Here is a 60,948-nt window from a genome sequence, read left to right as displayed (position 1 = left end):
CATCTCAAAAAGTTAATATTTTTATATATTCTTAATATGTTTATTATGAAAATATATTCCGTTATTAATCAAATGATACTTGTTGCGCATCATAAATATTCCGATGAAGAAAAATAAAGCCCATAGAAGGCACTGTCAAGGTTGGATTCCCACCCCAATCACGGTTAACAAGGATTTAGTTTAATGTCTCCGTCAACCTAAAAACAGACTTTGCACACTTAATTAAGGCCCTGTTCGCTTCGCTGAAAAAACAAGTCGAAACACTGTTCCGGCTGATTTATTGTGAGAGAAAAACACGGTTCCGGCTAAAAAAACAAGCTGAAAAAGACGGATTATAAAAGAAGTGAACATGGCCAAATTCTTTTATAAGGAGACCTGCCAAGTTCTCGCCAGTACAACACGAATCCAGATTTTTTTTACGCAATCATTTCTCAATATAGGCAAAGCAGAAGAACTAATACAACACCTTAGGGTGCGTTTACAAGTAATTCTGATTTTCAAGTGAAAATAGTGTTTTCTGTTTTTTTTCTGTATATAAGAGCTAGAGTCGTTTTGCAGGTACTAGGGCTAGGGGAATCCTTATTACTAACCAAACAGGTAATTAACACATTGTTCAGTGTATTATAAAATCGTTTCTCTAGAACACGTATCCACTACGTTGTTCCAATAGGAACCGAATGAGAAAGGGATTATGATTGACTTATAAATCTTAATGCGTGACTTAAATCCGTGTTTAAAAAAATGTGCTTGATCCCTAATCATCTGTTTCCTGTACCAAGTCTGCATCGTCATAAAACTCCGATTCTTAAAACGAGAAAAGAGAAATCACTGTGAAAAGACCAACTCGTCTCATCTCAACTCTGAAACCCTTGTTTTTTTTCTTACAGAGATAAAAATGTGTTTGATTTGATCCCTAACCTGTCTCCTATAACAAGTTTACATCGTGTCATAAACTCTTCTAAAGTAACAACAACTAGAAACACAGAGCGAGAAGGAGTCACGTGATTCATGAACAGCTCCGGCTGTAAAACGAAAGGAATTCTCATGTGCTTGCGCAAAAAAAAAAGAAGGGAATTCTCATGTGGTGGTTCTCGGTCTGAACTCTGAAACTCTTTTCTTTTCTTTCCCGGTGAAAAAAATAATGGAAGACATTTCGTTATCCTGTCTGTTCCTAGAGAGCTCTCTGTCCCTTGGTGTCCAAGACAAGAACCCCCGCAGAACCACGAGGCAGGGCCACCTCGCACCAGCAGATCGGAGTCCAATCCCTTTCCGGCCGGTCGCCTCCGTGCTCTCTGTCTCCCTCCCCTCCCCTCCCCGCCCCGCCCCGCGCCCGCGTTGGCGTTGCGCTCCTCGTCTCCGTCCACTCCCCTCCCCGCCCCGCCCCGCGCCCGCGTTGGCGTTGCGCTCCTCCTACAGCCTGTTCGTTTGGCCGTGGCTTGTCGTAAATGATCGTAAATTTTCAGTCGAAACAGTATTTTTCTCTTACACAAACAGCCAGCGATACTTTTTCACGAACCAGCAACGATACGAACCAGCCAACCGAACAGGCTGCTGCTCCCCAACCAAACTGTTACCCGCATCCCCAACCATAAATAACCTCACCCCTCTCCCTCCGCCCTCTTCCCATGCACGCCCGCTCCCGTTTCCGCCCTCCGCTCCACTTCCCGCCGCAATAAACAAGTCGAGGTGCAGCGGTGGTGCCGGCATTGCCGAGACTTCCGTGATTCTTGCACTTCTTGGTTGGCTATCTATATCTACTACGGCTTCGTTGGCTGGCTCACCTCTTGTTTTCGTTCTCTTCTTGGCTGCAGTTGGGAGTTTGCTTCGGTTGGGCCGGGGGTTCAGATCGTTCTTTACTGGAGTAGAGAAAGAGAATTCAGTTGGCGGCGATGCGTATCCTCTCGCTCATCACCGGCAAGGCGGGCGCCAGCGGGTTCGGGTCCGCGTCCACGGCGGAGCAGGTCACCGACGGCGTCGATGCCAGCCGCCTCACCGTCGTTATCACAGGTAATCCGTTAAACCACCGACAGATTCGTAGAAAAGAAGATTCCCCTTCTATAATGATGATGATGCTAGAAGATGATGATGCTAGTGTTAAAAACATTTAGGATCTCTAGCAGTAGATCTAGGAGGGATACACATGGATTCGGAATAACACATGCACATGTAAACCTAGAACACTACACCGAGAGGGAGACAGAGAGACAGAGGGGTGTGAGGAGAGTGAAGAGTTCATAGACCAGTGGATCCTGTGGAGTTGGAGCTCGATCCGGCCATCGCTGGTTCGTTGATGGAGGCAGCACACGAGCAACGACGGTCGGTGAAGAGAGGCGACACAGTGGAGACGGTGATGCAGTGCAGTGGCGACAGGGGTGACGGTGGCGGCGGAGGCGCTTCCCGTCACTGGCTGCGCCCCTCACTAGATCGGGTTTAGGGTTTGTCGGTGGGAGTACGGCTCACGGTGAACCTCGTACTGAGAGCCGCCGGCCCCCACCTCTTTATATAGCGCAGTGTGATAGGGTCCTCCAGCCATAGATGGGCTGAGCGCTCCCGATCAGGGCGCGGATCAAAGACCCATCAAGCCGTTGGGCTTAATGGTGGAGAGATCATTCCAATATTCTCCTCCTTGATCTTAACTTATACCTTAACTTTAATACTTTTCACTTTTACTTATTCCATCATAGATTAGTGCATAGAGCGTGCTTCCTCGTCACGATCAATTGCCGATAGATTTAACAGCTACAATGCACGTCTCTGATCTGAAATAGATACTTTAACTTTGGGGCCCTTTATAGTCCAGGAATCATAGGCCTTCCCTTAAACCCATGCTGGCTACATGTTCTCTGAACACGTTGGGTGGTAAGCCTTTTGTAGGCGGATCCGCGAGCATCTTTTCGGTACTTATATGCTCAAGACTTATCATTTGATCCCGGACTCTATCCTTCACAATATAATACTTTATGTCAATGTGTTTGGCAGCACCACTTGACCTATTATTGTGAGCATACTATACTACTGGATTATTATCGCAGTATAACTTCAGTGGTCTATAGATGTCGTCAACCACTTTCAAACCGGGTATGAACTTCTTTAGCCAGTTCACCTGCCCCGTTGCCTCATAACACGCTACAAACTCGGCATACATTGTGGACGATGTAGTGACGGTTTGCTTTGAGCTTTTCCATGAAACAGCTCCCCCTGCGAGAGTGAATACATATCCAGACGTGGATTTTTTATTATCTCCCGCATAATCAAAATCTAAATATCCCACTATATGGAGTGAATCAGATCTTCTATACGTCATCATGAGGCCTTTCGTTCCTTGCAAATAACGCAAGACTTTCCTTACCAATTTACAATGTTCTATTCCAGGATTGCTCTGGAATCTGCCAAGTAACCCGGTAACAAATGCCAAGTCAGGGTGCGTACATACTTGAGCATATTGCAAGCTTCCGACAGTTAAAGCATATGGAACCGCTTTCATTTGATCGATCTCATATTGGTTCCTAGGGCATTGAAAATTCCCATATCTGTCGCCCTTGACTATAGGAGCAGGTGAGGTACTACATTTGTGCATACTGAATTTCTTTAAGATTTTCTCTATGTATGCCTTTTGTGACAGTCCTAATACCCCTTTACTTCTATCTCGGTGAATCTCGATCCCTAGAACGGACGAAGCTTCACCAAGATCTTTCATATCAAATTTTGAGGACAAAAACTTCTTTGACTCCAGTAGTAGACTGACATCACTACTAACAAGTAAGATATCATCCACATACAGGACAAGGAAGATGAACTTCCAATTCTTAAACTTTGTATAGACACAATTGTCCTCTACATTCTCTTTAAACCCAAAATTTCTTATTGTCTGATCAAACTTCAAGTACCACTGTCTTGAAGTTTGTTTGAATCCATAAATAGATTTCTTTAGGCGGCATCCTAATCGTTCTTTTCCTTCCATGACAAAACCTTTCGGTTGTGCCATGTAAACATTTTCCTCCAAGTCTCCGTTGAAAAATGCCATCTTTACATTCATCTGATGTAACTCTAAATCGTAATGTGCCACTAATGCCATTATGATTCTGAAGGAATCCTTACATAAGACTGGAGAAAAGGTCTCATTGTAATTAATCCCTTCTCTTTGTGTAAAGCCTTTTGCCACAAGTCGGACTTTATATCTCTCTATATTTCCTTGAGAGTCAAGTTTTGTTTTGTAGACCCATTTATAGCCTACTGTTTTGGCTCCTTTAGGAATTATCTCCAAATCCCAAACTTTATTTGCATTCATTGATTTTATTTCATCTTCCATGGCCTCAAGCCACTTTGATGAATGATCACTTTTCATGGCTTCTTCAAATGAGGTGGGATCATCCTCCATTTAAAATTCTTTAGTGTTGTACACTTCATAATCAGTAGGAATAGCTGATTTTCTAACTCTTTGAGACCTTCTAGGAGCCTTCTCATTTGGCACATTTTCTGTTTGAGGCTGTTGTTGCTCTCCCTCATGTGTGGCAATAGGTTCTATAAGATCCTAAGGAATAGGTTCCTCATCATCATTCATTGTTGCCACAGGCGGGATATCAATAGGTGCTGGCACCACAGTGTCTTGTACTGTCGGTGCAGCAACAGCAGGTAGTGAGAAAAATATCTCATAAATTATCGGAGTGGGTGCATACACCCGCTTCTCTTTAAGGTCAATTTCTCGAGCTACCATGCTCCCTCTCATCATTTCATCCTCTAGGAAGATAGCGTGTCTCGTTTCCACAAACTTTGTATGTCTATCTGGACAGTAGAAATGAAAACCTTTTAACTTTTCTGAGTAGCCAATGAAATGGCAACTCATTGTTTTGGGATCTAGCTTCCCAATGTTTGGGTTAAAAACTTTAGCCTCAGCAGGGCTCCCCCACACACGCAAGTGGTTAAGTGAGGGTACTCTTCCTATCCACAACTCATACGGTGTTTTGGGCACTGACTTACTTGGTACTCTATTGAGAATATGAATGGTAGTTTTTAACGCCTCCATCCACAGACTCATCGGTAAAGTGGAGTAACTTATCATACTACGCACCATATCTATCAGGGTACAGTTACGCCTTTCAGCTACTCCATTTTGCTGAGGTTCGCCCGGTGTTGAATACTGGGCGACTATACATTTTCCTATAAGAACCTTGCAAAAGGTCCAGGAACTTGTCCATACGGGGTATGCTGACCGTAGTACTCCTCCCATGGTCAGACCTGACTATCTTAATCTTTAAATCATGCTGATTTTCAACTTCTGCTTTAAATATTTTGAATTTATCCAACGCTTCTGTTCTTTCTTTAATTGGATAAATGTAGCCATAACGGAAGTAATCATCTGTGAATGTTATGAATGAATTAAAACCATCCACACTCTTTATAGGAAAGGGACCATAGATATCTGTGTGAATAATCTATAGAATTCCTGCGCTTCGTTTGTCATCTTTCTTAATTTTCTTTACATACTTTCCTTTTATGCAATCTCTATATTGTTCTAAATTTAAGAGCTGTAATGGAGGAAAAATATCATTCTTAACTAGACTTTTTATTCTCCCCCTCGAGATATGGCCTAAACGACAGTGCTATAATTTCGACAACGCATCGTGAGCTCTCTTTCGTTTTCTGTTTGCATTGTTCGATGAAGATACATTCTCATTCACATCACATACGGAATTCACATTTTCACGAAGTGATAACAAATAAAGCTCGTCTTGTCGGAAGCCAAGACCAATACATCTATTATTAAACAATATCTGACATTTGCCATTTTCAAAATGGCAATCATAAACATCATGGTCCAACTTTGATACACTAATCAAGTTTCTTTGCAAAGAAGGTACATAAAGAACATCTTTACGAAAAAGTATGAAGCCATCAGCAAGCTCTAGCGGAAGATCACCAACGGCCTCAACATCTGCTTGTACTCCATTTGCGACTTTAATGAAACTTTCGCTTCTTTGCAAAATTCTCATCGAACGGAATTCCTGTAATGAATTAGCAATATGAATAGTTGCACCTGAATCAATCCACCAAGTAGATTTTGAAAACTTGACATACAAGGATTCATTTACGAACGTAATAATGTTCTCACCTTTATTTTTCATAATCATCTTTAGGAAATCGGGACAATTCTTCTTATAATGTCCCGTCTTCTTACAGTAGAGACACTGATCTTTATCCACTGGAAATTGCTTGCTCTGAGACTGTTACATGGGACCCTTTCCAGATGACTTGGAGGAAGAGCTGTTATTATAGTTCTTTTTCTTATCTTTTAGGTAGTTGATAATACCACCCTGTGAAACTTTTATTCTTTCCTCCTCCTGCACACACATGGCTATGAGCTTTTCTAAATCCCATTTCTCGGGCTGTATGTTGTAATTAACAACAAAGGTGTCAAATTTTTTTGGCAAAGAAGCAAAAATCAAATGAATAAGAAACTCATCATTGAGTGCCAAATTCATTGGTTTGAGCTTAGATACCAAATTGCTCATTCTCAGTATGTGCTCTCTAATGCCACTGCCGCCACCAGAGTACCTTTTTGTGACCAGCTGCTTGATCAGCCGGGTTGCATATGTCTTTGAAGAGCCAGTGAACTGACTCTTTATTCTTTCTAGGTACTCTGTGATCGTGTCACCGTCTGAAATTGAGCCCACTATTGCAGGCTCAATTGTATTCTTTATCATAGCCAAATATTTCTTATTGGCTGTGACCTACTTTCTATTTTCAAGGTCAAAAGACATCTTTACGGGAGCAAAGTCTCGCTCTCTGTTCTGCCATGCAGCATCAGTCTCATCTGTCTCCCTCATCAGTGCCACAGGTTCTTTGGGACACGGTGTGGTGACTACCCAGTCCACCTCAGCCAATATGAAGGCCAAGTCGATCTTTTTCTTCTATTCAATGTAGTTATCCCCTTTTAGAGTGGGGATCTCTTTGATACAACTCATCAAGTTGTATCCACCTAAAAACATAATTCAAATAGTGTAAGAACACAAATAATAACAATAACAATTGCATGTTTTATTTTCAATGTTGGTTAAAATTAAAACATACAATTGTTCTTTACACTAATTCTACATCACCGTTGGGCAGAAATAGAATTAATGCAAGACAAAACATCATAATATTGCCATTAATCAACGTTGGTCAGAATAACAATAATATTATAATCAATTTAAAACATATCCATTTTCAAAATTAAATTCTTCCGTTGGTTCGAATTTAATAATGAAAATTACATCTTTAAATACGCAGCGGAAACATTAACATTCAATAATCATTTTTCCAGAAACATAAAGGTACTGTTTTGTTCTCTATGCAAAATTATCGTTGGATCAAAAATTTGCATAGAATTTGACATCAAAATCAATTCAAATTCATCAAATATGAAGTAAACAGTTTCTGGAAAAAACAAATAAACAGTTCCCGAGCTATCTGTGTACAGGCCATTTTGGCCCAGCAACGCACGCGCGGCCCAGCTCGCGGAGCCCAACGCGCGCGCCCCAAGCGGCCCAGCCGCATGGCCCTTTTTTCGGCCAATCCTTTTCTGTTGGCCCAACGGCCAAAACGGCCCAGCCCAGCGCTCGCGGCTCGCGGTCCCTAGCTTCCTAGGCCGCAACGTGGGCCTGGGCCGGGAAACTCCAAACCCGCCTGGGCCAATTTTGGCCCGAGCGCTCCTAGCCGTTGATCTCAGGGCAACGAGATCCGACGGCTCAGCACACATTTCAGAGGAATAAAAAATCAGCAGCGGCGGCGATCCCCTGAAACCCTAACTCCCATTTCTCTTTTGCTTTTCCTCAGCGCAACCGTGGTGGCCAGAGGATGGCGGCGTCGCCGCCCAGTCACCTCGCCGGTGAGGTGATGCCCCGCCGCAGCAAATCCACATCCCATCCCTCATTTCTTTCTCCCGTTCCTCTCTCCACCCAGCAGCAGAGTGGCGGCCGCCCATGGCTGGCCGACGGAGGAAGAAGATGGCGGCGCCGCCACGGGACCCCTCGCCGGCGCGCGCGCTCGCCCGAGGCTGAGCGTGCCGCCGTCGAGTGGCCTCCGACGGTGCCCTGAGTTGGGCGGAGCCCGCGCGCTCGAGGTTAGGCGCGACCCCCCTTCTCTGCTGTGAGCCCGAGCCCATGGCTCGGCTATCTCTCCCGCGCGCCGCCACAGAGGCGGCTGGCGACGGTGATGGGACGGCCGGGCCCCATGTAGGCGTGCCCCTGATGACCGTCCCTTTTCTGTTAGGGTTAGGGTTTCTCTTTCTTGATCCGATTCAAAATCGGACCAACTTCTTTGGATTTCTTTTGATTTTTTTTTTCTGATCTAGATCCACGTACTAGATAGGCTGGCTCTGATACCATTGTTAAAAACATTTAGGATCTCTAGCAGTAGATCTAGGAGGGATACACATGGATTCGGAATAACACATGCACATGTAAACCTAGAACACTACACCGAGAGGGAGTCAGAGAGATAGAGGGGTGTGAGGAGAGTGAAGAGTTCACAGACCAGTGGATCCCGTGGAGTTGGAGCTCGATCCGGCCATCGCTGGTTCGTTGATGGAGGCAGCACACGGGCAGCGACGGTCGGTGAAGAGAGGCGACGCAGTGGAGACGGTGATGCAGTGCAGTGGCGACAGGGATGACGGTGGCGGCGAAGGCGCTTCCCGTCACTGGCTACGCCCCTCACTAGATCGGGTTTAGGGTTTATCGGTGGGAGTACGGCTCACAGTGAACCTCGTACTGAGAGCCGCCAGCCCCCACCTCTTTATATAGCGTAGTGTGACAGGGGCCCTCCAGCCATAGATGGGCCGGGCGCCCCCGATCAGGGCGCGGATCAAAGGCCCATCATGCCGTTGGGCTTAATGGTGGAGAGATCATTCCAACAGCTAGAACATACTGTTTCTTGCGTTGGTGAATGTGTGGTGCTTCCTGCTGTTATGTTGCTTGACTTGATGAAACTGAAATTAGCCGGTTTTATTTCCTCTGTGATTGCCGCTGCTCTAGATTCTCGACAACTTCCCTTTTTGGGCGCTTGATAAGGAGGGATGGGTAGATCTTCACCTGCCACTACTAATTTGCGTCGCAGGTCAGATGCGCACCCTTGATTTAATTGCTGGTTACATGTTGTTGTCAACTGTCTCCAATAGGAGACCTATATGGAGACCCAAACTTAAAATGGGTCTCCAACACAATATCTATAGCCTCCAACAGAGTACCTATATAGAAGACCCATTTTAGGTGCTAAGAGAGGTATAACCCAAATCTGATTATGCTCTCTTCTGGAGATCCATTTGCAAAAAAGATTCTTTTTTTATCTTGTTGTTGGAGAAGACTAAAAATGGAGATCGAACATTTTAACTGTAGCGCTACGTGAAATAGGTCTTGCGTTTTGGGTATCGATCGTTGGAGACAGTCTCACTGGGTTTTCTCGCAACTGGTCGTTGTTTTATGAGCCGTACGTGCGTATGCAGCCTCGCAACTGTTTGTAATTTCACTGTGGAATCTCACGTGTTTTTTTTGGGTTTGTGTTGGTAGCTTTTTCATAACGAAACATCCTTTTTTGTGAACTATTCGTCATTAGATGGTCAGGTTTACAGTTTAGACCTAGATTTATGAGTTTGCTGTGATATCTTTGTGTACGAAATTGACTGTCAACAACTTGTTGTTGCCACTAGCTTTCTCACAACTGCACTAGTGAATGTTGAGATGTACTGTACGCCAAGTTTTCCTGTCAACTATATATAACTACCAACTAATTAACATCTCCTTACAGTGACCTGCATCTTACTGAAAATTACACTAGAACCTGTGAGCAAGTAGTGAAGGACTTATATGCATAAGAAGTCAAAGCTATTATTCTCCAGTGTAGTTCGAGAAAAAAAAGTAAAAGCTATTATATTAGATGATGGTTTCCTACTCAACACTGTGGTTACATTACAGTGGGATGATGGATTTTCCTTTTTACTTTTTTTCTAAAAGATGGATATTTCTTCCTTTTTGCGTGAAAAAGGAGAATTTGAGTTTGGGCCTACGTGGTCCTTTGGCACAATCATTTTTGTGTGGCCTTGAATGAATTGTCCATAGTGTAATGTTGTCTGATCTTTTTCGAATTAGCACTGCTGGCAACTGTACCCGCTTTTGTTGCAATGCATCTTTTGTTTTCGTGGTAGTTTGATATACTTTTATCAGAATTGACAATGTCTCACCAGTGGTAATATAACACCAACATTATATTGTACTAGTTGTACATAAACTCTCTTTCGCTATCTTAATTGAAAGGCAGAGCTCCTGCCATTGCGTTCAAAAAAAAATTATATTGTACTAGTTTGTTGACTTCCTATAAGTCTTAAGTACCTTGTTTTCAACATATAACTGCTTCTCCATGTGCAAAGAAAAGTGATTGGGAACTGAGATGATGTGGCAGCAACAACCTGCACCAATGTCTCTGTATCGTTATTCTGACGAGACCACAATTTATGAACTGGAGCAAATTTCCACCTCTCCTTTGCTGGCACATAATTGCTCACAGCAATGTTGTTCCATATGGTGGCAAGTGTAACGAGGTCAACAATGCAGGATCCTTTCAGTTAGATGGCTATCATCTTCTATCTTTTTCATTTCACTATAGTATTTTGAGGGCACATGAAGCTTTGTTGGGATTTTTTTTTAGTGGAGTAAATTTGATGCCATTGCCACTTATGTTTGTTGGGAACTTGGAATGTATGAAAGTAGAGTAGTTCTGAATTTTTGGTCAAGGGTGTATGAATGCTCAGGAAGTCCAAGGTTGGATTAAAAGGGAGGTTGCATTGGGATTTTACCATTACAGCAGTTTCTGCTTGGTAGGATTCAGTTCATGAGCTTATGCATTGTTTCTTATTCATGTGGCTTAGGATATTTCATTTCTTTTTCTCAAGTTTGTAAGCATTCCTTTTACAGTTTTTACTGCCATCATTTATAGTTAAGTAAAATTAAAGTCAATCACAACCAGCACTCATTTCCAAGATGTTGAAAATCTATTGATTTCCTAATTTTATTAAAACTTGTAATTTCTGGCATATATCAGGAGGAGCTAGTGGCATTGGTCTGGAGACCTCAAGAGTCTTCGCCCTGAGAGGAGCCCATGTGGTCATTGCTGCTAGAAACACAGAGGCTGCATCAGAAGCAAGGAAGAGCATCATGGAGAAGAACCCAACAGCACGTATTGATGTTCTGAAGCTTGACCTCAGCTCCCTCAAGTCTGTCAGGGCTTTCGCGGACCAGTTCAACTCGATGAAACTTCCTCTGAACATCCTGATGTAACCCTCTTCACCTCTTGTTATGCTTGACTTTCTTTGATATATATGAAAGCTTCCTTTGCTTTGGTTAAATTTATCTCCAGCTTATGTATATTACTTACACGCCAATTGTAGCGCTTTCCTCTTTGCACTGAATTAAGCCTTGAGGAATCCTTTTCTGTTCCACAGAAATAATGCAGGTGTGATGTTCTGCCCTTTTCAACTGTCTAAAGATGGGGTTGAGATGCAATTCGCGACCAATCATCTCGGTATTCCCCCACTGACAACATGTCTTACTTAAAACAGCTAAAATGGGTCTCATTGTCCGGTACTGACTTTTGTTTTATCAGGACACTTTCTGCTTACCAATCTCCTCCTTGATACTATGAAAGCCACTGCCAAGTCTACTGGTATTGAGGGTCGCATTGTGAACTTGTCATCAGTTGCCCACCACCATACATATCCAAAGGGAATTGACTTTGATAAACTCAACGATGAGAAAATGTATGTGTATTTATGGTTCTTTGTAGGGATTGACTGTTGATTGAACTGCAAGTAATGATCTTTTATTGGCAGATACAACGACAAAATGGCTTATGGACAGTCTAAGCTGGCAAACTTACTGCATGCAAAGGAGCTCTCTAGAAGGCTGAAGGTATTGTTTTTGGTTATCCTAATATTATCCATTTTTCTTATTCGTTTGGGAAGGATAGAAACCTGAAGAGAAACAATTTGTCCATCATGGCCCTGATGCTTTGGCCTGATAAGGTGCTAACTGTAAGAGGCAAGTCGGCAACTAGTAAGCAATAGCCATTGCAAACTTTGGGATTTAGATAACTTCATATCCTTAGGGATCTTGATAGTACTGTATCGTTATGAATTCCAGACATTATTTGCTCTAGTTCCCTTAGATCTATGTATCAACATTCACTGTTGTAATGTATGACACTTGTTAAAACTCTGAAACCTACTCCTGGTTCTCAAATTATGTGCCATCCTTCAGGATCCTGTTCTGACGCATCATTATTTCTATGTTTGTAAACAGGAAGAAGGAGCAAACATCACAGTTAACAGTGTCCATCCTGGATTGATCATGACCAATTTGATGAGACACTCCTTTGTTCTCATGAGTATGCTCTCTTTTTCTTGTTTTCTCACAGAGAATATATGTTCTCAGGTCTTAGCTAGGAACACTTATCTTCCAATAATGTTCTGAAGCACCTTGTTTTCTCTTGCAGAGGTGCTTCAGGTTGCCACTTACATACTGTGGAAGAATGTACCCCAGGTTTGGAACCAGATCTTTGCACTTCATGTTTGGAGCCAGTTCTTGTTCATAGTGATAACAATAAAAAAACATTGTCATATGGTGAAAGTAATGAATCTAATATTATATTTTGCAACTTGTATTCTGAAATTTTGCATATGCATTTTTCAGGGAGCCGCAACTACTTGCTATGTAGGACTGAACCCTCAACTCAAGGGAGTGACAGGAAAATACTTTGCTGACTGCAACGTGGAGAAGACGAGCAAACTGGCGAGAAGTGAGGAGTTGGCAAAGCAACTCTGGGACTTCAGCGAGGAGCTGATCAAGTCTGCGAAATGAGAGCCGAAAGAGCTGGATCAGAGAAATGTTCTGTTCCTGCTTGGCATCTGGTGGTACAAGTGATGACTTGGTTAATATGTAGCGGGTGGTTATTAGGAACCTGAGCGATGGCTGGACCTCGTGGTGTTCAGAAATAAAATCTGCTTGCTTTCCTAGAATAATTAGTCTGGTGCGGCAATGATCAACTTGTAGCACTGTTAATATCTGTTCAATATACATGCAGCTCAGTTCTGGCTTGAAATTCAGAGTCGTGTTTGCCTGAGACACCATCAGTGTTTGATTCGTCTTTGTTATTTGGTTCAGCATTTGAATTGTGAATACAGATCTTGTTACATTCTGAACATCTCTGCTGTGTTGCCACTGAAACTAGAAGCCAAGATCCAAGATTCATATCTTATATACACCACAAAATTACTGCTTCATGTATGTAAACAGATCGAGAATCACACAAACACAGCCTATACTTGTTCTAGAAACACAGCCGGCGAAGATGGCTCGTCGTCATGTTCATCCTCCCACACCCCAACGGCCGTGGTGAACCAGACGGCGCCGGTTACCACGACGACGGCGAACACGAGGGGCACGATGACATCGGGCTTTGCCCGTCCGAACATGCTGGCGGGCACGCAGACGGCGTCCCACGGCGGGCCGTCGACCGGCAGGCCGACGGTGAACCCGTCGCCATTGCCGGTGGTGGTGCCCGGGCACGCCCGGGAGAGCGGCGCCCCGGGCCCGACGGCCCAGACGAAGGCGAGCTCCGGCGCGAATGCCGCCACGGCCACGGCCGTGGTGGCCACTGCCGTCCACGCGGCCGCGTAGAGCAACAGCGCGCGGCGCGCGAGGAGGCCCGCGAGGGAGAGGGAGGGGAAGGGGAACGCCATGGGGGTGGCGGTTGCTGGAGAGCTCGCGCGCGGCGTGAGGTTTATTAGCGCTAGCGGAGCGGGAGCGGGAGCGTCTGTCCCGTGGTTCGGGTGGGTGAAGAGGATTTGGCGGGAGAGCAGGTGACCGGTGGCACTTCACTTGCCTGCTCCGGCTCCGCAGTCAGGCTACGTGGGCCCCCACCTTCACTGGACCTCTAGTGGGCTGTGTACGTCACAGTTCAGCATGAGAGCTCGCCTGCCGCGGGCCGGCCCATTCTCTACACAGAAATCATGGACCTGCGTGCTGCCTGCCTTCTCCTGAACCCTGGCCGAAGTCGGCCATCTTCGCGGGCTGTCCTCCGCGCGGCGCCGCTCCCTCGGGGATGGCGTCCGGATCGAGCGACGCAGGGAACGTCTGCCCTTGGCCGGCGTCGATTCTCCTCGCGGAGGAGGCGTACTTCGCCGCCAGTAGGAACGACATCACGGCCAGAGCCAGATCGAAGGACAACCATACCGTGGAGATCACCTTCTGGATCGCTGATCCACCGGCGGTGTCCTTCTACACCTTCCACTGCATCAAGGCTCCTAACTCCGACTCCAAGGACGTCGACCTGAGAGTTAATTCAGTCGTTGCGGGCGCACATGGCAGATTCCTTATGACCCTCTTGGCCGGAGACGACCAGGATGAATACTTCATCTACAAGGGCCACCCCAAGTCCCCGTCCCTCGAAAGCATCCCGCTTATTCCATATCATTATAGGCTGCACGGAGTGGAGTTTGGAATCGTGCCCCGCGGTGACGATGGCCATTATCTCCTGATTGCACTCCTTGGCACGGTGAATAAAGATTACCGGCTTCACATCTACTCGTCTGAGGATACAACATGGACGACTAAGGAACTGCCCAATCCATGTCCTGAGGTCGGTGCAATTATGCCGGACAAGGTCTTCACACTCGGAGATGGCTTGGTGTTATGGGTCGATTTGCTGCAAGGTATAGTGACATGTGACATACTAAAAGAACCCCATCGTGCGCAATACATCCCATTGCCTGAGCCCTTGCCTGAAAACAGAGAAAAAGTGAAGAAATTCCTCCCAGGAGTTAGGCTTTTTCGGGATGTCACCTGTGTTGATGGTCTGATCAAGTTTATTGAGATAGAACACCGTGTGATTGTAAGAGAGATTACAGATGATCCTCCTGAAAAGCCTTTTGACCCAAGGACCAAGGATGTGTTCTATGATTCAGAATTGATCATGCTGAGCAAGCACAAACCAGTGGAAAAACAAGCCTAAGATTCAGCGCTCAGCGAATGGTTGGAGTGCCACTATATGGACTAGGGAGATAGGGTCGAACTTTTGGCTCAAATGAAGCGTTGTTGATGTGAATGACATTTTGGCCGATGACTCGGTGTTTTCAGCGTGTCGGTGTCCAGCAAGAAGAGTGAATCTGCTGGGAGCCTGACATTCAAGAACATGCAGTGTGCTCGGCCCACCCTGAGCACGGACGGTAATGACATCCTTTACCTCAAGTTGTTTAGCCGGCAATTGGGTGTACCGGTGCTGGCTGCTGTCGACCTTGTGGAGAAGACACTGAAAGTGGAAGCACCTGGAGTGCTTACTTTTGGAAAATATCCCCCTTCGCAGCAAATATTGCGTCCCTGTGCATTGGCGAACAACCTGAAATGAAAATGACTCCAGGTAATTGTTGACCTTCTCTTGATATCAACACGCCTGTGACAACACTGTTGGACAATTATATTGTTTGCTGCTTACACCCTTTGAAGCTCCACACCATATATATGTTTGTTATTACTCGTGGTTTCTGCTGTGAGAAGTAGGGATATCTGGTTTTTGTACCTTGCCTTTATGACAATATCTTAATCTCATTTAAACTTTTTGTTTACAATAGATACAGGGCATGTAAGGTTATATTCTCTGTTGATTTTTATTTATACTGTGTAGAATCCAGTCTTAATCTGTGTCAAGCGCCTTGGCACCAGGTTGTCAAGCGCCTTACTCAACGACGGCGGCCCGCGACTACGTAGTTCGTAGTCGCGCTCCAGTCCTCACCGCGAGGTTATACCCCTCTGCTGGTGGCTTAACGAGAGTAGAGGTAGGAGATTAGATGATAACTGATTCCCCTTCATTGTTTGGAGTCCCGGGAATATATGAGCCAACCGGCTAACAAACTTGGAAACAAACGATCCTAATTTTAAGGCCTAATTTTCTCCTAGCCATTGGGTCCGGCCCTGCCATCCTCGTCCGAGGTGATCGCGGCCCTTGCTGCGTCGCGCGCTGCAGCCCGCTCTGCTGCCCTGCGGATGTCTCGCGCCCTGCGCTGCCTTGCGAATGTCCGGCCCCACATGACAATCTGTGCTGGGCAGCCAGATTTTTTATCTGCGCTAATGCTTATCAAAGAATTCAAATGATTCTATGCTTGGGTGAGAGGATATTTACAAACTGCGTGCTATTTTGCACTCCATATGAGTCTGCAAAAGTAAAATAACTTGAGCACTACTGATTCTCTGTTTAGGACTATGGTATTGCTTATGAGTTTACCTGTTTCTGTAGGCATTAAAGTCTCAGCAAGCCAGATTGCACTGATGGACAGCTCTGCCAATAAGCCAAACAGTACAGCTGTAAGTATTTTCTATCATGCGCTGGTCTTCTTATTTCAAAGAATTCCCAGTTCCCACCTGACCTGCTAATGTTTCCTCCCTTGTGTCTGTAGATCCGTGTGGGTGAGCCCAGTTCCTATGAATCTGAGAACAAACGTCCAAGGCAGGTTTCTTACTCTGTTCTTTGAATATCTGTGCAATGATGATCTGTTTTAAATTATCAAACCATTGAATATGCTGAAAGCTATCGCTCATTAGTTTTAGCTAATATTGGAGCTCTTTTGTATAATCGGATTTGCCGTCCTCAGGCTCTTGGCTGAGAAAGTCAACCATGCACAAAATGGAGCTCAGAGTACTGTACAGAATGTTCTTATCTCACAGGCCCATCCTAATCAAAACAATATGGTCTGCTGAATCCAGTATATCATGTTTCTTATGTGTCACACAACAAAATTAATTCTAATGTGCCATTTCCAGCCTCCGCGGCTATGCTTTAACAGGTACGAGCAGCCTGGCTACAGTGGGTACTCATCATGGCTCCATCAGACCAATCCGGTATGTCGTATTTCATATGCACTGTTTCCAATGTGCACATTTTTAGTCATCATACAGCGACATAAATTAGGGCCTTGTTTAGATTGAAAGTTTTTTGAACCTGATAAATAGTACCACTTTCGTCTTATTTGGTAAATATTGTTCAATCGTGGACCAACTAGGCTCAAAAGATTCATCTCGTGATTTCCAACTAAACTGTGTAATTAGTTATTTTTTTACCTATATTTAATACTCCATGCAAACGGCTAAAAATTGATGTAATGAAGAGAGAGTGAAAAAACTTAGAATTTGGAGGCATTGTGCTTCTCCAACCGCCGCCTCCGCCGTCATGCTTCAACAGGTGGGCTGGACCCTACAATCCTGTCTATCCACCGTCGGCCCTTGCACCTAACATACAAAGCTATGTCAATTATCAATCGCTGCCGCGGCAGCCACTGCTGCAGGAGCAGCAGACTACACCTAGCATGGCATTTCGACCTCACACGGTAAAAAAATTGTGCAGCTTTTATGATACGAACCCATGTCCTCATTTGACCTGCTGTTTTAGAAAAGGCAATCTCTTATTATTAAAGTTTAGGCCTTATCTAGATGCAAAGCATTTTGAAGTATTGGAGAAACATAATGGTTTTGCAAAATACTTCACCAATTTTCAAAAGTTACCGAGTGTTTCGATACAACAAATCTTATAGTATCTAAAACCGTAGTTTTGTGAAAACTGTAGTCTTTTTTAGAGTTTTAGAAACTCCACTCATTATCTTTTTCTTCTAAACCACAGTTTTGTGTCTTTGGTTTTTTTTGGCTTAGAAAACTATAAGTTTTATGATACTACCGTTTCCGAAAACTGCGTCATCCAAACAGGGCCTTACTTTCATATATATACTCTTACCAGAAATTATTTAATGTGCTATAATCTCCTTGTGTCGTGTGATTAGAAAGCTCTAGAAATCATGGACACCATGTTTATAAACGTGAAAAGAATTCCAAAAGGGACTAAAACATTCGAATAAGCTTGATTTAATTCATTGTCATATAATAGTTTACAAAGATTTAATCATTTATATGTCTTCTATCTGTACTGCTTTTATCATACAGTGAACTTAATTAGAAGTTGCTGTTTCCAGGCACACCCCGTCTATACTTCAACAACTGGTATGGAGCCAGCTACCATGGGAATTGGCAGCAGCATTAACCCATATGCGTATGGTGCCCACTCAGGCAGTGGCATCTACCATCAGCGCTGATAGCATCTCCTCCCTATTCAGTTGCTTGCCTATGCAGCTTAGCAGCAAACACGCAGTGGTGTTTTGACCTCATCCTGTAAAGCATTGGTGCAGACTAAGATGTGCTGCCATCTCCTTTCTAAGACAGTACCCATGGCGTCAGCAAAATTCTCCTTTTAAAATTTTCTTTTAGGTAGCTATATTATTTGCAGTAATTCAGGACGCGGTGTGCATCTGAGGCAAGTTTCATACTGATGAAATTTGGAGGGTTGAACGGTTGCCTTAAATAATCTATATATTACTGTACAATTCCCGTGAAATTCCTGTGCTCCAAAGGGACCCTAAGTAGATTCTAATTTCTTAATAAAAAAATAAAGGGATCCAAACTGTCCCTAATAATTAGTAGCGCTTAATCTACAAATTAGTAGGTCTGTTTGGATCCACTGGTACTAATATTTTTTAGTGCTAATAGATCGTACGTGTGCATGGGTGGGTGCGCGGGCGTGTGTTGCCTTTAAATCACGGGTGTGGCATTCTTCTATCGTTTGATTTTATTTTTACTTTAAAGAAGGGAAAGAGATTATAGGGAGAATTATTGCGAGGAGCCTTTGGAACTGCATGGGGTTTTGGCTACAAATGAAGTCTTAAAAGTGCCAACCAATTGGATCTGGTAACTGAAGAACCACTTCACTAGTCTCAGGATTCATCCTCTAGGCCCCTCCATTCTCAAGGGATATTTCTTCGTGATCTATAAACTTGTCATCAAGTATTCCATTATAAAGCGTGCGGGTATAAGTCAAAATGTTAGCTCACATATTTGGGTAAACCTTATTCCAAACAAAAGGTACGAAAATATATAGTACTCTGGTATTTCCAAACGAAATGGTACTGTGAAAACTAATCAACAACTGATATCTTCTGTTAGTTGGTTGTGCTAAGGAAAATAACATAAGTATGCTCAATACTTCAGTATTCGAAACTAAAGAAGCAGTTGTGGTTTAGATAAGAGGGACGCATATTACCAACTTTTGCCTAACTCTTGGAAGCTACCTAGCTATGAGATCCTGGCTGTCTGAATTTGAACTGAACTCGCTGACCCTAACCTTTGTCATCTCCAAGGTATAAAACCACACTATATATAGGATCAACCGTCACAATGCATAAGGCACGGAACCGGCGTCACAAACTCCCTCGCCATACAAGGTTTTGAAGACCGCAAAATCCACTCGTCACTGGCAACGAGATCTAGATTCCCCTGAAAGAACATCGGCAAAAGAAAGAGGTCGAAGTCGTCATGAAGAGAGCCAACTGACTGCTTTTCCCGATCAACACACCAACTAACACTAAGATCTGAAGAGAACTAACAGATCTGACGGACCAAACTCTCATTGGCCCTTCGTCAATGCCGGATCGAATGTAGATGAGGTAGGGAGAGGCCGGACAAACCTTATTCTAGCGCATCATCATCGCCACCACCTCACTGATGATGGCAGAAACCAAACCCTAAAAGAACAAAAGTCTAAAAAAAACTAAAAATGACAGAGGGATCAGGTCCTCACTCCTGTGACACTGGTGGCCAAGAGGAGGGGACCAAGGCGTTCCTGTGGGGAAGAGCTGTGGCGGCAGTTGTTTTTCTCTCGTATAAGCCCCTCCCAACTCTAACCACAATCAGGTCTTACCTGAGTACTTATTTAGTTTTTTCACCTCTATATTCAGGCACAAATTTCAGCCCACTATTAGATTCATTTTTATCTTTTTTCTCTCGTTTTGTTCACATACTATATTTTCTATATTCCACAACATATTTCGATTATTCACACAATATCCATCAGATATGAGCATAACCTTTGTGTGCTCTACTTTGGAGGACAACGATGATCTTGTTCTTTTTTTTTAATTTCATGATTTCTGAATTAAACCTGAGTTTTACCTCTATAAAATTCGCCGACAACTGAGACGCACGCGCCGACGGCACGCTGCCCGCGCGGCGCCGTGGCCTGCTCCAGTCTGTGCAAAAGCGCCGCACCAACTCCGGAGCTCCCGAGGCCGCCATCTCCGCCGCCTCCGGCACCCGTGCCTCTGGCCTCCGCCTCCCCTGACTGGAGACGGGACTGTCTGCAAGTGTACCGCAACCCTCGCCGCGGTAGAGCTGTTACTGCTGTAGCACGATGCCGCCGCTGCGGCTCGAGTCCGCGATCCTCGGCGCCTCCTGCAGGTTCAGCAAGCCCCGGTGGGTGAAGAGGATTTGGCGGGAGAGCAGGTGACCGGTGGCACTTCACTTGCCTGCTCCGGCTCCGCAAGTCAGGCTTCGTGGGCCCCCACCTTCACTGGACCTCTGGTGGGCTGTGTACGTCACAGTTCAGCATGCGAGCTCGCCTGCCGCGGGCCGGCCCATAAATCTTGGACCCGAGGCCCGAGCCGGATAGCCGAGCAAAGCGAGAGCTCCCCTCTTCCCATCCTTCTCCTCTGTGATACTGCGACTGCTGACTGCGCGCCGCCCTCCGCCCTCGCCCTCGCCTAGTGGCCAGCGCCGTCCGCCCGCTCGACAACTGAGACGCACGCACGCGCCGACGGCACGCTGCCCGCGCGGCGCCGTGGCCTGCTCCAGTCTGCGGAAAAGCGCCACGCCAACTCCGGCAACTCTATTCTCGAGGCCGCCACCTCCGCCGGCACCCGTGCCTGTGGCCTCCATCGATTTGACTGTCTGGAACTGGAAGTGTACCTGTACTGTTCAATTGGCCCTCGCCGCGGCGGTACCGTTGGTACTCCTGTAGCACGATGCCGCCGCCGCGGCTTGAGTCCGCGATCCTCGCCGCCGCCTGCAGGTTCAGCAATCCCCTCTCCGGTACGCATCGTGTCCACCGCCTTCCTCTTCTCATTGCCCGAAGAAGCTCTACTCTCAACGAGTGCGATGGAATCCTCTATCCAACAGCGGAGAAAAAAAAGAAATCCTATTTTTGGTTTCTCGTGACGTTGACTAACTCGCTGCTGATGCTGGTGTTTCATGCGCAGATCTCAAGAGGCTCGGCGTTCTTGCCTCGCACTGCACACCAACCGTTCGACGCAATGCCGCGGAGGGGTTCTTGCCTTCGGTGGGCTTGTCTCCACCGTTTCGCCAGGTTGTTGTTCAGAGTGGAAACCTTCTTGGGTCACCAAGGTTCTGCCACGCCACTGCCGGCATGTCAGATCGTCTCACGGACGCCTACGCCAGCGAAGTACTGGAGGTTCTCAAGTCCACCAATAATGCTGACAACGCTGATCTCAGCGATGCTCTTCGTCGGTTCGCGGTCCACATGGATGAGGATATTATCCTCACGGTCCTCCAGAAGCAGCGGTCCAACTGGCAGGTCTCCCTGGCGTTCTTCAACTGGGCGGCAACCCTGCCGGAGTATGCCCACGGGTCGAGGGCCTACACTGAGATGCTGGACATTCTTGGGCGGATGAAGAAGGTCAGGCACATGAGGCAGCTGTTTGACGAGATTCCTGAGGAGCGGCGTGTGGTGGTTGTGACGAATAAGATGTTCGCCGTGCTGTTGAACCGGTACGCGGGTGCGCACAAGGTGCACAAGGCGATAGAGGTGTTCTACCTGAGGAAGGATTACGGGTTTGAGCTCGACTTGGTCGGGTTCCAGATACTCCTGATGTCGCTGTGCCGGTATAAGCATGTCGAGGAGGCGGAGGCACTGTTCCGTGAGAAGAAAGATGAGTTCCCGCATGTCACAAAGAGCTGGAACATTATACTAAACGGTTGGTGTGTCAAGGGAAGCTGGAGAGACGCTCTAAGGGTTTGGAATGATATCATTGCATCCAAGGTTGAACGAGACCTGTTCACATATGGTACATTCCTAAACGCACTGGCCAAAAATGGCAGAATTAGTGCCGCGGTGAAGCTGTTCAAAAGTATGTGGGAGAAAGGGATTAATCCTGATGTCGCGATTTGCAATTGTATCATTGACCAGCTGTGCTTCAAGAAACGAATTCCAGAAGCACTTGAGATTTTTGGTGAGATGAATGACCGGCTTTGTCAAGCCGATGTGGCTACCTACAACACTTTGATAAAATACTTATGTAAGATAAAAAGGATGGAAAAAGTTTATGAACTTTTGGATGAAATGGAAGCAAAGGGCTGCTCTCCAAACAATAGGACATTCTCCTACATTCTGAAGACAACTGAAAAACCTAAAGATGTCATTGCTTTGATGCAGAGGATGGAGCAAATCGGCTGTAAATTGGATTCTGATACATATAACTTAATATTGAACCTTTATATCAACTGGAAATATGAGAAGGGGGTGCAACAGGTATGGGATGAGATGGAGAGGAGTGGGTCAGGCCCAGATCAACGGTCATTTACTATAATGGTTCATGGTCTTCATTCCCAAGGCAAGATCGATGAAGCTCTGCAGTACTACACAACAATGAAGTCTAGAGGTATGATTCCAGAACCTAGGACCAAGATACTAGTGAAAGCTATGCATATGAAGAAAGACGGGGCTGCCACTGAAGATGACTCAACAAGTATGGCAGGGAAGCATCTAAAATTGGATCCTCAATCAAGACTATTCAATGTTCATAGATAGTCTGCTGTCAGGTCTTAGTTCTATATGCTGAGCAGAGGATGTTGCGCACATAGGTTTATGGATTGAAAGAAAGAAAAAGTTGTTGTCTATGGGTGTCCAGATCACAATGGCCGCACCTTGGGCTAAAAAGAATCATCAGTCAAGAGTCATTGACATTATGATTTCTTAGAAAGTTTTGCTCAGACTTACAGTACCAGGTTATGTTTTTTTCTTTCAAATATCTGATATGATCCAACTGCAAGTACTATTTTTTGCATGCTTGTAGTATGAAGTATGTATATACGAATATGTGCAAATGTTTGTTTGTTCATCTGTTATGTTTGGTTGTGTCTAGTTGTTGCCAACACATGCAGCAGCAGATAGCTTCAGAAGCCCAAATATTTGTGTCTTAAACTGATCCAGAAAGCATTACACCCACTTTATTTGCCAAACCACGCCGTCCCCTTGCAGTCCACCATAGAGATTAAGCAATTTGGCACTTCGGAACAGACTCGACGCCATACAACAAGGTGAACAGATAAAGCCATAGAGGATCTCAGATACTCATCCCAAATTATAAGTCATTCCAACTTTTTTGGAGAATCAAAACATCTCAAGTTTGATTAAATATATATAATAACATAATAACATTTATGATACCAAATACATTATATTCTCTATTAATTATATTATTATAGTATATCTATTTGATATCATAAATATTTGTAATTATCTTTATAATTGTGGTCAAACTTGAGGTGCTTTAACTCTCCAAGAAAATTAGAATGACTTGTAATTTGGAATGGAGGGAGTACTTTAGAGGTGGACGGCCGTATTCAATTCACCAGTAGCTCAAATATTCAAATTAAAGATAACCTCAACTTGGAGAGCTCAATCAGATTTGAAATGCAAGGTTTTCACTTGGACTTTGCTTGAGCAGAGTTTGATCAGGATCAGCTCAAATACCTTGCTTGTGTAGAATTTTATAACCGCAAAAGAAGGGATGGACTAAAGACCCGATGTGCAGGCTTTGCTTCATGGGGCCCGGTTACTTCAGCTCATCTAACATCTATGCATCAACTGTCTATTACTAATTACTAGACAAGTTTGTAATATCTTTTCAAGCCGGAGCAAATGTCTTTGTTCACAAAGAATTCATACTTAATTCGTATGAATTTAGTGAATATGAAAACTCTAAAAATTTAGTGAATATGTATCGATGATAATTTGTCTTCATTTGCTTGCTCCAATTTAGGACATGAGTTTGTATCGCCACCGCCCACTGGCACCCTTGGTGCACTTTCAGAGCAAACCTCTGCCGTATGCATTCCTCGGTCTATTCGAAGATGACAATCACTCATCAAATTGACACTGATACCCTTGCATAAACGTGAGATAATTAAGGCATGCATATACATTTGACACATGACACACTTGCTCTAGTGCTTAACATACGGGCGCCACGAGCACACACAGCTAGCATCGCTCTCGCTCCGGCAACGTTCAGGGGAGGACGGGGACACGTGCGGGACGGACGACGTGGCCTGGATCCGGCTCCCCTGCCGGCTCGACGGCGCCGTGCGTCTCGTGGAAGGGGTGGTCGGGCAACGCCACCCGCCGGACAGCAGCGTCCTGGTGCTTCTTGTCCAACGGGTGGTGGTCGGCCAACGATCCTGGACATGCAGTCGTCGTAGCAGTCCACGTACGCGCCGCCCGCGAGCAGCAGCACCGCCCCCGACGCCACCACCATGGCCGCCGCTCGTCCAGCGGCCATCCCCTTCTTCCGCCGCACCTCTTGGACACGCAATCTACCGCTTGCAGTCTCGCACTGGTTGCAGATGACCAGGGGCGGTCTCCTTTGCGTCTGAGGAACTAGGACGGCGGCGCGCGTCGTCCTCTTATACGACGGCGGCGGCCGACAAGCGAGCCGGCACTGTCTGTCATGCCGGACGCGTGCATGAGACGAGGGAGATAGGCAAGCGTGCAGGTTTTTCGGACTTGTGTCATTGTGTGATCGTGTGGGTGCGCGCACGCGTGGTACAGCAGCACAGCCGTGTTGTTGCGTCGTCGTGGATAACACGAGGAAGAAACATATATAAGAGCTATGCATGCTCTCGAGGCTAATGAAAGGGCGAGCTTAATTTATAGGATTACGTGTAAGTGTAATGTATTATACAAAGAAAATTTGTGCAAATATTCCTCTCAAATACTATCATAACAATATAATTTACATTGAGTGGCCTTCACATGTAGTTAATTTTTTATTTACTGAAAGGAGCTTGCTAGCGTCCGAACGTCCGGACGCCTGTGCCTGCAGTGCTTTTCCCACGCCGTTTCACGCGCCCAAGCAGGGTCCACGCCACCCCTAACATTACTAGCATCGAGAAGAGGTGGAGGGGTGACGAATGCCCAGCCGACGTCGGAAGGAGGTGGAGACACCGAGGCGAAGTAGAAGAAGGCGAGGAGGGAGATGCAACACTTGCAACATATGTCTGAAGGCAGATAAAACACTTGAAACATGCATTAAAACACTTGTAAAACACACCTGAAAAACACTCGAAACCATTGCAAAAACACGCAACATCCAGATAAAACAGTTCAACATGTGTGTGAAACATATGCAACATTTAAATAAACACACTTGCAACATACATCTGCAAAATAGATGAAACATTGGGAATAGAAGCTTGCAATATACGTGTACAACCATTGCAACATATGCAACATCACGATCTACTTTTGCAACATCCATATGAAACACTTGTAACATATCTATGAAACATCTGAAACACTTGAAACATAAGCTTGCAACATACGCTTTCAGCGTAGCATGTACTTGTTGCTTGGACGAATGGAGGCTCGTCGACGCGGAGCTCGACGTCGGCACGGAGCTACGGACGGGAGGCTATGCGGCCACCGACGAGCTCCTACGCAGATTCAGGCCAGACTGGGGCAAAAAGTGATGTCGCATAGGCCCCACCGTCATCGAACCATCCGCCGTCCGTCGGATCCTTTGCCGCGCTCTCCGATGGTTGCGCATCTTAAGCACGAGCGCGAGTCGTGAGGCGAGTCCCTTCTCCTCCGCGCTGCCAATTTTGTCGACTTAGGCGCTGGCATCGATGGGAGGAGATCGAAGCAGCAAGGGAGAGGATAATGTTGTGTTTGCGAAACGAGAGCAGGGGAGAGGATACTACTGTGCTGGATGCATAGGAAGGAAGCGGCGTGCAGATAAGCATGGCGCGGGATTTTTTTTTATTCGTACGAGGATGCGTTTTGATGGTGGATAAGCCATTCGATTCTGGCTAGGGCGTTGGACGCCCTAAGCGTAGCATTCTCGTTACTGAAAGTATGATGTTGAAGCAAGATGGGACTAATAAGTTTTGAGTCTGTCTACTGCAGACTCAGGTGATTTGTGGCCTCCCGTCACCCGAGTGAGCAAGGGCTAAAAATCACTTGATTATGTAAAGAAGACAGAATCCAGTGATTTGAAGCCATCAATCACCCGATATGCAAAAACCACAAGATCAAAATCCAATGAACTAGATAAAATACAATTTCACAGATTATTTTTATGAAATGCAAATTGAATAAATTCAAAAGGAAAAACAGATAAAAAATACAAATTACAAATAAAAATAAAAGAAAAATTACCAGATCACTTATATGGAAGGAAAATTGGAAGAAATTCAAATATAAATTAAAGAAATGCAAATTCAACCAAATAAAACATACATAAAATAAAAAAAGCTAAAAAATAATCAGATAATTGTTCAAGTAATTTTAGTTATTCTCATTTACAAATAATTAATTTACATCAATTGAATATAGAACTTACGTTCAAACGGACATAGTAAAATATAGTCTAATAAGACGTAGCTAAAAGAATAAATCTGCATCATATATACGACCATTGTAGGGGCTACACACATGCTAGGGCTAGGCACAGGAGCCGAAGTGGGTGGATGTGGCTGGGCAGCAGCATGCCTACGGCCTCTTGCTGCTGATCGATGTGGACCGTGGAGCACGAGAAAGCTTGCTCCAGCTTTCTGCGCGACGGCACTCGCGAGGCGCATGGGCCCTGCTGGCTGACAGCGTGCTGGACTTCACCGATAATTTCCTTTCTCTCTATCCAATGAAATAGCCATCAAGCTTTGCAAGCAGTTCTTGTTTCAGCTCTAAAACACTTAGTCACATGATCAGTTTGCCTTTTTCTTCTATAACCTTCATTGGCACGTACATATCTGCGTGAAGTGACTTGACGATCGAATTTGCTTATATTTGTGTACCTTTTTCTCACGTCAAAGCCTGTACGCCCACCATAGGCCACCCCGAATTGCCAAGCCTCATCCGGATTTTTGAAGCTCAAACCAATTTCAGGTATCTTCTTATCAGATTCTGCCATTCCCTTCCACAACTCAGATTTCAAACTTCCACAACTCAGATTATGAACTTTCACAACTCGCAAAACCCAGGCATCAACTAGTTCTGTAACCCAAACAATGGACATATGTGTATAAAAATTCTAATTCCACTAGTTCTGTAATACTACGGTGCAAAAAAGCTAAAGCACATAATAGTCCTATAACGAAATCAAGCAATGTAACCTTTCTTGGTTCACTAAATCTTAAATTTGGAAGCATTCTTGTATATGACTTCGTTCTATTTTGCATAAGTAAATAGCAAAGACAAGAACCCTTACTGAGCTTTTGTGGTCGACAGAGGATTCATCTCCCACGGCGGCGGCACGGGAGGAGGCCTGCGGCGCCGCGACAACACCATGGGCTGCCGGCGACACGCGAGGAGGCCTGCGGCGGTACGGGAGGCCAGCGGGGTCACGGGAGGCTGGAGACGACGCCCACGGCGGCGCGGGAGGCCAGCGGTGTCGCGGGGACGACGCGCGGGAGGCCGGCAGCCACGGGCAAGGCCCGCGGCGGCGCGCGAGACTAGTGGGATCGGCGGGTCGCAGGACGGCGCGAGTCCGGCGCGGCCGCCCCCGATGTCCACGCGCGAGTCCAGGATGGTCACAGGCGTGGGGGAGCCGGCAGCGGCAAGGCCCGCGGCGGCGCGCGAGACCAACGGGGTCGCAGGAGTCAGGACGACGCGAGTCTGGCGCGGCCGCGCGGGAATGTGGCCGTCGCTCCCGCGTCCACAAAATTGGATAGATATTTCTATTTTAGTTGCAAGTGCTGTGAGCCTTTGGATGTACTTGGACAGTGGATGAAGGGTCGCAAGTTACGTTGGGACTTGCTGTAGCTAAGTTACTGGATTTCTGTCCAGCAAACAGGGCCTCCTCAGATAAATAGGGCGTGATTGGTTGTGGACTAGCGCCAGGATGGTCAGGCTATGCAGGACCAAAGAAGCTAGGTTGAGCTTATGTAGGTGGTCGTGTTTGATTGTCTTTGCTTTTGGTCTAATACGAGACGGGATTGTATTTGGTTGCATGCATGCATCAGTTTTTTTTAATGTCTAACGCATGGGTCTCTGCATTTTGGGTGAATTAAGTCATCCCGCATCATGAGGGAAGGAGACGTGCAGGATAAAAGAGGACAAACAAATAAAAAGATGTAGACAAAAGATACAAACAGAGCAATCAAACACAACGCAAATACATGGAGAGATATAGGATGGCTCTTCGGACGTCCTGGTTCGGGCAACCTATCACCCCGTAAGGATCGGTCTCGTCTCCTCCTCGCCTACTCTACGTTAAAAAAAACCGCCCCGCCTCGCACGCTCGCCTCCGCCGCGTCCACCCCACAATACGAATTATTTTCCGACACAGATTCATTCCATGGCAGCTATGCTTTGCCCAAGCATGCCCAGCGCAGCGCCATGGAGACGACCGGCTACTACTCTGCTTTGCCTGGCGCTGGGAGGACGGGGACGGCGTCTATTACGTCGACAACAGCAATAGCTACTTCAGCTCGGGCATCACCTCGGCCTGGTCGCTGACCTCGCTGGCACGCCGTCCACAAGAGGCGCTCCAGCTCGACGTCACCTCCGCCGCCAGCGTCGCCGTCGCCGTCCGCGACGTGCTGGTGCGGCATGACGAGGAAGGCCACGGACGTCGGCATCTTCGCTAGGCACGTGGCGCGCAAGGCCGTGACTCGATCACGAACGTCGATGGCCACCACGTGGCAGCCGAGAGCCATGAAGGCATGTCAGTACTCGTACTAGATCCCGCCCTGCACCCCGTGAAGATCACCACTGGCTGCTGCTCGTTGTCCTGCTGCCACTAGCCCACGTTGTTGCCGGTCAACATGGGGTGACAAGCTTCGACTTAGCATGTCACTAAAGAGAAGATTAATTTACTTCTGAATTACTTGATTCTACGAAAGGTTTCAATAAAAGCCATTTATAATTTATTAAAATTGTCGTGCATTATAAACAATAATTTGAAATAGAATTCAAATTCTATTTTTTATGCAACGTATGGGTATTTATGCAGTAATTAAAAAAAGCACCAAAAGGCTCTTGGAGCGCTCTCTCGGCTGGCATCACCCGACTGCCGCAGCACTCTCCAAGCGCCGAGCCACCGGCAATGGTCTTCCCCGTCCCCGGCCTTCCCAGGCTTCCAGCCAGAATAAGGCATGCGGCAAACCCAACTGCCGCTATCGAGTTTCGACGGGATCGGGAGTCGATCGCCTGCGGCGTCTCCACCCTCCGCCCCCTGGCGCTAGGAGGGCGCCGAATCGAGTCAGCGATGCCACCCTCACCAGTTCCCCGCCAGCGGCGACTGGCGATTGCTCCTGGGCGTCGACCGTAGCCACGCACGGCCGTACCGCTGCCTCCGGCCTGCACTCATCTCAGCTTCCGTCCCCATCGGCTCCGACCCCGCACCTCCGCTCACTCTTGGCTCCTCTGTGCAGACTAAGGCGCCCCGGCCGTCAAGGTGAGTGAGTATCCTCTCAATCCTCTTTCCTTGTATGCTTATGTGCAAAAGAATGTTGCCAATGGATTCAAAAGGGAGGAGCTCCACTTTGGCACTCAAAGAACCTCGGACTCTTATCAATTAATATCAAAGGAAGAATTTCCTCTAGTACAACCAAGACAGACTTGCAGCAATGCAGCATAGAGTTACATGCATTTTCTGATGCACATATCAATGGAAAATTAAGACTTCATCACCTTTATTCCTTGCAAAATGATAATGATAATCAGCTTAGTAACCTCATTCTGTAACCTCTAAAGACTTCGTCAACATTCAGGACAGTGACACAAATACCCAAATGCCCAGTAACATTATGATCCACTCAACTAATTTTGTACTGAGGCTACACAATTGCTAAAGTGATTTTTTTGATACATAACATGTGAAATTATTTTTTTAATACATACTCTTGCACATATCAATGAATTTGATGGCTATACCCAGATACCCAAATTAATTTGATGGCTATACCCAGATACCCAAATGCTGGTTTGTAGCGATCCCGGCTGAGGCACTGGGCTGGACGAAGCCATTGAAAAGGAGGTGAAGGGACATAGTCATGATGGTGGCTCCACTTGTTTAGCAGTGTACATGCAACCCAATTAAGAATATCTAGCTCTGTAAGTCAAAAAACCTGAAGTGTTCGGTAGGCATTTATATATTGATTTTAGAACTGCGTTAGTGCATGAGTTATTGTAGCATGTAAATATAAATTTGCGTTGGGCATCTTTTGCTTATTAACTCCTTTTTTCGCTTGATTCATATTTTCTCTGGCTGTGGCATATTTAATTAGTACTGGCTGCAGTCTGTCAATTTGCTTCTAGTCATTGTCAACTTGGACTTGTTACTTGCCTGTTCCAGTTATGTGTAGGACATGTTTGTAGAATTTCTATCTACGTCTCTTAATTTTTCCTGTAATAGTTCATGCCTACAGGTTTCTTGCAGGAATTCATTATTATTGACAAAGATTGCAATTTATAGAATTATATCAGTTACAATCAGACGACAACTATTCAGCCTGATTGACTACTGAATCTTCAGACGTGCCACTGAACGGTGACACCACTAGCTTATTCCTCGACATCGTCATGCTCTCCACCTTTGACAGACAGGTGAACAATATGACTCGACCGCAGATTAGTTAGCGGCAACTGATGATGACAATATGGGCAGTGTCCTTAATTGGGTAACTGCTGGATTATATGGTTTCGCATGAATAAGTTCCCTTCGTGAGGATGGGCCTGTTTGGTACAGCTTATAAGCTGCTTATGGCCAAAATAAGCTGAAACCAACAACCAAACGGTATGCCTTTTTACAGCTTATTTTGGCCACGCTTATTCTCACTCTCACCACTCTCATTTGTACTAAAAAAAACAGAAGCTGAACCAAACCAGCTTATTTTGATCGCCACTTTTACTCTATTTGTGCAGCTTATCTGGAAAGCGCTTCCCTGATAAGCTGTACCAAACAAGGCCGATATATGATTTGCTGATTCCCTGGTTACAACAGTAGTAAAATTGATTTTTGATGTAACATGCAAGATATGGTTAGTTTCTGTGGTGCATCTCCGACCACGGGACCCTGTTCGTGATGGGCGCTGCCTTTATGATGGGTGTTGGAGCTGTCAAGTTCTGGGAGAGGACATGGTCTCTCAGGCACGCCAGCCTCAGCATCATCCGGGAATCAGTGAAGACAGTGGCACTGGCGAAGTGCAATTTTTTCCTCGAGTATGAGACCCGTCCATGTGGATTCAAGGGGGATACTACCCAAGAAGAAGAATTCTTCAAACGGCATGTTCATGCCCTGTTCCATGTTAGCAAGTCTGCCATGGTTGATTCTTTAGTTAACGATGAAGGTTCAAATATTAGAAGTAACCATGGTGGTCTTGGTCTTGGTCGAGTCCTTGAAGGCTTCAAAAAACAAGACACCAAGTACAAGTGGACGTTGATGCAAGGTTTTTAAGGCGGTAAAGCGAGGCGAGGCGAGGCGACCAACTACCGCCTTACGCTAAAGCGAGTAAGGCGTAAGGCGAGGCGACACCTTACAGCCATCCAACAGTAGTATAGACTAGAGAACTGGAAGCATGTCATACCTTGGTGTTGTCCTCTCCTGTGCAGCCCGCAGCCCCAAGTGTGCATCCAACAATACACTGCTCCTGCTCCTGCTCGATGTTCACCAGAGGAGGCGGTGGGGAAACAACAGTCCGCCGGCGGCTGCTCCTCGCGCGGGTGGGGAAGAGGGAAGGGAGAGGCGAAGCGGCTCGTGTCCTGCTCAATGGAGGACCAGAAGAGGCGACGGGGAAACAGCAGCCCGCCGGCGGCTGCTCTTCGCGCGGATGGGGAACAGGGGAGGGGGAGGCAGAGCCTCGGCGGCAGCAGCTTCTACCGGCGGCGCGGGCGAACGCGTTCGCGCAGGCGAGCAGGTAGGTCCGTCTTCCCTGCGAGCGCTCCTCTCTCTGCTCTCTGATTTCTCCTGCGCTCCTCTCTCCCTGCGCGCCTAATCTCCCGCGCGCGCGATGCTTTCCCGCGCGCCTGCACTTTCCCCGTCCTTTCTCCCGCGCCCGCGTTTTCCTACCGTGGCCATCCCCGTATGGCGCCCGCCTTGCTCGATTTCGACGAATCGGACGCCAAATCGACGACTTCCGGACGCCATGGTAATAAGGCGGACGCCATACCAATCTGAGGCGAGTCGTCTGCCAAGTCGTCCTGCCTGTAGCGCCTTGCCGATTAGGCGACGCCAAAGCGACGCCTTAAAAACATTGCGTTGATGGAGAATTGGAGATAGAGCTATCTCTTATGCACGACATTCTCTACATCAAAGCCGCTATGGTCCACATCTGGTTTGGCTATTGCATCCGTATCGTGTCAGTGCTCACAGTATCAACCTTGCTTCTGCTGTTCTGGTTCAGTATCAAAGCTGGGTACAACAGGGTCGACGTTGTTATCACTTATGCCTTGTTCGGTGGTGCCTTGCTTCTGGAGATGATATCGCTGTTGGGAGCCCTATTCTCCACCTGGACATTTGCCTTTCTATGCTCCACGCAATGGAGTGGCCTTCGGCATGCAGCCTTGTGCCCGGGAAGGTGGGACCAGCTTCGTCGTGTAATCGTTTCCCTTCACCGGCTTAGCCTACATTACAAGAATTGCTGGCTACTTCAGATTATCAAGGAGGTGGCATGGTACCATGGGGAAGTGCAGCATGTTGGACATGTGCATCCGTTGGGGCACAACCCGACCTCTTCGCGGCATATGGGCTAGGATGCTAGGCTCCAGCGTTTGGACTGTTAACATCCCAGACACAGTCAAGGAACATGTGGTGGATTATATAAATTCCATCAACGAAGAAGGTTCAATAAACACAGTGGGGGTGATTAGGAAGAACTGAGGCCAGGTCGCACTAAAGCACCATGATTTTAAGGTTGGCGAGGCACAACATGGTGCTGAGGTCCAAGAGGCCATCGTCATCTGGCACATTGCCACTGATATCCTCCTCGTAAAATTGGGGAAGTTGAGGACTTGATAGAATGATTATTGCCAGACTGAGCACTTTCTATTCATTGAACATGAGTTTATATAGGGGATACATGACTCTTCGTATAAGACTTATCACATTCTAGACTATTTGTATTCTAATACCCTCCCGCAGACTCAACCAGGAGATGAGCGAATGTTGAGACTGGAGCGGAAATTGATGAAGACAGCAGTTGGCAAACTGCCTTTGATGTATCGCAAAATGCGTTTGATGAGAGCAAAGTGCGACTCCCTAGGATCATGCATATACAGGCAAACTTGTTGAACGGCATGAGCAATGTCCGGCCATGTGAGAGTCAGGTATTGTAAGGCACCAGCAAGACTGCGGTATAATGTAGGGTCAGCAACTGGTGGTCCATCTTGGGAGGACAGCTTTGAATGAACCTCAAGTGGAGTTTGGCAAGGGTTGCATGATGACATGTTTGCCTTGACCAGGATTTCAGCAACATATTTAGCTTGAGACAGAAAAAGACCTGTGGGTGACCGTTCAGCAGAAACTCCCAAGAAATAGTGAAGATTGCCAAGATCAGTCATGGCAAATTCCTGCTGAAGGGAGCCAATAATATGTTGAAGAAGATGATGGGATGAAGCTGTCAAAATGATGTCATCCACATACAGTAGAAGATATGCCATATTGAAAGGATCTAACAATGCCTAGAGGGGGGTGAATAGGCGTATCTAAAAATTTACTGCAAAGGCTAAGTTCAATTCTGTCAGTCACTGTCGGAAGTCCCGACGTTTGGGTCGGAACTCCCGACGTTGTCAGAAGTTCCGGCGCAAACGTCAGCAGTTCCGACGCCTACGTGAACTACAAAAGCAGTGCCAAATTTAACTTTGCGGATAAATGAACTTACAACCTCACTTCCTAGTGGTTTGGTGAAGATGTTGGGTCACTCCCTTGACGCCGTAATGCCTCCAAACCGTAGATCGAGTCCAAACCCTAAAATGGAAATTTGGGAGAGAGAGAGACAAACACATACAAGTAATATCTAGCAATCACAACAACAAGCACACGGGACACAAAGATTTATCCCGAGGTTCGGAACCCCACTAAGGAGCTCCTACGTCCTCGTTGTTGAGGTGACCACAAAGGTCGGAGTCTTTTCCACCTCCTTGCCTCTCTCTAAGCGACCACAAAGGTCACTTGAGCTTTCCACTAAGAAATCGAGGGGTAATACAAACTTCCCGAGGCTCTTCCACAAGATGGAAGCTCTTGGGCGACGCCTAGCCGGCTAGGGGTAAAACCCCAAGAGTAATAGACGCAAAATCAACCGGCTTGACGAAGAAATCAAGTGCTCAAGCTTTCCAAAGTGATGCTCTCACTTAATCCACTCTCCTTTCAATCAAACCCTAAGGGAATCGAAGATTGGAGCAAAGGGGGAAGGAGAGGGGCGCTTTCAGTTGCTTGGAGCTGTTGAGCACGAAGTGGGTCGCTGTAAGTGAGTCCGTAACGGTTAGAAGTGAAGTGAGAAGTATTTATACTCCAAGTGAAAATCCAACCGTTTAGATCTACGTCGGAAGTTCCGACGCAGATCTCGGGACTTCCAACGATAACAGAAAACACTGTTCACGGAGGTCAGAAGTCAGCGCGTGCAAGTCAGTGTCGGAACTCCCGACAAACGTCGGGACTTCCGACGGTCGGTAGTTCCGACGAACGTCGGGACTTCCGACATGAGCAGTAAAACAGACAGTCAGCACCTCTGATGCCAGGACTCCCGGCTTGGGTCAGGTCAGTGTCGGAACTCCCGGAGAACGTCGGGACTTCCGACGGTCGGAACTCCCGGAGAACGTCGGGACTTCCGACGTGCACAGACAGCGAGCTAGTCAGAAGCACAGGTGTCGGGACTCCTGGCTTAGGTCGGGACTTCCGACTGTCGGTAGTTCCGACTTACGTCGGGACTTCCGACGTCGAAAGTCACAGAAATTTATTCTATGTGCTCGTGAAGTGCAAGAGTGTCACTCTTTAGATTTTATTTAAATGCTTGAGCACTCTATCTTCCTCAGACCAATTAAATTTGCATCCCTCTTAATAGTGCGGCGGATCCTAAACTCAAACTTAAAATTAAAACCTTTGAAGATCGTTTTGAGTTCGTCCGCCTTTGCAACTTGAATAATTGAGGGATACCATTACATCTTTATCAACTCTTTGATTCTTTCACGGGACTAATAGCTGTAACATATCTCATTAAGATCACATTAGTCCCTAATTTGGATGTCATCAATACACCAAAACCCACGTAGGGGGCAAATGCACTTTCAATCTCCCCCTTTTTGGTAATTGATGACAACCAACTTAGGCTTTTATAGGAATGAAAGAATTAAAGCTTTTGAACCCCAAAATTTATGAAGAGCTCCCCCTTGATGTATGCAAGAATTTGAATTTCATTTAGAGTCATCTATACATGATTTGCATACATCAAGACAAAAGCTCCCCCTAAATTTTGCAATCCGTGGGGTGCAACAAGTGTATGTGAACAAATAGATACGTGTGAAGAGAATGCAATATGACATGTTATTTCACTCAACAAATAAAAAGAATACAATGGCCACGATTTCAAAGTAGAAATGTGAAACAACACATGGCCATGTAGATTTCATTCACCATCATAAGTAGAGACAAGTAGAAGCTAATTAGATAAATAGATGACCATAACTTTGTCCTACAAGCATCCATCAAACACATATAGATAATTGTCCATCATAAGGTTGCCACCACACGACATAGTTCATACACGCTAAAGTTTTAAAGTTCCAAAACATAAAGACCAACTAACTTATTACAATAAATCAAAGCCTAACACTCCCCCTTTGTCAACAAGTGCCAAAAGGGGTAGGCCGCATGAGAAACCAACTACTCGTCGTCGTAGTCATCATCGTCGCCTTGGTCACCTTCCTCACCATCGTCGTCGTCTTCATCATCTTCTTCCTCTTGATACTCGTCATCATCTTCAGTTGCTTTCCCTTTGCCATGCGGGCGAGAAGTGGCATCATCTGCGTACGCCGCACAAGCCTCATCATATAGAGCTAACGGATCACGAGGAGGCACAAACGGCGGCGGAGGAGAAGATACAATCCCGGCGTGCTGCTCCAAACGATATAGCCTCTCTTGCATGTCATGCTCACGCTGAGCACTAGCACAACACTGTCCAAACATGTAAGTCATCAGAAACTTGAACTTGTTGGGCTTCTTTCTGGAGGAGGACGAAGAGAGGGGCTCGTCACTAGATGAGCGAGCAGCAGTGGTGGCAGCTCCACGGCGAGAGCGAGAACCCAAAGGACCTTTCCCTTTACCTTTGACTACCTCAGCCTTTTCTTTTAGTTCTCTAGCAGCAACGATGGAGGTCTTGTTGGATATCTTGAGTAGCTTATGCTCAGAGTCAGAGGGAAACCGGATGCCTGATACATGCTCAATGATATGCATGATGTACGGAGCATAGGGAAGATGCTTTACCGGATCCTCGGTAGCATCATGAATCTTGTTCCAAATGTATCTGCTGATGGAAAATTTCTGGAACTCATCTCCAAACCGCTGAAGCACCTTCTGTGAATCATCTCGAAGGAAGGTGGAGTCACCAACCTTGGGATACAAGATCTGTCTCAAGATGTTGTTCAGAACATAATAGTAGGGCTTCAGAAAGGTGGTCTGTCCATCAGCTCTGTGGCCCTCAAGATACATGTGTTGGTATTCCTCTAAAGCAAGATCCTCATACTCAGTCAACTCAGTGGCAGTCCGGTCGCTGTGACCCAAACCTAGAAGGCGAGAGAAATTGACGAAGTCTACCTTATAGTGCATGCCTTCAGTGGTCCAATGAATAATGTCCACAGCACCGGTCTGGTCTCGCTCATGATGATAAGAAGCATAAAACTGACAAATCAGCTCGTTGTTCCAATTCTTCCGAAACTCTAGCAGGTAGGATAGCCCCATTGATTGTATATCCCTAATCATCTGCTGCAGCTCGGGTTCTTTGTACTTGCCAAGAGAATATGCATCAATGCATTTCACCTGAAGGACCGGTGGCTCCTTTTTCTTCAAAAACTTCCGATACAGAATGGAATCATAGAAATCATAATGGAAGGGGTGCCAGAAACGATACTCAAGGCGGAGATCTTTCTCATCCTCTGCATACAGGTTCCTTCCCCTGTGGTACCGGATGTCCTTGACCCGGTGACGATAATCCACAGGAAGGGGAGGAGTCCATCCATCAGCTGGATTTGGAGCCATGGTGGGCTCCCTCATGATTGGCGACACACCGGTGAATGGAACAAGCTGAATTGTCCCTAGCGGACCTCGAGTCAGGGTGCGATGCGGTGGAACAGCAAGGGTGCGTCCGGCACGGTCCAGCGCTTCCTCTTCTTCATCAACCACGGGCTCAGCCCCAATAGGAGCAGGAGCAGGAGCCGGAGGAGGGGCAGCAGCAGAAGACCCCTGGTCGCCACGGCCATGGCCACGGGAACCACCAGTACCACCACGCGAGTAAGACGCCTTGGTGCGGCCGGGCGGCTTAGGAACAGCAGCACGATCTTGATTCTTCTTGGAACGCTTTTCCCGATGGCGCGAGGGACTGCCACCACCCTCCATGGCTGCGAAGAATACGAAGGGGAACTAAGAAACAATACACGGAGACGCGAACGAGCATTGAGAAGTGAAGAAACATGAATGGAGAGGTCATCCTAGGGTCGGGAGTTCCGGCTAAGGTCGGGACTTCCGACAGTCGGAAGTCCCGGCCTGACGTCGGGAGTACCGACGGTCAGAACCGCCGACGGCCACCGGGACCTCCGACGCCCAAATTGACCATCCCATTCATGAGGCTTCAAAGCACAACACACATCCAAACAAGGGAGATAGAGGAGTAGAGAGGAAGAAAGAATAGAGGCAAAACAAGAGGTACATTGGAGTTAGGGTTCGACGCCACGGTAGTACCTTTGATCGAGAACGGAGGAGACGCAAAAGAACAAAATCGCAGGCGAGGAACCAATCCACAAGCGCAAACACCTCCACCAAGGGAATCTTCTCCACAGCAACTTCAAGTCCACAGCCGATCCGAGGAAACACAAGGGCACAGGGCGGTGGAGAGGGGTAGGGGCGGGTGGAGAGCGGAGCGGGACAGGGGGCGGACGGGACTACCGGCAGGAGGACCGGCAGGGCAGAGCGGGGAGGAGCGAGGGCGATGGTGCAAAGGCGGCGGTGCGAGGAGTGATGGCGGCGGTGAAAGAGGGCGACGGGGTGAATGAGAGGATAAGTGATCGGGCCGGGTAAAAAGGAAACGGGCAACCAACAGGCGTGGTCAAAAAAACGCAGATCTGCTCGGCGTCGGAACTCCCGGCTTACGTCGGGACTTTCGGAGGTCGGGACTTCCGGCGTTAGCCGGGACTTCCGGCCGTCGGGACTTCCGGCGTAAGTCGGGACTTCCGACGCAGGAGAAACAGAAAAACCCTTAGCCTGCACTCACACAGCTATGTGGGGCAAAAATACGATGGACACACACATTTTCATAAGGGACTAGATTTCATTCAACCATCACAAAGCAATAGTCACTTATGAAAATTACAAAAATAGATTTTGAAAATGACACACAATGTTTTCTAAGTCTTTTCGCCTAACTAGATGAAACAAAATGTGTGTGCAAGGAATCAAGCCACGTTACGAGAATCAATGATATTTAGTTCACTCCTCAAAGCACAAAATCTTGACTCATCTAGAGGCTTGGTGAAGATATCGGCTAATTGTTTTTCGGTGCTCACATGATGAATGGCGATATCTCCTTTGGCTTCGTGGTCTCTCAAAAAATGATGACGGATGTCTATGTGCTTTGTTCGAGAGTGGTTTACAGGGTTGTTTGCCAACTTAATGGCACTCTCATTGTCACACAAAAGTGGAATCTTGGTTAACTCACATCCAAAGTCCTTTAGTGTTTGCTTCATCCAAAGTAGTTGGGCACAGCAAGTGCCGGCCGCCACATACTCGGCTTCGGCGGTGGACAAAGCAACGGAATTTTGCTTTTTAGAGCTCCATGATACCAAGGAGCGACCAATAAATTGGCAAGTCCCGGTAGTACTCTTTCGGGTTACTTTGCAACCGGCATAATCCGAATCGGAATAGCCAAGTAACTCAAAAGTGGAGCCCTTAGGATACCACAAGCCAAGATTAGGAGTGTGCACTAAATACCGAAAAATTCTCTTAACGGCCATCAAATGACATTCTTTCGGATTAGCTTGAAATCTTGCACACATGCACACGCTAAGCATAATATCGGGCCTAGATGCACAAAGGTAAAGGAGTGATCCAATCATGGAGCGATATACCTTTTGATCGACGTCCTTTCCTCCTTGATCAAGATCAAGATGTCTATTGGTTGGCATGGGTGTCTTGATGGGCTTGGCCTTGTCCAAGTTAAACTTGTTCAACATGTCATTTGTGTACTTGGTTTGACTTATGAACGTGCCATCTTTGAGTTGCTTGATTTGAAATCCAAGAAAGAACTTCAACTCTCCCATCATGGACATCTCGAACCTATTTGTCATAATCCTACTAAATTCCTCACAAAAAGCCACATTAGTACTACCAAATATTATGTCATCGACATATATTTGGCAAACAAAGATATCATTATTGACTTTGTGAGTAAATAAAGTAGCATCGGCCTTTCCTATCTCAAAACCTTGTTTGAGTAGGAAATCCTTTAAACAATCATACCAAGCTCTAGGGGCTTGTTTGAGCCCATAGAGTGCCTTGTCGAGCTTGTAGACGTGGTTTGGATACTTGGGGTCTTCAAAGCCCGGTGGTTGCTCTACATACACCAACTCGGATAGGGGGCCGTTGAGAAATGCACTCTTCACGTCTATTTGATATAGCTTGAAGTCATGATGAGCGGCATAGGCAAGTAGAATACAAATTGATTCTAGCCTAGCCACCGGTGCATAGGTCTCCCCAAAATCCAAGCCTTCAATTTGAGTGAATCCTTGAGCCACCAACCTTGCCTTGTTCCTTGTTACCACGCCATGCTCATCTTGCTTGTTGCGGAAGACCCACTTGGTTCCAATCACATTTTGCTTGGGCCTTTCCACCAAGGACCAGACTTCATTCCGAGTGAAGTTATTCAACTCCTCTTGCATAGCTATCATCCAATCCGGATCATCAAGTGCCTCTTCCACCCTACGAGGTTCCAAAGGAGAAACAAACGAGTAATATTCATAAAAACTTGCTAAACGAGAACGTGTAGTTACCCCTCGTCGAATGCTCCCCAATATGTTATCAACGAGATGATCCCGTTGAATGGATTGATGCACTCTAGGATGTGGCACTTGTGTTGATCTTTGGATAGGGCCATCATCATCATCATCATCACGGTCATGATCGATTGGAAGATTACAATCATGAGCTAGTGGAGGGTTGACTTCACTTCTTTCTTCATTGTTGAGTTGTGGTTGAGCTCGCTCATTGTTGACACCATCTTCACGAGAATGATCTTGTGCTTCATTTGATCTCCCATCTTGATTATTTCTTGTTGCGGAAGCTTCACCATGTTCATTGGATGAAACATGATGAATGGTTGGATCAAGATCATCATGCACAACATGGTCTTCATCTTCGTCTTCAACAGGCTTTACTTCACCAATAGCAAGCTTCTTGATTGCTTCGTGTGGAGCTTCTTCATTACCTACATTCTCAACATTGACTTGCTCTTTTTGAGAGCCGTCGGTTTCATCAAAAGTCACATCTACCGCGATTTCAATCAAACCGGTGGTTTTATTGAAAACACGATATCCATGTTCATTAGTACCATAACCAAGCATGAAACCTTCATCAACCTTTGGTGCAAACTTAGAGCTTTTGGATTTCTTGTTAAGTATGAAACACTTGGATCCAAAGACTCTAAAGTAATGCACCTTAGGCTTTTTACCGGTTAGAAGTTCGTAGGCGGTCTTTTCTCTTTTCTTGTGAAGATATAAGCGGTTGATAGCATGGCATGCCGTGTTGACCGCTTCCGCCCAATAGTTGGTAGGAGTCTTGTATTCATCCAACATTGCTCTTGCGGCTTCTATGAGTGTTCGGTTCTTCCTCTCCACAACACCATTTTGTTGTGGAGTGTATGGAACCAAAAACTCATGCTTGATCCCTTCTTCATCAAGAAACTCTTCAATGTTGGTGTTCTTGAACTCCGTCCCATTGTCACTTCTAACTCTCTTGATTTTGACATCAAACTCATTTTGGGCTCTTCTTGCAAATTTCTTGAAGATACCTTGGACTTCACTCTTTTCACGCAAAAAGAATACCCAAGTGAAACGAGAATAATCATCAACAATTACAAAACCATATTTGTTACCACCAATGCTTATATAAGCGACGGGTCCAAATATATCCATGTGAAGCAACTCTAATGGCCTTTCCGTTGTCACAACATTCTTGACGGGATGTTTAGCTCCAACTTGTTTTCCCGCTTGACATGCGCTACAAATCCTATCTTTCTCAAAAGAAACATTTGTTAGTCCAAGGATGTGTTCGCCTTTTTGAAGTTTGGCCAAGTTCCTCATCCCAACATGGGCAAGTCGACGATGCCATAACCAACCCATGCTAGATTTTGCCATTAAACAAGTCTCGGGATTTACTCTATTTGATGTGAAATCAACTAGATAGAGTTTCCCTTTTAAATGACCCGTAAATGCAATAGAGGAATCCTCCCTTCTATAGACTTCCACACCCTTATCCATAAAAAGACAATTGTAACCCATCTCACAAAGTTGTGAAACGGACAACAAATTGTATTTCAACGAATTCACAAGTAAAACATTGGAAATTGAATTATCATTTGATATAGCAATTTTACCCAAACCTAGGACTTCTCCTTTTCCATTGTCACCAAACACAATGTTTCCACTTTGATCATGACTTGGTTGAAATGATGTGAACATGTCCTTCTCTCCGGTCATATGATTGGTGCATCCGCTATCCAACACCCAACTTGTTTCACCGGAGGAATATTCCTACAAAGACAAATTAGGCTTTTGTTTTAGGTACCCAAAGTGATTTGGGTCCTAGAGGGTTAGTCACATAAAACTTGGGCACCCAAACACTCCTCATTATTTCCTTTCTCTTTTGGGCACCAACATATTTAACCACAATTTTGCCATCCTTGCCCCAACAACACATGTAGTCACTAGCATAGCACCGTGGAAGTGGTGCTTGTGGCTTGGGGACATCAGATTGCTTCGTCTTAATTGTCTTGTTGCTTGTAGGTTGTATCTTTGGGATGTAGACCTTGTTGTTGGCCTTGCTTATTAGCTCATCAAGAGCAACGCCCTTGTTGAACTTCACACAAGGCACACCATTTATCATGTTCCTTCCATTGGCCTTTCCATCATACCTATTGTAGCCAATGCCTTCCTTAATTGATGGGTGCCTTGATGACTTGTATATTGTCTTGTTGGATTGCTCTTGACACTTGCACCCATTCTCCAATATTATCTTCAACCTATGAATCTCCTTGTCTTTCTTCTCTATCTCAACAAGGTTAGTTGTATATGCATTCACATCAATTTTATAGCATCTTTTACAACCATCACTAGTAGAGACATTAGAGTCTTTGGTTGCCTTAGGAGAAGTTGAAGTGCTAGCCCAAAGAGTACTATAGTTTAGCTCAAGATTTTGATATTTTTCTTCCAAGCTTGTGAGGCTTTCTTGAGCTATACTCTTTTCATTTTTTAGGCTAGCTACTTGATCATTAATCGAAGAATGTTCTTTAGTCAATTTCCCAAATGAGTTATTGGCTAAAGATAATTCAACGGTTAACTTTTCAACCTTCATCTTTTCCTCGGCGATAGATGCTTCAAGAGCAAGATTTTTCTCTCTTTCTTTTGTGATTATGTCTCCTTGCATCTCTAAGCATCTATCCCTCTTCTCTAATTTCTTCATTAGTATTTTTATTTTAGTGAAGGCCTTTTTACCAAATTTCTTTATCATAGTTGCTTCAATTTCTTCTATGTTCTCATCACAACTATCATCATCATCACTAGAGGAAACGGGTGTAGTATGTACCTTCTCCCCTTTTGCCATGAGACAAGTTGGGGTGTAGTAGTCGTTGTCGATGAGGTTGGAGAAGAGCCTCGGTGGTGAAGATAGGTTGGGGAAGAGTTTTGGTGGTGAAGTTGAGTCGAGGAAGATCATGGTCGGTGAAGAAGAGTGGTTGATGGCGATGTTTGCGGTTCCCTTCTTCTTCTTCTCATCATCACTTGAGTTACTATCACTTGACTCCCATTCTTCCCCAAGATGAGCTTCACCTCTCTTCTTGCCTTTGTTCTTCTTGTCTTCATCCTTGTCATACTTGTGCTTCTTTTTCTCATTAGGACAATCGGCTATGAAGTGACCGGTTTGACCACATCCATAGCAAAATCTCTTTTTGAACCTTCTCTTTTCATCACCATAGGTCTTGCGGTTGCTTTTCTTCTTCATAAACTTTCTAAGATTTCTAATCACAAATGCAACCTCCGCATCGGAATCTTCTTCTCCACTTGAGGAATCATCCTTCACTTTCTTCTTCTTTTCTTGACTTGAACATTGAACTTCATGTTGTTTAGTTGCTTTAAGGGCGACACTTTTGTTGAATCCCATTGCATTAGGATTTTGATTGTGAGCATTGATTGCATCTTCATCTAGACACTCATGATGCTTGAGCTTTGAAAGGACTTCTTGAGGTGTCATCTCATCATAACCGGGCCTTTCCATGATCACGGATGCTAGCATGTTATTCTTGGCTCTATAGGTTCTCAACATCTTTCTAGCAACTTTGTTGTCATCCCATTCGGTGCTTCCAAGAGCTCTTATGCGGTTGACCAATGCCATGAGCCTATCAAACATAGATTGTGTTGTTTCATTTTGCAAGAATACAAATCTTTCCAATTCACCATGAAGTAACTCTATGTTGCCTTTTCTCACACTTTTATCTCCTTCAAATGATACTTTCAAAGTATCCCAAATTTGTTTAGCACTTTCCATTCCATTCACTTTTCTAAACTCATCCGGAGCTAGGCTTGACACAAGCAATGCTACGGCTTGTGCATTTTGATGGAGGTTGTGCACTTCTTCCGGAGTTATCTCTCTATCTTCATCGGTAGGAATCATCACACCAACATCCACAACTTCCCAAAGTCTTGCGGCAATGAGATGCATCTTCATCTTGTATGACCAATCGGTGTATCTTGTTCCATCAAAGTGAGGTGGCTTGCCAATGTTGACGGACGGTGTATGTAGTGTTGAGCCCTTCATGAGTTGTCCATAGTCAAAACTCATGTTTGAATAAACTCCTTTTCCATGAGCATGCTCACCGACTCCAATATCACTAGCGGCATCTTTGTTTGCTTCATTCTTGTCACTAGTATCATTCTTGCCACTTATTGCATCTTCTACTTTCTTGCTCAATTCTTCCTTCATTTTGCTCATCTCATCTTGCATCTTTTTCATTTCATCTTGAAAGATCTTGGCTTGAGTACTCATCAACTCTTCAGCTATTTTCTTGGCCATTTCGATGGCAATGGCTTGCATCTTATCGGACTCCGACATTGTTTCTTCTCACGCGGTGAAGCGCAAAGAGAAGACCTTGCTCTAATACCAATTGAAAGGATCTAACAATGCCTAGAGGGGGGGTGAATAGGCGTATCTAAAAATTTACTGCAAAGGCTAAGTTCAATTCTGTCAGTCACTATCGGAAGTCCTGACGTTTGGGTCGGAACTCCCGACGTTGTCAGAAGTTCCGGCGCAAACGTCAGCAGTTCCGATGCCTACGTGAACTACAAAAGCAGTGCCAAATTTAACTTTGCGGATAAATGAACTTACAACCTCACTTCCTAGTGGTTTGGTGAAGATGTTGGGTCACTCCCTTGACGCCATAATGCCTCCAAACCGTAGATCGAGTCCAAACCCTAAAATGGAAATTTGGGAGAGAGAGAGAGACAAACACATACAAGTAATATCTAGCAATCACAACAACAAGCACACGGGACACAAAGATTTATCCCGAGGTTCGGAACCCCACTAAGGAGCTCCTACGTCCTCGTTGTTGAGGTGACCACAAAGGTCGGAGTCTTTTCCACCTCCTTGCCTCTCTCTAAGCGACCATAAAGGTCACTTGAGCTTTCCACTAAGAAATCGAGGGGTAATACAAACTTCCCGAGGCTCTTCCACAAGATGGAAGCTCTTGGGCGACGCCTAGCCGGCTAGGGGTAAAACCCCAAGAGTAATAGACGCAAAATCAACCGGCTTGACGAAGAAATCAAGTGCTCAAGCTTTCCAAAGTGATGCTCTCACTTAATCCACTCTCCTTTCAATCAAACCCTAAGGGAATCGAAGATTGGAGCAAAGGGGGAAGGAGAGGGGCGCTTTCAGTTGCTTGGAGCTATTGAGCACGAAGTGGGTCGCTGTAAGTGAGTCCGTAACGGTTAGAAGTGAAGTGAGAAGTATTTATACTCCAAGTGAAAATCCAACCGTTCAGATCTACGTCGGAAGTTCCGACGCAGATCTCGGGACTTCCGACGATAATAGGAAACACTGTTCACGGAGGTCAGAAGTCAGCGCGTGCAAGTCAGTGTCGGAACTCCCGACAAACGTCGGGACTTCCGACGGTCGGTAGTTCCGACGAACGTCGGGACTTCCGACATGAGCAGTAAAACAGACAGTCAGCACCTCTGATGCCAGGACTCCCGGCTTGGGTCAGGTCAGTGTCGGAACTCCCGGAGAACGTCGGGACTTCCGACGGTCGGAACTCCCGGAGAACATCGGGACTTCCGACGTGCACAGACAGCGAGCCAGTCAGAAGCACAGGTGTCGGGACTCCTGGCTTAGGTCGGGACTTCCGACTGTCGGTAGTTCCGACTTACGTCGGGACTTCCGACATCGAAAGTCACAGAAATTTATTCTATGTGCTCGTGAAGTGCAAGAGTGTCACTCTTTAGATTTTATTTAAATGCTTGAGCACTCTATCTTCCTCAGACCAATTAAATTTGCATCCCTCTTAATAGTGCGGCGGATCCTAAACTCAAACTTAAAATTAAAACCTTTGAAGATCGTTTTGAGTTCGTCCGCCTTTGCAACTTGAATAATTGAGGGATACCATTACATCTTTATCAACTCTTTGATTCTTTCACGGGACTAATAGCTGTAACATATCTCATTAAGATCACATTAGTCCCTAATTTGGATGTCATCAATACACCAAAACCCACGTAGGGGGCAAATGCACTTTCACATATCCGTACCATGAGTATATATGAAAAGTGAAGTATCACATTGAGAAGCCTGAAAACCAATATAAGTAATGAACGTCTGGAAGCGACTATACCAAGCCCGCGGGGCCTGTTTAAGACCGTATAGAGCCTTGTTGAGCTTGCACACATAATTAGGACGAGAAGGGTCAACAAACCCAGGTGGTTGTTGGCAATAAACAGTCTCATTGAGAGTACCATGTAAGAATGCATTTTTGACATCCAGTTGATGAATAGGCCAATCACTGGAGACAGCAAGTGATAATACCGTGCGAATTGTTGCAGGCTTGACCACTGGACTGAAGGTTTCATCATAATCAAGGCCGTGTTGTTGAGAGAAGCCGTGCACAACCCAACGAGCCTTGTATCTTGCCAAAGACCCATCAGCATTTAGTTTGTGACGATATAGCCATTTGCCGGAAACAATATTAGCATGTGGAGGCGGTGGCACAAGGTCCCATGTTTGATTAGCAATGAGGGCACCATATTCCTCCTCCATGGCACGCTTCCAATTCGGATCAGAAAGAGCACCACGATATGTTTTTGGAAGCAAGCTAATATCTTTGGAAGCCGCTGCCAGATTACAGTAAGCATGCCCGTCTTGCTGTCGTGGCTGACTAATGCCAGACTTGCCCTTGGTTTGCATGGCGTGCTGATTGATGATGGGAGGGACAGGCACAATCGGCGCATTTGAGGAGCGCATAGCAGCAGGGATGACAGTGGAGGTGGTGCTGGGCAGCGCAGGAGATGGCACTAGTGGTGGTTGATCTGCAGGCACTGGTGGTGCTCCAGGAGGTTCCTATCGGCGTGTGTATACTTGCGTAACCGGAGGTCGATAGTGCAGGCCTCCAGCAGACGTACCGGACTGGTGGCCTAGATCATTGACAGGGCTGTCAGGAGCCAAAGCTTGGCCCTAAAAGACAAGAGGAAGGGGTGCTGCACCTGATCTCTGCCCTTGTCGCGGTTGGCTAGAAGTCGTGCCTTGATGATGTGGAGGTATAGCAGCTGGTTGGGCAGCTGAAGGCACAACTGGACCAACGCCTGGCGAAGCCATCGGTGGGCCAGCAGAGTTAGAAGGCACTGCTGGAAAGCCGCCGGATATCACCGGATCAACATCTGTATCATCCAAAAAATCATAGGCACTCAATGGTGCCGGTGATTCACGTGTGAAAGGAAATTGTTGCTCATTAAAGACCACGTGACGGGAGGTGATCACTCGATTGGTGGTGAGGTCAAGGCAACGATACCCTTTATGGTTATCAGGAAAGCCAAGAAGAACACATTCTGTAGAGCATGGTGCAAGTTTATGGGGCATAGTGGCGGAAAGATTGGGGTAACAACGACACCCAAAGACACGGAGGTGAGCGTAGGAGGGTGGTGTACCAAAAAGAGCTTGGTGTGGGGTGCGGTTTTGAAGAGTTTTGGTGGGGTGAAGGTTAAATAAATAAGTAGCAGTGCGAAGTGATTCAGCCCAATATGCCGGTGGCATAGATGCTTGAAACAACAATGTGCGCATGATGTTATTGATGGATCGAATGACACGTTCGGCTTTGCCATTTTGTTGGGATGTGTGAGGGCAAGAAAGACGAAGATGAATACCTTGTTGAAGGAAAAAAGAGCGAGCAGCATTGTTGTCGAATTCGCGACCATTGTCGCTTTGAATAAATTGGACACGACAATGGAAATGAGTGAGCACATAGCTATGAAAGTTTCGCAAAGTGTTGAATGTTTCAGATTTCAGTTTAAGTGGGAAAGTCCACAAGTAATGAGTGAAATCATCCAAACACACAAGGTAGTATTTGGAACCGGATATGCTTATAACAGGAGATGTCCACAAGTCACAGTGAATTAATTCAAAAGGTTTAGATGCTCTTGACATAGAAGTAGGAAATGGCAAACGAGTGTGACGACCCAACTGACAGGCATGACACAAAGAGGTGTCATGCTCACTAGGAATTACAGAAATAGAATTATTTATTCGCAAGCGGGAGAGAACTTGGTTGCCGGGATGCCCCAATCGCCGGTGCCAAATGGTCTCCAGGGCAGCGAGCAGGACACGAGGATGTGAAGTGGATGTCAGAAGGAGTGGGTAAAGATCCCCAGAGCTATCACAATGGTGGAGCACCGTCTTGGTTTGGAGATCCTTCACAGATAAACCAAAAGGATCAAATTCAACTGAACATGAATTATCTGTGGTAAATTTGTGAACGGAAATGAGATTAGCTATGAGTTGAGGTGACACAAGAACATTAGAAAGGTGAAAAGGACGGTGTGAATTTGGAAGTAAGGTGTAGCCAGAACAAGTAATAGGTAGACGGGTGCCATTACCAACAAGTATATTAGAATTGGAGTGAAGAGAGGGGCTGATATTGAAAAGATTACCAGAAGATGAAGAAAGATGAGAGGATGCACCCAAGTCCATATACCAGTTCGCATCGGGCTGCTGTAGAGTCATTGTGTTGAAGACATTTGCCAGAGCAGCCTGATTCCAGGAAGCCGGCGGGTCCAGGGTACTGCCAAGACCGTAGGACGGGTAAGCGTTGTACAGGTAACTGGGCGGGGAAGCAGCAGCACCCAGTGGAGCAGCAAGGTGTGCCTGTGCAGCACCCAGTGGAGCAGCCAAAAGTGGTGGACGAGGCGCCTGGAACGAGCCAGCGCCTGGGTGGGCACCGAGGATACCTTGGCCCGGCATCGGCCACATTTGGAAGGAGCCGCTCCATGGATTGGACCACGGACGAGGGGCACACCAAGAGTTGTTTCCCCGTCCTTTCCCCCTGCCATGCCCCCATGGCCGAGACAGGGGACGAGAGGATGAAGGGGCTGGTACAGCAGGGGCAGCAGCGAGGGCCGCCATCGGTGGTGGAGCACGAGGAGGCGCAGATGCACCACGAGGCGCAGTGAAGGCAGTGGTTGAGGTGGACACCGGAAGCTCGGACTCCTCCAAGGCAAGCAGCGACTGGGCCTCAAGAAATGAGGGCAGCGGAGTCTTCGTCTTTAGGATGGAGGCCATACCACGGAGGGGCTCATTGACGCCGTGAAGAAGGGCGAGCAGCAGCGTAGAGTCGTTGACAGGCTGTTCAAGATCAGCGAGCCCATCAGCGAGATCCTTGAGCCGCTGTGCGAATTCTGCGAATTCAAGCACAGGAAGATCGCCCTGAGTTAGAGCACGAAACTTGGCCTCAAGAGTCATTGCTCGTGTGGCCTTGTTGTCGAGGAAGAGGTTGGCTGCCTTGGTCCAGATGGTATGAGCCGAGGCGCCGTTCTCCATGATCAGCCGCATCACGCGAGGTGATGCCGAGGAGTAGATCAAGGAACGGATGGAGCAATCAACTGCCAACCAGGTAGCATCGGGGGTTTCGGGCGCTGGGGTGCCATCGATGTGGAAGGAGGCGCCAAATTTGCCAACGAGAGTTTGGAAGAGTTCATGCCAAGTTGAGTAATTGGGTGGATCAAGTTCTAGAGGAAAGGGGATATGATTTTTGACATTGATGGTGGCGAGGGCAGAAGCAATGCTTGGGGCGGGAGGTGGGGGAAGAGCAGCAACTATGGCTGCTACCAGAGCAGCGGCAGCCTGGGTGTCATCATCGGCCATGAGAAGAGGAGCAGAGGCGCACACAGGGAAGAGAAGGTGGAGAGGAAGAGTTAGAGAGAGGGAGAGGATCGGTTTCTAGCTGATACCATGATAGAATGATTATTGCCAGACTGAGCACTTTCTATTCATTGAACATGAGTTTATATAGGGGATACATGACTCTTCATATAAGACTTATCACATTCTAGACTTATCACATTCTAGACTATTTGTATTCTAATAGGACTAAGGACACAGAGTGTTGTAGGGGCAATCAAAACAATCTCCCACTACTTGATGTTCCTCCTTGTTGAACGCCTGCTATGCTACCTGGCCTTGGTCAGATCAAGTTATACCAACGGATAGAAAAAACTTCCCCCACTCAGTTCAGCAAGCTGGATTGTCTATACAATGGTCGTGGAATTACACGGTGGTGGCCCCAACTCTGATTCTCGGAGCCACTGAAGAGAGCAACTTGCCAAGAGACTACTCGATCACCAGCCTAAGTTGGACGAATTTGGCATTAAATCTCGTGTAAGATTTGGGATCAGTCTAGCGGAAAAAACTGCTCAAGAGGGAGGGCAAAGAGGAGGACTTATTGCGAATAGTCTTAGATGTGTGGACAGATATTCTAGTCTATGTGGCCAACCGATGCAGCAGGGAGTCGCATGCTAAACAGCTTAGCATAGGTGGTGAGTTTACAACTCTCATATGGCTTATGACAGAGCACTGTCATCAAGCTTGTTGGAGTATGAGTGTATTAGGCCCATGAGGCCCATGTATGACTAATATACATTACTACCCTTCTAGGGTTAGCCCAAGCCCAATGTGAATTCCAGCATGGTATCAGGCTAGCTTTCCTCCCTCCCCTTCCCCAACCAGCCACCAGGCGCCGCCGGCCGCTGGCTGGCCTCTTGCCGCCACCATGGCTGGCCGCCCTCCCCCTCCCCCTCCCTCCCCAACCTACTTCCACATTTTCCCCTCCCTTCCCTACCCGTCGTGGGCCCAGCGCGCGGGCGCCGGCCCCCTTGCCGCGGACGCGGATGGCCCAGCCGCCGCCGCTGTCACTGCGGGCGTGGGCGCAGGTGCCGGCGCGGGCGTGGGCGCAGGCGGCCCCGCCGCCGCGGGCGCGGACGCCGCCGCTGCTGTAGGGGCGGGCGCGGGCGCAGGCAGCCACGCCGCTGCCGCTGGGGGCGCGGGGGAGACCCTGGAGCCTTTCTTCTTCCCTGCTCCCCCTCCTCTACCGCCCCCTGCCCCTCTCCAGACGGTAGGGGCCAACTCCGCTCTCGCCGCCGCTCTCGTGGCTGCACGGGCTGCTGCTGCGGACAGCCAGGCCCGGGTGCGGGCGGCCGCCCTCGCTTTGGAGCGCGAGCGTGACGCGGCTGATGCCCTGGCCCGCCAGATCACTGAGGCAGAGCAGCTCCTCGTCCTCCCTACATCCTACGACACCGCGGCCACCTCCTCAGGCTCGACGGGTCACCGCACGTCTCGCACCACGGTCATCTGGCACGACCCGGCCGACCCGCACGTGGCTCAGCTCCACTACCAGGCCAAGGGTGTCCAGAACATCCGACTCCTCGTCCCGGTCATCCTCGAGCCTGAGTCGCCCTCTTACGCCCGCTGGAGGGACCTGGTTCTCCTCACCCTCTGCCGCTACGCCCTCGACGACCACGTCCTAGTCGACGCCTCGGTCGCGGTCTAGACCCCATCGTGGCTGCGCCTTGACAGCGTCGTCCTCTCCTGGATCATCAGGACGATCTCCCTAGACCTCCACGACCTCGTCCGCAACTCTGCTGACGCTCGCCGGGCCTGGCTTGTGCTCGAGGGCCAGTTTCTGGGCAATGCCGAAGCCCGGGCCCTGCGTCTCGATGCGAGCTTCCGCACCTTCGTTCAGGGTGACCTCTCCGTTGGCGATTTCTGCCGGCGCATGAAGAGCATGGCGGACTCCCTCGGCGACCTTGGCTGGCCCGTGGAGGACCGCATTCTGGTCCTCAATGTCCTCCGCGGGCTCAGTGACCGCTACGCCCACCTCCGGACATGGATCACCCGGCAGAGGCCCTTTCCCTCCTTCCTGCAGGTCCGTGACGACCTTGTCATGGAGGAGCTCACTCAGGGCGTCCAGCCAGGGTCCACCTCCGCGCCAGGGTCCTCGTCTTCCTCGACTGCCCTGGCCGCTACTCCTCCGGCGCGTTCGTTCGCTCCACCGCCGTCGTCGCTTCTTGGTTCTCCTCCCCCCGGGCCGGGCGAGGGTGGGGGGGGGGCCGTGGCGGCCGCCGTCGCCGTGGAGGGGGGCGTGGGGGCTGCGGGGGCCAACACACACCGGCTCCTCTAGGGAGCCACTAGTCGCCCGTGACTCCACGGGGTGCAGCCTGGCCCTCTTTCCACAACCCGTGGTTGGGGCGCATCTCCATGTGGCCCTTCCCGGCTCCAGGTGGAGAGCCTCGCCCACCAGTGGCCTTGCTCACTGGAGCTCCTCCGGGGTTTTACTCCCCGTCTACGTGGGCTACTCCTCCCGGCGCATCTTCGTGGGTGCCACCTCCCGACACCTTGCCCGGGCCTGTCGGTTGGAACCCGGCGGCCTTGGCCAGATCCTTCAGCACCATGGCCCTGACACCGCCTGCCGGTACCGACTGGATTGCCGACTCGGGTGCCACTTACCACACTACTCCAGACCGTGGTATACTCTCCTCTTTTCACCCTCCTTCTCCCTCTCATCCTTCGTCCATCATGGTCGCGAATGGTTCGTGTATTCCAGTCACGTCCGTGGGTGCCGCCGGCACTCATGGTTCCTTTCTTCTTCCTGACATTCTTGTTGCACCCTCTATGGTTCACAACCTTCTTTCTATTCGTCGTTTTACAGCTGACAATTCCTGTTCTGTTGAATTTGACTCTTCTGGTCTTACTGTAAAGGATTTGGCTTCTCGGCGTCCTCTTCTCCGATGTGACAGCACGGGACCCCTTTACACCCTTCGGCTTCCGACGTCTGCTTCCTCTTCGTCACCGTCTACTTTGTCAGCTGCCTTTGCCGCCACTCCTTCTTCCACCACTTGGCACCGTCGCCTCGGCCATCCTGGACATGATGCTCTGACGCAGCTTAGTCACAGTTCCGACATTGGTTGTACTTGGGCTCACGATGAGCACTTGTGTCATGCGTGCCAGCTGGGCCATCATGTTCGTCTCCCTTTTTGTTCTTCTTCTTCACATGCTACGCATGTGTTTGATCTTGTACACTGCGACCTATGGACATCTCCTGTCATCAGCATTTCTGGGTATAAATACTATCTTGTGGTGGTTGACGATTTCTCGCATTACTCGTGGACTTTCCCCTTGCGTGCAAAGTCGGATACCTTCACCACTCTTCTCCACTTTTTCGCCTGGGTGTCTACTCAGTTCGGCCTTACCATCAAAGCCGTCCAGTGTGACAATGGCCGTGAGTTCGATAACGGCACCTCCCGTGCCTTCTTCCTCTCTCACGGTGTCTAGTTGCGCATGTCTTGCCCGTATACCTCCTCCCAGAACGGCAAGGCCGAGCGCATGATTCGCACCACGAACGACACCATGCGCACCCTTCTGCTCTAGGCGTCGCTTCCTGCTCGCTTCTGGGCCGAGAGTCTGCACACCTCCACCTATCTCCTTAACCGCCTTCCTTCCGCTGCCTGCCCGGCTCCCACACCACACCACGCTCTCTTCGGTACCCCTCCTCGGTATGACCACCTTCGTGTCTTCGGGTGTGCGTGTTACCCTAACACCACTACCACTGCTCCCCACAAGCTGGCTCCCCGTTCCGCTCTGTGTGTCTTCCTTGGGTACTCCCCGGATCACAAGGGGTACCGGTGCTTTGACCTCACCTCCCGTCGGGTCCTCATCTCTCGCCACGTGGTGTTTGATGAGTCTGTCTTCCCCTTCTCCACCACCACCACACCATCTCCCACCCCCGATCCTGACCCCTTCTCTCTGTTTCCCACTGACACGGTGGTCCAGCCGCTTTTACCGCTGTCTCTTGCAGGTACTGCTTCCCCGTGCCCCTCGCCGGGCCCGTGCCCCCGCTCGCCGCCCACCAGTGACGCCCCTAGCCCTGCGCCCTGCTCGGGTCCGGAGGCGTCGCCCTCTAGAGCTGCCCCTGCCCCTCCGTCCACAGCGGGTCTGGGGACGCCGCCTGTCGCACCTCCTGCGCGTTTCGCCCAGCCGGTGCATGTCTACCAGCGCCGTGTGCCGGTGGCAACGCTGCCTCTGGCACCACCGGGGTCCACCTCTCCACTGGTGACGCCTACACCACCGGTGGCTCCTTCTCCGCCGGCGACCCCTACACCGCCGCCGCCGCCTCAGGCTGCCCGTGTCGCGTCGCCAGTGTACCACCCACAACTCCTTCATCGACACCCGCGGCATGTTCACCCTATGGTGACGCGTCACGCGGCTGGTACCCTGCGGCCCCGGGCTCTCGCGACGATGCCCGACGACCCGTAGATCTCTCCTGTACCCTCTTCCGTTCGCGACGCCTTGTCGGACCCTCATTGGCGCCGCGCGATGGAAGAGGAGTACGCGGCTCTCCTCATCAACCAGACATGGGATCTGGTGCCCCGTCCACCCGGATCCAACATCGTCACCGGCAAGTGGATCTGGACACACAAGCGGCGGGCTGATGGTACCCTTGAGAGGTACAAGGCTCGCTAGGTTCTTCGGGGTTTCACTCAGCGCCCTGGAGTCAATTATGATGAGACTTTCAGCCCCGTGGTGAAGCCGGCCACCGTACGCACAGTGCTCTCCCTGGCTCTCAGTCGCTCTTGGCCTGTGCATCAGCTGGACGTCAAGAATGCTTTTCTCCACGGGACTCTCACCGAGACAGTCTACTGCAGCCAGCCAGCGGGGTTTGTTGACTCTTCTCGTCCGGACATGGTCTGCCGGCTCAACAAGTCTCTCTACGGCCTCAAGCAGGCCCCCCGGGCGTGGTACTCTCGGTTTGCTGCTTTCCTGCTGACACTGGGGTTTGTGGAGGCCAAGTCGGATACGTCCCTATTTATCTATCACCATGGACCTGAGACTGCCTATCTGCTGCTCTACGTTGATGATATTGTCCTCACAGCCTCCAGCCCATCCTTACTCAGCCGTGTCATCGCCTCTCTTCAGCAGGAGTTTGCTATGAAGGATCTTGGTGTGCTCCACCACTTCCTCGGGGTCACTGTTGAGCCTCGCCCCACCGGCCTTCTCCTTCACCAGCGGCAGTACACTCTTGATATCCTGGAGCGTGCTGGGATGACTAACTGCAAGCCCTGCTCTACTCCAGTTGACACACAGGGCAAGCTGTCAGAGGCCGTGGGCACCACCGTGGCAGACCCCACTGCTTACCGGAGTCTTGCAGGTGCCCTTCAGTACCTCACCTTCACCAGGCCAGACATCACCTATGCAGTGCAGCAGATATGCCTTCACATGCATGATCCCCGAGAGCCTCACCTCACTGCGCTCAAGCGCCTCCTCCGTTACCTCCGCGGCACTGTCGACTACGGCTTACTCCTTCAGCGGTCTTCCTCCACCGAGCTCGTCGTCTACACTGACGCCGACTGGGCCGGGTGTCCGGACACTCGGCGCTCTACCTCCGGCTACGCTGTCTTTCTGGGCGGCAACCTGGTGTCCTGGTCGTCCAAGCGCCAGCCGGTGGTCTCCCGATCCAGTGCCGAGGCGGAGTACCGAGCTGTCGCTAACGGCGTGGCTGAGGCCTCCTGGCTCCGACAGCTCCTTGCCGAGCTCCACAGCCCTCTCTCCCGGAGCACGCTGGTCTACTGCGACAACGTCAGTGCGGTGTACCTCTCCACCAACCCCGTGCAGCACCAACGGACCAAGCATGTGGAGATCGACCTACACTTTGTCCGTGATCGGGTTGCCATCGGCGATGTTCGGGTCCTACACGTCCCGACCACCTCCCAGTTTGCCGACATCTTCACCAAGGGCCTCCCGTCATCGACCTTCACCGAGTTTCGCTCCAGCCTCAACATCATTGGTGGCTAGTTGCGTCTGTGGGGGGGCTCGTGTGTGTGCTTCTTTTCATGTCCAGTCTGTAACTCCGCTGCGACGGTAGTTCAGACTGCGGGGGGGTGTTGGAGTATGAGTGTATTAGGCCCATGAGGCCCATGTATGACTAATATACATTACTACCCTTCTAGGGTTAGCCCAAGCCCAATGTGAATTCCAGCAAAGCTGGTTAGAGACCAACCTCTTACTAGGGATGGCAATGGCCCTGTCCACTGTTTCATGGCAGTTGTTATTAATCCCCATACTTGGGATGTGGTTAAAAATGACATTGGATCTGTGCGTATCTTATATCGTATAAAAAAACATTATATGAAATGTTGAGCCACCTTTGATTCTATTTAATATGTCATGGTCAATTGATGTCCATCTTTAGTATCTTGAAGTCTTATTGTGTTGATATAAATCATGATGTTGCTATTGCCATTTTGATGCTTGTAAAGGGGGATGGAGAACCCAGTGGGTATCCATTCAATTCGTATGGGTGGGGGTGGGGAAAAATGAGCTTCAAGGACAAGGTATTTTCTTCCCAGTAAGTATGAAATGGGGAGGAGTGCTTCAGGTCCAGATCAACGACCATTTGCTATTACAGTTCATGAACTTGACTCCCAAGGAAAGCTCAATGAGTCCGCTATATTAGACACTGGTGATGTCGTGCAGGATGATTTCAGAACGAAGAACCAAGATACTGGTGAAAGCTATATGTATGAAGAAATATGGGGCTGTCGCAGATGACAAGTCTCTAAGTAAGTAAGTATTATAATTGATAAGGAATAATCTAAAACTGGTTCCACGGTCAGTACTATCCCATGTTCATAAATAGTTCACTCTTCATTGGCATCTTGCTTCTATGCTATGAACAGAGGATGCTGGGAATTCATTTTTAATGGGCACATGACACACATCACAATGTCCTGTATCTTGTATGTCAGTGTCAGTGTCCATACCAAAATTCACAAGGGTCACATCTTGGGCTAAAGGAGATCATCACTCATCAGCAAATAATCATTGACATTATTAAAAGGTTTTCTGTCAGACTTGCAATATCAGAGTATGCTTGTCTGATTATTAGTACAATTTCAAGTACTGTTTTACATGCTTGTACTCTGAGGGGCATGTGAAATTATTTGCTTGTTCATCTGTTATGTGTGCTGTCTAGTTGTTGCCAACATATGGACAAGTAAACTATGGATAAAATTATGTTTTATATCTTCCATAGAATTTGGAAAACGCTGAATTAGTGCTGCTGGTTTCAAACGGCTGGCAAACAGTTACAAACTGAACTGATGGTACAATCACTTCATTTTTGGCATACCTCTGCTTAACTTGTACCTCCGTTTTCTTCTGTTAAATTTATAGATCATACGTTGCCTGGCTACTCAGGAACTCATCTAGTACTGTCACAGTTGTGTTTGGTCACTTCCACGCTGCCAATCCTAATCTATTCTCAGGTAAATCTATTATTGTCTTTTGCTAATTTGCTGCCTCTGGACTACCGACTACCGGCTACTTCTCTTTGCTTTTTGTTGACAGTATTTTCTTTTCATTGTTGAGTTTTAGATATCCTTATGTTAGAAATTACTTCATCCGTTTGCAGATTTTTTAACACAAGGAATAATTGCTAGAGCAGAATTGGGTAATTCTGTGAATATAACTGAATCAAAGGTTTGTCTCAGATTAGGAACAGAACATGTTTGCTAATTGCTAATTGCTAATTGCTAATGCTCCACAGGTTGGAACATGTTTCTAATCTAGTTGAAAATATCCCCAGAAACTGACAAAGCCCAAAACAAACTTGGAATTGACATGTGAAAGTCAAACATTGAAGGAAGCAGCGTGCACCGACGTCTCACCAGACAACGAATCAGATGCGATGCATTTGCATACTGCATGCATTAGCACGTGTCCATCAGGATTAAATACAGCAAGTTGCTCCCCTGCTCTGAAACTCCTACAAAGAAAGGCTAGGCCTTTTTTTTTTGATAAAGTATAACTGGCTAATAATACAGCCGGCTTGCTGGCTGTAAGGTTTTTTTTTTAGTCTTCTCTTAGCCCACTCATATAGTAGTTAGCTCTTTACAGTTAATACATGGCCCACTTGTCTCTCTCACAGACTTTCTTGGTTCTTGTGCTTAAGCCGACTGTAAGCTTACAGCCCGCTTCTCCTCTCTCTCCTCCACCTCAGCATTTAGTCAGCTTACAGTCTGCTATTATACTTGCTCTAAGGCAAGGCCTTTGTGTGAAGTCTGAACAACCAGCTCCTGGCTACGCTCCAGTCCAGCAACACCATGGCAATGCGTGTCATGAGCTTGCTGCATGCCGCCACCTTCGTCATGATTGCAGTAGCCTCCTGGGGAGCGCACGGCACTGCCAGCGACGAGGCCAATTCTCTGCTCGCTTTCAAGGAGCTCGTTGGCAGCAGCAGCTCCGGTGTGCTGGCCTCCTGGAATGGCACCACCGGCGTCTGCAGATGGGAAGGCCTGGCATGCAGCGGCGGCGGCCAGGTGGTGTCGCTGAGCCTGCCCTCCTATGGGCTCGCTGGCGCGCTCTCCCCGGCCATCGGGAATCTCACGTTCCTGCGGACGCTGAACCTGAGCTCCAACTGGTTCCAGGGGGAGATCCCGGCGAGCATTGGGCGGCTAGCGCGTCTGCAGGCGCTGGACCTGAGCTACAATACGTTCTCCGGCACGCTGCCCGCCAACCTCAGCTCCTGCGTCAGCTTACTGCTGTTGAGACTCAGCAGCAACCAAATCCATGGGCGCATCCCTGTCGAGCTCGGCAACAAGCTCACGCATCTTCGGAGGCTCTTATTGGCCAACAACAGCCTGACGGGCGCCATCCCTGGATCACTAGGTAACCTTTCATCCCTGGACTACCTTGATCTGACAGACAACCAACTCGAGGGTCCGGTACCACATGAGCTTGGCAGCATTGGAGGCCTCCAGGCCGTTTTCCTCTTTGGGAACAACCTATCGGGTGTGCTTCCACAGTCCCTGTACAATCTGTCATCGCTGAAGAACTTCGGGGTAGATTTCAACATGCTGTCTGGAACTATCCCTGCTGATATTGGCGACAGGTTCACTGGCATAGAAACCCTTAGCTTCTCTTACAACCGGTTCAGTGGAGCTATCCCACCTTCGGTCTCCAACCTCTCTGCTCTCATAAAACTTGGCCTCGCAGGAAATGGATTTATTGGACATGTGCCTCCTGCTCTGGGGAAGTTGCAAGGTCTCACTTACCTGGACTTGGGTGACAACAGGCTACAAGCCAACGACAGTCAAGGGTGGGAGTTCATCACTTCCCTGACGAACTGCAGCCAGCTTCAGAATCTGATTCTTGGCAACAACTCTTTCAGTGGTAAAGTGCCCGGTTCAATCGCAAACCTATCGACGACTCTTGAATCTCTTTATCTTGGAGACAATAGGATTTCTGGTACCATTCCATCGGACATCGGCAATTTGGTTGGTCTGAAATTACTTGAGATGGCTAATAGCTCCATATCTGGAGCAATTCCAGAGAGCATTGGGAGACTAGAAAACTTGGTTGAGTTGGGGCTTTACAACACTAGCTTGTCAGGCCTCATACCTCCGTCCCTAGGAAATCTTACACAGCTGAATAACCTTTATGCATACTATGGCAATCTAGAGGGGCCCATTCCAAGGAGCCTGGGAAACTTAAAAAATCTATTTGTCTTTGATCTGTCAACAAATCGACTCAATGGTTCAATTCCCAAAGAGGTGCTAAAACTTCCTCAACTTTCTTTCTACTTAGACTTATCATACAATGCATTGTCTGGGCCACTCCCAGTTGAAGTTGGTAGCTTGGCAAACCTTAACCAACTGATTCTATCAGGAAACCAGTTGTCAAGCAGCATACCTGATAGTATTGGAAATTGCATTTCACTGGAACGGCTGCTGCTGGATCAGAACTCATTTGAGGGAATCATACCTCAATCTCTGAAGAACTTAAAAGGTCTCGCCTTACTGAACCTGACCATGAATAAGCTGTCTGGTAGTATTCCTGATGCCCTTGCTAGTATTGGCAACCTGCAACAGTTGTATTTAGCACACAACAACTTTTCAGGTTTGATTCCAGCAGTTCTACAGAACCTGACACTATTGTCGAAATTGGATTTGTCCTTCAATGATCTCCAAGGTGAAGTGCCAAAAGGGGGTGTTTTTGCAAATGCAACGTCCTTGTCGATTCACGGAAATGATGAGCTTTGTGGCGGAGCGCCTCAACTGCATTTAGCTCCATGCTCCATGGCTGCTGTGGATAACAAGAGACAAGTGTCAAGATCCCTTATGGCCACCCTAATATCAATTGGCGCACTTGTATTCTTAGGTATACTAGTTGCTCTTATTCATTTGATCCACAAGAGGTTCAGACAAAGAAAGGCAAGCCAACTCGTTTCCACACTAATTGATGAACAGTATGAAAGGGTTTCTTATCAAGCATTGCCAAATGGAACTGGTGGTTTCTCAGAGGCTAATTTGCTCGGACAAGGAAGCTACGGTGCTGTTTATAAATGCACTTTACATGATCAGGGTATTACCACAGCTGTAAAGGTGTTTAACATACGACAGTCTGGGTCCACTAGAAGTTTCGTGGCTGAGTGCGAGGCACTGCGAAGGGTACGTCACCGTTGTCTCATAAAGATCATCACCTGTTGTTCAAGCATCAATCATCAAGGTGAAGAATTCAAGGTGCTGGTTTTTGAGTTCATGCCGAACGGTAGTCTGAATGATTGGCTGCATCCAGCATCTAAAGTACACACTGTGAGTAATACGCTCAGCCTAGCTCAGAGACTAGACATTGCTGTAGACATCATGGATGCTCTGGAATATCTTCACAATCAGTGTCAGCCGCCAATAATCCATTGCGATCTCAAGCCAAGTAACATCCTCCTTGAAGAGGATATGAGTGCCCGTGTTGGAGATTTCGGCATATCG

General features: G+C 47.6%; 4 protein-coding genes and 4 pseudogenes across 4 annotated transcripts in view; 6 read left to right on the top strand and 2 right to left on the bottom strand.

Annotated features, from left to right (window-relative positions):
• The first annotated feature begins 1,543 nt into the window (after window positions 1-1,543).
• Window positions 1,544-13,129, top strand: LOC136461764 (short-chain dehydrogenase TIC 32 B, chloroplastic-like). Its single transcript, XM_066461076.1, has 9 exons — window positions 1,544-1,686; window positions 1,812-2,007; window positions 11,071-11,302; window positions 11,471-11,550; window positions 11,632-11,785; window positions 11,858-11,936; window positions 12,327-12,411; window positions 12,520-12,566; window positions 12,717-13,129. Exons 2-9 carry the CDS (start codon window positions 1,890-1,892, stop codon window positions 12,882-12,884), a joined length of 963 nt encoding a protein of 320 aa, XP_066317173.1. The 5' UTR covers window positions 1,544-1,686; window positions 1,812-1,889; the 3' UTR covers window positions 12,885-13,129.
• A 213-nt stretch (window positions 13,130-13,342) lies between these two features.
• On the bottom strand, window positions 13,343-13,765 carry LOC136461777 (uncharacterized). The gene has a single exon (XM_066461089.1). The coding sequence runs from the start codon at window positions 13,763-13,765 to the stop codon at window positions 13,343-13,345; it is 423 nt and encodes a 140-aa protein (XP_066317186.1).
• A 265-nt stretch (window positions 13,766-14,030) lies between these two features.
• LOC136460288 (uncharacterized) lies at window positions 14,031-18,299 on the top strand (annotated as a pseudogene).
• A 2,351-nt stretch (window positions 18,300-20,650) lies between these two features.
• On the top strand, window positions 20,651-23,018 carry LOC136461758 (putative pentatricopeptide repeat-containing protein At3g15200). The gene is made up of 2 exons (XM_066461065.1): window positions 20,651-20,981; window positions 21,149-23,018. Exons 1-2 carry the CDS (start codon window positions 20,915-20,917, stop codon window positions 22,714-22,716), a joined length of 1,635 nt encoding a protein of 544 aa, XP_066317162.1. The 5' UTR covers window positions 20,651-20,914; the 3' UTR covers window positions 22,717-23,018.
• Window positions 23,019-24,060: 1,042 nt separating this feature from the next.
• Window positions 24,061-24,546, bottom strand: LOC136461779 (uncharacterized; annotated as a pseudogene).
• Window positions 24,547-30,547: 6,001 nt separating this feature from the next.
• Window positions 30,548-50,747, top strand: LOC136460287 (uncharacterized; annotated as a pseudogene).
• Window positions 50,748-51,902: 1,155 nt separating this feature from the next.
• On the top strand, window positions 51,903-52,920 carry LOC136461767 (U1 small nuclear ribonucleoprotein C-like; annotated as a pseudogene).
• A 5,326-nt stretch (window positions 52,921-58,246) lies between these two features.
• Window positions 58,247-60,948, top strand: part of LOC136461753 (probable LRR receptor-like serine/threonine-protein kinase At3g47570) — a 3,544-nt gene continuing 842 nt past the window's right edge. The window contains exon 1 of the mRNA XM_066461058.1: window positions 58,247-60,948. This exon is cut by the window's right edge and continues 88 nt beyond it. Within this exon, the coding sequence (XP_066317155.1) occupies window positions 58,285-60,948 (2,664 nt within the window). The 5' untranslated portion in view covers window positions 58,247-58,284.

The sequence above is a fragment of the Miscanthus floridulus genome, chromosome 6, assembly GCF_019320115.1.
Source record: "Miscanthus floridulus cultivar M001 chromosome 6, ASM1932011v1, whole genome shotgun sequence".
Classification (NCBI taxonomy): domain Eukaryota; kingdom Viridiplantae; phylum Streptophyta; class Magnoliopsida; order Poales; family Poaceae; genus Miscanthus; species Miscanthus floridulus.
The sequence above is the reverse complement of the archived record's forward strand: the minus strand, read 5'-3'. Positions and strand labels throughout refer to the sequence as shown.

Coding starts and splice junctions, on each gene's coding strand:
- LOC136461764 (XM_066461076.1), top strand. CDS start 1,890: ATGCGTATCCTCTCGCTCATCACCGGCAAGGCGGGCGCCAGCGGGTTC. Junction 11,551..11,631: donor ATTCGCGACCAATCATCTCG/GTATTCCCCCAC, acceptor TTGTTTTATCAG/GACACTTTCTGCTTACCAAT. Junction 11,937..12,326: donor AGCTCTCTAGAAGGCTGAAG/GTATTGTTTTTG, acceptor GTTTGTAAACAG/GAAGAAGGAGCAAACATCAC.
- LOC136461758 (XM_066461065.1), top strand. CDS start 20,915: ATGCCGCCGCCGCGGCTTGAGTCCGCGATCCTCGCCGCCGCCTGCAGG. Junction 20,982..21,148: donor GTTCAGCAATCCCCTCTCCG/GTACGCATCGTG, acceptor TTTCATGCGCAG/ATCTCAAGAGGCTCGGCGTT.
- LOC136461777 (XM_066461089.1), bottom strand. CDS start 13,765: ATGGCGTTCCCCTTCCCCTCCCTCTCCCTCGCGGGCCTCCTCGCGCGC.